General features: G+C 37.1%; 2 protein-coding genes, 1 non-coding gene and 1 pseudogene across 6 annotated transcripts in view; 1 reads left to right on the top strand and 3 right to left on the bottom strand.

The window, feature by feature from the left end:
• The window catches only part of LOC121988742 (nucleolar protein 56-like), a 5,482-nt gene extending 5,044 nt beyond the window's left edge, over positions 1–438 (top strand). For both annotated transcript variants that reach the window (XM_042542339.1, XM_042542340.1), the window contains exon 8: positions 1–438. This exon is cut by the window's left edge. In XM_042542339.1, the coding sequence (XP_042398273.1) occupies positions 1–273 (273 nt within the window). In that variant the 3' untranslated portion in view covers positions 274–438.
• A 27,208-nt stretch (positions 439–27,646) lies between these two features.
• On the bottom strand, positions 27,647–28,338 carry LOC121991336 (annotated as a pseudogene).
• Positions 28,339–30,296: 1,958 nt separating this feature from the next.
• Positions 30,297–30,368, bottom strand: TRNAM-CAU. Its single transcript has one exon. It is a non-coding gene; the product is annotated as a tRNA-Met (tRNA).
• Positions 30,369–31,092: 724 nt separating this feature from the next.
• LOC121988740 (rho GTPase-activating protein 7-like) lies at positions 31,093–53,130 on the bottom strand. 3 transcript variants are annotated; one of them, XM_042542336.1, is made up of 23 exons: positions 52,929–53,130; positions 52,725–52,845; positions 51,486–51,522; positions 47,129–47,205; positions 46,313–46,383; positions 46,132–46,210; positions 45,862–46,006; positions 45,634–45,753; positions 45,111–45,188; positions 44,859–44,914; positions 44,700–44,769; positions 41,560–41,647; positions 40,957–41,200; positions 39,203–39,427; positions 37,654–37,983; positions 37,239–37,288; positions 35,152–35,212; positions 34,985–35,068; positions 34,286–34,399; positions 34,043–34,206; positions 32,125–32,194; positions 31,603–31,800; positions 31,093–31,533 (listed from the first exon to the last, which is right to left on the bottom strand). In XM_042542336.1, exons 2-23 carry the CDS (start codon positions 52,785–52,787, stop codon positions 31,357–31,359), a joined length of 2,601 nt encoding a protein of 866 aa, XP_042398270.1. In that variant the 5' UTR covers positions 52,788–52,845; positions 52,929–53,130; the 3' UTR covers positions 31,093–31,356. The 3 variants fall into 3 exon arrangements, with proteins under 3 accessions (XP_042398270.1, XP_042398271.1, XP_042398272.1); XM_042542337.1 differs by having other exon boundaries at positions 34,343–34,399; XM_042542338.1 differs by lacking the exons at positions 31,093–31,533; positions 31,603–31,800 and having other exon boundaries at positions 32,137–32,870.
• Positions 53,131–72,089: the final 18,959 nt, after the last annotated feature.

The raw sequence follows: 72,089 nt of genomic DNA, 5'->3' as shown, positions 1-72,089 counted from the left end.
AATGAAGATGGCGAACCCATGGCAGTGGATGAACCGAACCAAGTCACAGACGCAGAGCCGGAAACTGAAAAGAAGAAAAAGAGGCAGAAATCGGAGGAGCAACAGGATAATGCAGTGCTGGACGGTTTAAATGGTCAGGACACAAAACAAAATGGAATCGCAAAGAAGAAAAAGAAAAAGAGCCACAACAAGCCAGATAATGATGCTGAGGCTCAGGACGTGACCCAAGAGAAGACTAAGAAGAAAACGAAGAGTAAATTACAAGACGAGTAGAGTTTACTACCATCCCATGTTTCTCTATATGACACTTGTTTCTATTCTACTTGCAAACTCATCTATCTTTGGAAGTTCCCACTGAGCTGTTGAACTTTGAATGGGGCTGTTTGAAACAATTCATTCAGGTGCCAATGTAATTTGAGTTGAATTTGTTTCATGGTATTTCTGACCACGCAGAAAATTGACCATCCGCTGAGGTCACTCAGTTGCCTGGGCACAATGGCCTATGTGACAATTAGACACGAAAGTTTTAGGTTGGACGAGATGCGCCTCAGGACGTAATATAGACGATGGACGTATGATATCTTTGATGATCTGAGGTTTATTGTACCATTAATGAAGTGGATTTATATTTTAAAATATAATGTAGTGGATTTATATTTTAAGTTAATGAGATGTTTAGAAGAAGCTGATCCTTTTATCATTTAAAAACCAGATTTGGATTTAATTTGGGATTGTTGTGGGGAATTGATTTAGTTTTATTTTTTTCTATTTCTTTTAATTAGCATCGAGTATTTAATTTACATCAATTTTTTTATTGATTATCAAGATTTTATTGATTATGAAGATAAATTAAAAAACGTTTGAACTATCTATTAAGAGAAGCTTTATTAATTCATCGAAATTAAGATTAGATCCAACCGTGAGGTGCTTATGAATAAGACCCGACCTGTGTATCCGTTATCGACCCGGCCCCTACTGAATTAACCGCTTTCATGTTATTATTATTTTTTCTTTTGTTTTTTTTTTAAATGTTGGAATCGTTTTTTTATATATAAAGATGTTATTAAAAAGATATTGAAATTCGAACACTCGCCCAAATTAAAGTCGAATATCCTAAGTAACTATACTAAAACTATTAATGTTTTTATATTAGTTAATTATTTAATAATTAAATAATATTTTTTATTATATTAGTATTATTCTTAATAATTAGAAAAAAATAGTAGACATATTTATTATTTTAAAATTAATTTATAATCATTTATCATATATTAATTAATTATTTAATAATCAATTAATAATTTTTTACTATATAATTATTCTTAATAAAGTTGGCATCCGGATCACACAAACAATTTTATAAATTTATAAGTTTTTTTAAAAAAATAATATAATAATTTAAAACTATGATAAATTGTGAGGAGCATCTTGTATGATTAAGGTTAAGAGTTAATTTTTAAAATCGTCAATTCTAAACCATCAAAACCATCACCAAATGTAGTTGAGATTAATCCTTAAATATTTGAAAAACTAAGAAGGTACACATGTTCTGTACCATTGCATGAGATTTTTTTTTTTTAAATTGATCTATGATATTAAAGATGACTAGGTGTATCAAAAGAACTCTGAGTGATATTTAAAAGTGAGAATAATAAATCGTAAATTGACTTTTTTTATAGTTAGAAAGAAGAATAGAAAGATTTGTAAAGATTGTAAAGTCATCCCTGGAGAAAGCTTAACTACCCAACATAGGTTAGTAGTGTTGGATATACGCCTCAAACATAGTATAAATAGAAAGAAAATATATAGGATTCTTATAATTTAAGTAGTGGAAGTTAAAGGATGAGATGCAAAATATATTAATGGAGAAGGTAGAAGTACAAGCATTAGGTGAAATATACGATGACTCTAATATAACATGGGATAAGATGTTATCAAAGTTAAAAATAGTAGCTAAGAGTGTACTCGATGAGTCAAAGGAACATGCACCACTAAATAAGGAATCTTGATAGTGGAATGAGAAAGTACAAGAAAAAATAAAGGAAAAAAACAAATAGCTTATATAATGAATTATATATTTATAAGAACGAGAAAAACTTAAAAATATATATATAATAGCCAAGAAAGAAGCTAAGAAAGTAGTGAGCAAAGCAAAGAATGAAACTTTTGAACAATTATATCAAAAATTAGATACAAAAGAAGGGGAAAGAGATTTATAGAATAGCTAAAGTGAGAGAAAAGAAAACAAGAGATTTATCCAAATAAAATGTATTAAAGATGAATGAATAGGGTATTAGTAAACAATAGAAATAAAAGAGCGTGGAAGAGGTATTTTCATTAACATTTTAATGAACGTTTAGGTGACCAACTAAACTTAGGTAATTTAAGTAGATCAAATGTGCATAGAAATTTTAATTTTTATCGTAAAATTCAAACTTCAAAAGTAGAACAAACTTTAAATGAGATGTACAATGGAAAACCCGTTGGACCATATGATATTCCGATAGAGGTATGAAAGTGCCTAGGAAAATAAGGTATTAAATGACTTATAAAATTATTTAACATGATATTGAAAACGAATAAAATACTTGATCAATGGAGGATAAGTACTTTAGTTCCCTTATATAAGAATAAAAAAGACATATAAAATTGTCCAAACTATAGGGGTATTAAACTAATAAGTCATACTATGAAATTTTGGAAAAAAAATTAGAAAATAAATTAAGGAAGGAGATCACAGTAACCGAAAATCAATTCGGATTCATGCCTGGAAGGTTGACAATAAAAACTATACATCTTCTTAGACAATTAATTGAAAAATATCGGAAGCAAAAACAAGATCTACACATGATATTCATTGACTTAGAAAAAGCTTATGATAGAATTCCAAGAGAAATTATATGGAGAATTATAGAAAAGAGAGATGTTAGTGTAACATATATTGAACTGATTAAGGATATGCATGAGGATGTAACGACCAGAGTAAGATTTCAGGCGGAGTAATTGAAGTATTTCTAATAATAATAGGGTTACATCAAGGATCAGCTCTAAGTCCATATCTTTTTACACTAATTATGGACGAACTCACTGCGCACATTCAAGACACAATACCGTGGTGCATGTTGTTTGCAGATGATATTATTTTGATAGATGAAACACATGAAGGAGTACATACTAAACTAAAATCTTGGTGGAAAATACTAGAAGGAAAATATTTTAAGCTTAGTAGATTAAAGATAGAATATATAAAATTTAAGTTTAGCAATAATAGAAGTAATGAGATAATTGTTAAGATAGGAGAGGACGAGTTACCTAAAATCGAGAGATTTAAATATTTAGAATTATTTTTGCAAAACGATGGAGGGATTGAGAGAGATGTCTTACATAGAATACAAGCAGCATGGTTGAAATGGAGGGGAGCATCGAGTGTTTTATGTGACCATAAAGTATCTCTTAAACTTAAAAGTAAGTTCTATAAAAATCGCAGTTAGACTTGCTATGTTATATGGAGCTGAATATTAAGTTATGACTCGAGCACATGAGCAAAAGATGAGAGTTGCAGAGATGAGGATGTTAAGGTGGATGTGTGGACATACGAAAATGGACAAAATAAGAAATGAGAGCATTAGAGAGAAAGTCAGAATTGCATCTATTGAGGAAAAACTCCGAGAGACACGTTTAAGCTAGTACATACATGTACTTAAACTACCAATAAATGTTCCAGTTAGGTGATGTGAAACTGTGATAAACATGTATATCAAACAATGAAGAGGAAGACCAAAAAGGACTTAGTTTGCAACAATAAAATAAGATAAAATTTATTTAAATATAGATGATGATATAGTAGGAGATAGAGCTTAATGGCGTAAAGGATTCATATAGTCGACCCCACCTAGTGGGATAAAGTTGGTTGTTATTGTTGTTGAATTGATCTATGATATTAGCATCAGAAATAGATTGAATTTGCGATTAATTATGTTTGGTTCGAACCGAATTTGATTCGAATTAAATCCAAGGCTTTCCGGTTGATCCGAACCATGCCAACTCAGAAACCCATTTTTCGTGTTGCGTCGCATTTCCACTATAATCCTGAACATTGATAATTATTTATTGCTAATTAACCACTAACGATAGGGATCAAATTTAAAAATCCAATTTTAATCCCGAGCTATGGTGCAGTGGAATGACAAATCTTGGGATCAACAAAATTAGATTATTTTTTCCCCCACGAAGATTCTTCGATCGAGCTACCGTATTGGGAGATGATGGCACGCTGGACTCTTGCGAGCCGTTGCCATAGTGGCAGTCGACGGTCCACCGCGTTGAGGAGCTAAAAGCCATCGTTCGGATGCTGCCGGTTTGAATCGTCACCATCCTCAACTACTCCACGTCGCCCTCCCCCAACTACCTTCACGCGATGGGCCGCCGCCTGACGCCGCCCTTACACATCCTGCCTGCGAGCATAGGCATATATCCATCTTCTTCCCACTCACCGTGCTCCTCGTCTGCACTGTCTACAATCATGCCTTAGTCCGCAACTTCGCCGGCACGATTCCATTTATGCTCAGCTTCTTTCGGCGCCTCGGCGTTAGCCTACCCATTGGCCTGTTCGCGAACGTCACTGCCGCGCTGGAGGAGGATAAGCGGGAGGCGGTTTCAGTGGCACATGGACTCTCACACAGCCCGAAATAGCGTCATGTGATTAGACTTTCATTCGAACTTTTGATTACACATGTATCTATGGTTATATCTTTACTCTAAACACAAACTTAGACTCTCGTTCACTACAATGTGTTTTTATATTATAATAATTTATACTATGATTATCGTTGTTTGCATATATACCAATAAGATAAATTTATATTTTATATTTCACGACAGGTTACTAATGCATCTCTATTATTTTTTAGTAGCTTATTTGATCTTTCCTTCATATATAAGTAATATCTTCTTAATGTTATCTAACATTGTCATAAGTAATGACATCCTAGGTCCTATTCCGGAGCACTATGATAACACTCCTATACCATCAGAATCACCTCAAGTTGCTGCTCTAATCTCAGAATCCTCACCAATCGAAAATATTATACTTGCTAGCTCTAGATCATCAAATAAGACAAGTTCGTCATCAAAATCACCATGCTAGTCTACTTTCTCATCGCTATCAACAAGTAATTTAGTTGATAATATTTTTTATCGCATGATTCCTTTAAGTGACATCCATTGGGACTTTGATGCCCGGCTAGAGGGGGTGAATAGCTGATCACCCATATCATTCTCTTCCTACATCGTTAGCACAGTGGAATACAAGAATACGAGTAATACGAAAGTTAACCACTAGAAGACTAGAAAGAAATACAAGCAAATCGCTAATACGTTCGTTTACGTGATTCAGAGATTAGGGCTCCTACTCCATGACTGTCCTTAAGGTGAACGATCCCAATCTGTCGATGAATGATTCCCCGGAAAGCTTCGACTAGCTCAAGCTCCTTGTCGATAGAGAAATCTCACCACAAATACTTGAACACACACTCTTGATCACCAAGAGAGCTTTGGAAATTTTAATAAGGATTAACCACTCCTATTGTCGTCACCAAGGCCAGTTATCCCAAGATCTATTATATAGAGCTGGGGGAAATCAGTAAGCTTATTTTACCGTTACTAGTCGACTGGTCTTTGCACTAGCCAACTAATCCTAGCCAATGACACTCCATGAGATCTGCGATTCTGCCAATGACTCTTTACCAGTCGACTGCTACAGTACTAGTTGGCTGGCTACAGTACTAGTCGGTTAGCTACAGTGTCAGTCAGCTAGCTACAGTACCAATCAACTGGATTTCACAATCGTCGAGCCCTTCCCTAGTCGACTGGTCTACTTTCTAGTTGACTGGTAAAACCCTAAACATAGGGTTTCCCTTCCCAAGTACATTTCTCTTGCACTCGGACTCTCTCCCGCATAACCTTAACTTTGCCTTCTAACCTCCTCCATTACCTTGCATCCCTCATATGCTTCCCCATCCTTCATGTTTTGCCTTCAAGTGATTCCTTCGACATTGTCCTTGTTGTCGGATCTTCCATTGCCAAGAGGCTCCTCACCTTCAGGACTTCATCCTTTACCAAAAGCTCCTCGCTCCGAGACTTCAACCTTACTATGTCACACTTGGACTTATGTTATGCTGCTAAGACTACATACTTGGACTTACACCGCAAAGACTAGGGTCACACCAATTGCTCCAATAATCTCTCCCTTTTTAATATTTGGTAACCTGTTTAAGTTAGGGAAATATATAATGTAATAAATATGCAATTACTCGTGCATAAGCAATGGAACCCAAACCTAGACTCCCCTTCACCTAAGCTCCCCATTTAGTTAGGATTTCCTTCAAAGGTATTTAGGTTTCCTACTTAAATCTAAACTTCTCACCCCTTTGCCACACATCAAAAAAGCTTCCAACAATATACCAATTGTCGAAACTTGATCATCCAAACTAACTCTAAACTTTTATATTTATCCCCCAAGGATCTCATACACTTATACGAGATGTCCTGGTCAAACCTAATATTGAAAAATAGTTTTAGACTTATACCAGTTGACTGCCCTAGACCTTAGTCGACTATCCTCCTCGAAACAACCTCACAGAACCATTCCATGCTCGATGAATACTATTACCAGTTGACTGGTCTTTGCACTAGTCAACTGGTACTCTATTTCAATCTAAAAGTAGCATTTCTAACCCAACTTCATAAATACACCAAAAATTCCACAGACTGCAAAAAATTCTCAAATTTTATAGAGAAGTTTGTTTTACCCTTGTCTACTTGGAAAAATATATTCGTCTATCATATATCCCAAGATTAACATAAATTTCAAATCTAGCTAAATGGTTCAATTAAATCTTGACCTAAAGTCCTAGTTTTGGCTTCCTCTTGATGTATCTGCCTATACTAAACCATAATGCATCCCTAACATTGGTTTTATATGACATCTATATCTAAAACCAATTTTCATGCAATATAAATCTCGTTTCATATTTTCATCCATGAATCACTTCCCAAATATGCCAATCAACTAGATTAGAGACTTAAATCCATCTATAACCCTTTTGGCACATTCTGTAGGATCATTGACGTGCTAGAGGGGGGAAGAGGTGAATAGTACTCGTGGCTAATTCGTTCATTTCGAAAAACTCAGAATGATGCAGCAGAATAAAGAAGAGAAACCAACGCAATTGCTACAAGTTTCTTTTACTTGGTTTGGAGTCTATGACGACTCCTACTCCAAGACTCGCGATCGTTAATCGCTTTTGGTGGACAATTACTAATAGTTCACAAATCTTTTACATGTAAGTAATTACAAGTACTGAAAAAACAAAGTATACTGACAATAAGGAATTAGGAATTTGTTCGTCGGTTGTAAGAGTAGCGTTGAAGAGAGCAGCAGTTGTTTGTTTCTTGATCTCGGAAATTATGTTATTGAAACAACTGGTCGAGCCCTCCTTAAAAAGCAAAGTTAGGCCTGATCCAGATCCACTGATCTCGAGATCAGGTTTGACTCATCGTTGATCGGTCGATCGATCCCCTGGTTCGGTCAACCGATCCTGCTTGAATCGGTCCGTCTTCTTATCCAGATTCAGCTTCGGATGAATCCTCGTTCGGTCGACCGATCCTGCCATTCGATCGATCGATCCCACTATCCTCGTTGGCTTATCTGGTCTGATCTGATCAATCCATCCTGATCTCGGTCACCACATATCCACTGTTAGATCGACCGATCCCCATGTTCGGTCGACCGTGTTGGAGGATCGGTGGCCAGCTTGAAGGGGGGTTGGATAGCTAGGTCACCCCCAAATTGATTTCTTCTCTACAAGAGGGTTAGTGCACAGCGGAATATGCTAAAGCTAAAACAATGAAAAACAAACAAGAATACAAACGCTAACACGCTCGATGTAACGTGGTTCGGAGATGATGCTCCTACTCCACGACGTGTCCTTGAGGTGGACGAGCCCTTGATCCTTCGGTGGATCAGTCCCCGGCAATCTCCGGCTAGAGCTTCTCCTTTTCGGTGGAGCAAACCTCTCACAAAGGTTCTCTTCCTCTTTACAAGATGGAGTTTAGATTGGGAGGAAGAGAATTGACTTGGGAGCTTTGGGCACAGAATAGGAGTTAATCTATATGCATCAGTAGTCTCCTTAATGCCCCAAAGCTCTCCTTAAATAAGAGGAAAGAGTTGATCAAAAATCAACTCAAACCCCGACACCAGTCGACTGGTCCAAGCACCAGTCGACTGGTGTGCCGTTGGACCTAGCCAACGGCTCTTTGCAGAAAGCCAAATTCTGCCAACGGCTATGTACCAGTCGACTGGTCTCAGAACCAGTCGACTGGTTCCCGTAGCCGACAAGCACAGAATGCTTCTGTGCATTCTGTGAAGCAGGATCAATCGACTGGTCCCAGTACATTCACTCCTCTCATCCTTTCCGGAGTCGCATTTGAAGTCCTCTTCCTCGGCCTTCGTCCCTCAGATGCACCCGAGCTCGTGGCTCCTCTCCATGTCATCCTTCACGTTGCCTTGAAGTCCACTTCCCTCGGCTCCACTAGGGGTGCAAACGAATCGAATCGAGCCGAATATTATAAAAATATTAATATTCGGATTCGAGCTCGAAATATATATATACTATTCGAATTCGATTCGAAGTTCGAAAATACTAATTACCATGACTCGAGCTCGATTCGAAATGAATTCGAATTCGAATTCGATTCGAATTATTCGAACTTCAATTCGAACTAAATCGAACTTTAGCTTAAAATGTCTTGAATTCGAGCTATTCCAATGATTCAAAATAGCTTCATTTACACTAAAACTATATGCAATAGAAAATAAATAAATAAAATGATAAATACATCAAAAAAAATATAAAAATAGAATAAAAATTTAATGTAACACCATTTTCCATTCCAATAATTTGGACAGAAATAAAATAAATCTAGACAAATAAAAACTAAGGCCAATAAACATAAAACTAAGGCCAATAAACAAAATGATAGTTCAGCAGATTACAAGTTTTAAATACAACACCCAACATTAGCAGATTACAAGTTTTAAATACAACACCCAACATACAACACCCAACATCCATTTCAGAGTTTTGAAAAACAAACAAAAACTGAAGATAACAAGTTCATACAGTCAGTCAATCTATCCCAGCTTCAATCTACATTCTGTATCTTCATTCTGCCCTTACATTTCCCAGTTTAAAAAACATACAAAACTAATGACAATACAAAAGTTCATGCTGTTACCCCTGCTTCAATCTACCATCTTCAACCTGTCATTATAAAAACAAGCAAAAACTAATACTTCTACCAATGGTTTGAAGAAGATCGAATCTGCTTAGTCTCGGTGACTGTAAATATAGAAATTTACATTGTCTGCATATTATTATTATATGTTAAGTTGGTGTTAGCTGGAGACTAAATATTCCATTAAAGAATGAGCAAACAAATGTAATGTTAAAAAAAATCTTATGCAAACTTTGCACCATTTTTGTAAGGACTACCCAGGAAACTAAATAGCATACCTTTGGTAAATGTTTAAATATCTACTTCATGTCTTCCATAGAGTTAGCCTCCAATAATATTCTATCTACTTCATCAATTATAAGAAACTACATTTGAGAATTGAGACACTAATACTCACAGTTCGTACTTCTATCCCTTCCCAGTTCAGCTACCAACAATTTCAGTTCAGCAAAATATACAAAAGCTTCATAAAATAAAAAAATTTGATACTTCCACCTCTTCAATCTGGCAAAACATCACAAGATAAAATATAACACATGTTAGTAAACTCAAATATAAAAGGCTAACAATTAAACTGAACTTGTACCTTAGTGGCATGACTGATTTTTCAAATTTCAACCTAAAATGATTCATTTAATCTATGGGCAAATCAATTGTCAAAAGTTGTTTTTCAACCTACAACAATAAGAATAAAATGTATCATTTATTTTTTAAAATAAACTTTCTGATTGGAAGCTAAAAACAGAAGCAAAATCTCTCAATGGCATACCTTAGTCTTTTTAGTCACTCCATGTCGTTTTCGACACCAATCTCCACCACACATTAGCATTTCTACTGTTGCAGGAGCTAAAGAAGCACGATACTTGTCAATGACACGACCTCCAGCACTAAAGGTTGCCTCTGAAGCTACTGTTGTAATGGGTATTGCTAATATATCTCTAGCCAAAGTTGACAACACTGGAAATTTGTATGTATTAAGCTTCCACCAACCAAGAGCATCAATTGCATCATTTGGATTATGCCTATGACACCCTTCCTCTAAATACACATCTAGCTCAGATTTTTCAGGTTGTACCATTTCAATTTCTTTTAAATAAGATGAGAACTCAGACCATCCAGAAGAAAAGGTAACTTGCTCTCTAATATTTTGAGTTGAGTTGTTGCTAGATTGAGATTCAGAATTGGATTTCGATCCTTGAAGATTTTCAATTGCTGCATCTGCATATTCTTTATAAATTGCATACAAATGCTTTTGGACCTCTCTAATATTACTCTCTTATTCAAATGTGTTATAAAGTTTAGGAAAAGTGAATTCAAGTAATCGCATTTTGCATCTAGGATCCAAAACTGAACCAACATCCATTAATAAATTGCATTCACCCCAATATTTATCAAACTTTTCCTTCATTTTTTGCACCATTTTTCTAATAAACTCTTCTTCATCACAAGATTTCTCATCCAAGATTAATTTTACTCGATAAACTTCATTTAGAAAAAGGTTGGTAGTAGGATACTCACTTCCAGAAATAATTTTGGTTGCTTGATAAAAAACTTTCAAAACTGAAAATACTTTAAGCAATTTCTCCCAATCAGATTCTGTTGGACAATGAACATAGTTAGGTTCCCGATCTTTAAATCTTGGAAAAACTTCTTTGAAAGCGATTGTTGTTCTCAACATCTCATAAGTTGAATTCCATCTTGTTTTACAATCATCAACCAATTTTCTTTCTTGTAACTTCAATTGCTTCACAATTTCAGCAAATTGAATGAGTCTAGCATTTGTTCTTCTAATGAAATCCATACTTTGACGAATAACATGAATAATATCCTTAATTTCATTGAGACCATCCTGAGCTATAAGATTTAAAATATGTGCACAACATCGAACATGGAATAATTTTCCCCCACAAATCAGATTGTTATTTATTTTCAAGAAATCTTCCTTCATATATTTAATTGCAGCATCATTAGCACTCGCATTATCAACAGAAACAGTATATATTTTATTTTCAATCTCCCATGTCCTTGCACACTTAAGAAGAGTATCTGAAATTTGAGGACCACCACGAGGAGGAGGTATATTAAAAAAAAAATGAGAACACGTTTATTCAATTTCCAAGAAGAGTCAATCCAATGACTAGTGATAACCATGTACTCTATTTTTTGATTTTTTTGACTTCCACAAATCTGTTGTGAGACTGATCTTTGTTACATTTTTCAGCAAACTATGTAATTTTTTCTTCTCAGCTTCATATATTGCAAAACAACTCTTTTTTCCTGTTGTTCGTGATATACGAGTCCACTCAGGCATTCCACGTCTACAAAACATATTAAAACCTTCTTCTTCTAATAATGTAAATGGATGTTCATGCATTAAAATCCATGAGGCAGCTGCTTCTTTCATGCGTTCCATACAAAATTTTCCATCATGTAACAAAGGTGGCATAGTTGTATCAACACTTTCAAATCCTAACAATAGTTGTTGTTGTTTGAGTTTATCTTCAAGTTTCTTTTTAGACTCTAAGTGTTTAGCACAATGATCCAAGTGTCGTTTTAAGTGTGTTGTAGTACCTGTCTTCATTTTTGTAAGAAATAGTTGGCAGTGTTTGCACTTATACTTATCACCTTTTGGATCCTCAACCTCAATCATTTCTGACCATACATGAGATCTCTTTTGTTTCTTTAACTTAGGACTTAAATTGTCATCCCTAGTCGCATTATTATTCACACTATCCCCTTTATCCCTTATCTGTTATGGGATTTCATTTGAATCTAACGAAACTTGAATAGCTGAATTTGCCGCTGGAGCAGAATCAGCCATATTCTTTGAAGATTGAAAGAGAAATTATCCTATGAAATTAACATATCCTCAAGATCAAGGAATAAATTTTCTCAAATAAATTTCATGGAAATGAACATTACTCTACTTAAATGTGCAAAACTATAAACTCGAAAACTTATCAAAATCAATACTATTCCATTGAAAACAATATCTAATAGCTTCTGTTTCTTCGAGAAATAAAATGAGCAGGCAAATTAAAACAACAAGAAGTAATTTCTTCTAAAAGAAAAATTAAAAAAAAACTAAGAATGATACAGATTCTTACAGAACTAGAGTAATTCTATGCTTCAACAAAAAAAAATAGAGAAATGTTGAGAAGAGAAAAAAGCGACTTACTTTTTAGGTTTCCTCTGATTAGAATGTTGAGGGCTTGAGGTAGAGAAAGAAACTCATGTGTGGTCTCCACTCTTTAGATCCCAAGTTACCGGCCACTAGAAGCATGTTCATCACGAAATAAAATGAATATACAGATTAAACCAAACAGTAAATAAAATAGAGATTGTGAAGAGAAAAAAAAAGAACTTACGTCTCAAATTTTCATTGATGAAGAACGTTGAAGCAGAAAAGAAGCTTGCGTATGATCTCCACTCTTTAGATCTCGAGTTCCCGACCACTAGAAGCACGATCACACGACCTCGAGTCCTCAATGTGATTCTACTCTCAACTTTCTCAACTTTCTATGGTCGACTCGTCGCCTTCAACCTCCTTCCAGTCGTTGATGTTTACAGCGGCAGCGTCGAAGGGAAAAAACTAGAAGCATGGCTATCTCCTTCCACTGATCCACTCTTTGATGTTTGCAGCAGGCAGCGGCGGCGTTGAAGGGAAAAAACTGGAAGCAGGGTTATCTTCTTCCACTGATCCACTTGTTGATGTTTGCAGCGGGCAGCGGCGACGTCAAAGGGAAAAAACTTGAAGCAGGGCTATCTCCTTCCACTGATCCACTAGTTGATGTTTGCAGCGGGCAGCGGCGACGTCGAAGGGAAAAAAAAAACTCGAAGCAGGGCTAGGGTTTGTAAACATTAGGGTTATTAGTTAGATTATATACTGGTAGTGGAAATGTACAAATACTAATGGATAGGTAATCACTTAACCCTTTAACCCATTAACCCAATAACAAATTAAAATATAACCCATTAATCATTATTCATTTTTCAGTTATCTAAAAAAAATAAATATATAATAAATTAAATAAAAGCTCGCGAGCGGCTCGCGAACACTCGAACAAATTATTAAGTATTCGAATTCGGCTCGAAAATAGTATCGAACATGTTCGAGTTCGGCTCGAGCTCGATAATTTCGAATACGAATCAAATATTATTCGAACCGGCTCGAAAAACTCGCGAGCCGGCTCGATTCGTTTGCACCCCTAGGCTCCACTCCATTGCTCCTCGTCCTGCAGTCCCTCGGATGTCTTCCATATCACCCTTCACCGACTCAACGATCCGAGCCCTTGGATGAGCTTCCCACACTTGGCCGTACCAAGTTCCACATGTATTTCTCCAAGTCCTGCAAGACTCAAACATATATCAAATACATATGAAAGTCAAACTTAAACTCTTTGACACGCACATCAAAACCTAGGTTGATTGCACCAACAAACCGATCCTTCGGTTGAATTCGGTCAGCTGGCTGGAAATCAACTCTATTTGCTTGGAGGTTCGATCGATCGATCCTCGGTTCGGTCGACCGATCAGGGCTAAGTCTGACCCTGTAAAATTGTTAGTTTCCTGCAAAACAGAGTTAGACAAAATAGCAAATAATATATAAATCATTAACTTGACAGCCTTCGGACTGCCCGGTTCTGACTTCAGATTTCCTCCGGAAACCCTAGGTCGAACTGAATCATACTGTTCCCTCAACGGGGAACACGTCCTCACCTACTCCTCTCAAGAGAAGTTACATGTTGGCAGACCGGTCCTCCAAATTGGCTGGACTTTTCGTCTAGGGTTACCACCACCTAGGACCTAGGGTTACTTCTCCCTAGGTTTTTTCATAACCTAGGGTTACCACCCCCTAGGACCTAGGGTCACCTCTCCCTAGGGTTTTCCATAACCTAGGGTTACCATCCCTTACGATTTTCCACCTGCCTAACCGCAGCTAGGACTTTCCATCACCTAGGGTTACTGCCACCAGGACCTAGGGTTACCTCCCCCTAGGGTTTTCCACCTGCCTAGAATCCACTAGGACTTTTGTCTAAGACAACTTAGGTCTTTCCTGCAAGCTCAATCAATCTTGTTAGATCACAAGACAACTTAACTTTGGACCCTTTGACATAATCAAAACCTAAGTTCGATCATCTATTGCTTCCCGCACCAACACATTCCATGACCCATCTAGAATCCCAAGCATGGTCCACTTGAGATCCATTAACCATGGGTCCCAACTTGACTCTTTGAGCATCCCCTAGAGCTCTTAACCTTAGCCACCTCTCTAGGTGACTCATCTACTATAGCTAGGCCATATCGGTATACCTCGGATGACACTTGGCCTACAAACCTGATCTTCTTAACCTTAAACACCTTGTCCTTGGTTAATTTCTCTTTATCCTTAAATGACCTTTTATTGCCATTTCTTGACCTCTTCTTGCTATAATCATATACTACCCTAGCATATAACTTTTCTCTAGCTTTTGAAGATTCCCCCTTACCATTTGCACTTATAATCATTGTATGTGCCCTTCTTTGGCCTTAGGGGATCTACTATGGCATACCCATCAAAATGCTCCATGGGTAACTTTCTTTTACCCTTATTTGATGAAGACCAGTATCCCAAACTGGATCTATCACCATTGGGACTTTGACTATCCAACATCCTATCAAGTCTTTTAGATCCATTAATGAATCTACCTAGGATTTTTTTCTACCCTATTAAGCTTCTCCCTCAAAGCTTGATTTTCCAATTCTAAGTTTCTAACCCTAGAATCCACTTATCTACCATGGACACTCCTAGATCAACCCACCTTTTTAGGCAACTGCCTCCTCTTTTTCGGATTAATGCCTAGATCCTTAGGCATGGCAGTTTGGTTCTTGTTAGGTATAACCTTTGCATATGATTTCCGAAGGATATCAACCACGTTAACTATATTCCTAGCGTTATACCTAAAACCAAAATTATACATGAGTAAATAATTTACATTATTTCTAGCATGCATAAACCTAGAGTTTGAATTAAAATTTGAATTGAAATTCAAGTTAAGGTTTACCTTCCTACCTACCTGATCCTGTCTGAAAGTCGATGAGATGGAAAGCTGGGGATGTGGCGCTTCCGCTGACCGCCTGTAGATTCTGCTTCGACCTGCAACACAGATTACGCCAGTGCCAAGCCAGAGAAGGGGTTCTCGGTGTTGGCCCTCCGACGCTCAAGTCAGTCACCGACGATGAAGTAGAAGGTGGAGCAATAGGATTGAACGGTAGCGAGAACAATGTCCATCGCGTATTGCATATCTCCATCAATGCTTGGAGCCCCCCTTTATATAGAGCTCCTGTAGCGGGCGTGCATACTCCCCAAGGCGAGCATGCTTCCCAAAGTTTTTCCTGAAAAAACTTATCAGTAAATTGTCCCTGGCACAGTACCTTAACGAGCCGAGCATATCTCTGAAGTGATAGTGGAAGCTTTCACCGTACGATCTTCGGTTGTCCATGCCAGTGCCAGCGACACTAACTCCCACATGCCAGTGCCAGCGACACTAACTCCCACATGCCAGTGCCAGCGTCACTAACTCCCAAAAGGTTGTTGATGGATACCAAAGAGAGTATGCTGCTAGGCCGAGTGGGTTGGCCACTCAGGCGGAGCCTCGCTGCCCCCGTATCACGTCCGCTCGACCGTAACTCTATTGTTCGTGTGTCTTGTCCTCTCAGCCGAAGTTCCGCTCTGCCAAGGCTGAGCTCTGCTACCTGGCCGAGCGGTGTAATCGCTCAGTCGAAGTTCCGCTCTACCGATGTCGAGCCCTACTGCTTGGCCGAGCGGGGTAGTCACTCAGCCAAAGTTCCGCTCTGTCGATGTCGAACTCTACTACTTGGCCGAGCGAGGTAGCCGCTCAGCCGAAGTTCTAATCTGCCAATGCCGAGCTAGTCATTTGAGCGTCAATCATTTGACACCTCTCCGTGTCAAAGGTTGGATCAGACCAGGACCTTCTCCCCCCCATCAGGGTGTGCTCTCCCGACTGACCGATACTATTTGCATATTGACCGCCCTGACTTTGACCTCCACCGTGGCCGTTATCCTCTGCGGGGTGGGGCCCCTCATCATCACCGCATCAGCGAGGTTACTTTAATGATATCCAAGCGATTCACCACAACTTAGAAGTTTATCCAAAGAATATCTGTTTGTTGAGCCCAAAGCTAAATTTGAATCTAACACAAGTTAAACCAAACCTTAAAATTCAACTTAACTCATCTCACAAAACCATAAGATCCCTTATCTGAAAACTTAGACTGGGTGAGATAAATAAGGATTAAATTAAAAATAAAATTAAAGTAAAAGTAAAATTAATTAACGTATCACATATTTTAAAAATTCATTTTAAAATTATTTTTAAAATCCTTTTAAAAAACTTATTTTTAAAATCTTGTAAAAATTCTTTTAGATAGAACTTCTTATAACTAACAAAAAATAATAATAAAGTGTTAACCTAAGAGAAAGTGTTAACTTAAGGGGAGAAAAGCTGCAACTATTTTGAAAAAATATTTTCACTTTATTTTAAAATATTTTCAAAATTAATTTTTTGAATTTCTTTAAAACATTGATTTGAAAAATCTTCTTCAAAATTTAGACAATTTAAAAATATTTTAAAATTTGTTTTGAAAAATACATAATTTTAAAAGCTTTTAAAAAATAGATGATTTTTAAAACTTGAAAAATTATTTTAAATCCGTACTCTCAAAATTATTGTGAAAATTTGTTACTAAACATTTTAATAATTTTTTTTTTGAAAAGTTTAACTAAATTTTTTTTGAAAGTATCTTCCTCGAGGAATTTTTTTACTTTGAAAATCCTAACTTAGAAAATATTTTTTACTTGAAAATTTTTTAAAACAGTTATTAAAAAAAAATTTGGACACAGTTATTGAAAATCGTTCTTAGAAAATATTTCTTACTTTAAAAATTTCTTTTAGAATATTTTTTTAAATTACTTTGAAAGTTTTTCTTAGAAAATTATTTCTTTAAAATTCTTTTGAAAATTTTTCTTTAAAATAACTTTGTAAATATTTACTTAGTAAAAAAATTTTCAAAAGTTTACTTAAAATTTTTTGAAAAATTTACTCAAAAATTTTTGAAAAAAAAATTACTTAGAAATTTAAAGAAGTTTACGTAAAAGTATTTTTACAAGCTTTACTTGGAATATAATTTTGAATTTGAAAATGCCTTTAAAAATATTTGTAAATTTTTTTTCAAACCTCTCCCTTATAAAGTGCTTACTTTAAGTTATATTTCTATATTAATGACTAATTTTACTTGATCATATTTTATGCCTAACTTTCTTTTACTCTAGTATTTTTTTTTATGAATATTAAAGGGGGAGGATAAGGGTTAATGTAAAAAAAAAGAACAAACAAACTTGATCAAGTAAACAAATTCAAAACTAACTTAGATCATTTGTTTATTTTTTTTTGTATATTATCTTTCAATATTATTTTTTTTCTAATTTTAGCCCAGGTTATTATTGCATCAAAAGAGGGAGATTGTTGGTGCAATTTGCATAATGATCTAACTCAGATTTTGATGAATGACAAGTGAATTAAAATTAGAATATTTGTAATCTAATTACTTTACCAAGTATGTAAGAGTTGACGAGTTTGAAGGACCTGACATTACCAGGCTGAAATCCAGCTAGGCCCGTAGAACTCGATAGCTGGTGCGAAGTCCGCAGGACCCGATTCTAATGGAAAATCTGGTTGCGTCTGTGGGACCTGACAACATGCCAAAATCTAGTTTAGTTCGCGGGACCTGACAACAAGCGAGAAGACCTGGTGGGTCAAAAACAAGTCAAGTGACTTCAATTGATAAGTGGAGGTAAACAACTAGAAGAGAGATCCAATAAGGACGCGTTCTCGGTTGAGGGAACTGTAGGCGTCGATCCAACTTAAGTCCATTTGGAAAACATAAGTTGAGGCCTTAACTAGATCCTGGTCTCAGGTAGACAAAATCTAATTACTACTCCTATCTTATTATATTGTGCTAACTTTGTTTTGCAGAATAAATATATTTTTGTTGTCTAGACTAACCCTTTTTATAGGGAAGAAGCTGCTAAAAAAAGGGTATCCATGCACCCGGAAGGGATCCAGGCGCCCGGATTTGGGGCGCCTAGAGCTAGTCCCAGCACTCGGAACAGCTTCGTCCAATCGGCTTGCCAAGCACCCGGGCAGTCTAGGCGCCCGAACCAAAAAAATCATCCAGAAGCTAAGTTGGAGCACGATGACTAGTCAAACCCATGTCAACGGTCCGAGCTCCCAGAGGTGGGGATAAACTTGACGAATCAAGTTTCGATGAAAGATCGCCACATTAGCAATGGTTCAGGCGCCCAGAGGGGTTCCAAGCACCTGAAATAGTCTTATATAAAGACCTTCGATCAGCAGCTTCAAAACAACACCTGTTACAACTTTCATTCTTTCACACTGCTTCAAGAAGGCTCCGACAATCCTAAAAAGCTTCTCCGACATCCGACAATTAAGGAACTCGGTTCATTCTGTCTTCTTATTGATAACTTTTCGATTTATAATTCGTGTACTAAAAATTTTGTAATTCAAATATTCGAATTGATAATGATTGCTCAACGAAAGCGATCAACGATCGTGGGCCTTGGAGTAGGAGTCGTCACAAGCTCCGAACCAAGTAAAACTTGGTCTTGTTAGCATTGTTTATATTTTCTTTATTCTACTGCGTATTCTTGATTTTTGAAAAAGGAGAAGAATGTTATTCACTCCCCCTCTAGCGCTTAACGATCCAATAGGTTAGAGGCGTCCTCGCACCTCTTGATGGAGGCACCCTGACGGAATCTGGAGGCGCCCTCACGCCTCTCCTGGATGCGCCCTAGAGCTTCCATAGAGGCACCTCCAATGAACAGTAGTCGTTAGGCTACTATTGAGAAGAGGATTAACAACTGACGTGAACCAACGATAACATTCTTGGAGGCGCCCTGGATCTCTTTAGAGCTGCCTCCAACCGACGTGAACCAACGGTAACATTCTTCAGGAGGTTATAAAAAGTCCCTTGGAGCTAAGAATTAATTACAGCAATTGTATTCACATTCTATATTTCTTTTGTAGCAGTAAAAATTTGTAAGAGACTTCTCCATATTCAACGAAAGAGTTTTTTTTATCGAGCTTTTCATTGACTTGGATTAACAACCACCTATGTTGTAACAAGTAACTATTGTGCCTCTTTTCTATTATGTTGTTTATTTATTTTAATTAATTGTCTATCTTTGTTAGTTCAAAAAACAAGAGAAATTCTAACTTTCTTTTTAGGGCTATTCACCCCTCCCCTCTAGTCGGTTTATCTGGACCTACACATAACTCAATCATTCATTGCACCTAGGGGTGAGCACTCCTATAAAAGGTCATGAATAAGAGTAGAAGAATACAAGCGAAAGCTATAGCAAAGAAATCTTCATTCACCTAAGTTCCCCTCTTTCTCTCTCCTCATCTTTGTTGTGCACACGCTCAGTAAATCCACCCGTGATAATCTTCAAGTATCATCTCAGTTCGCTACGACCACTAATGATGGTGAAGATTCACAATTTCTAGTTGTATCATGGGAAACAAACAACCCATAACAACCTCGAAGCACAGTTGAAAGTAGTACGAATCTATTTTAAGGAAACTGCATCACTTAGGATTCTACAACTCTTTCTACACTTGACACTCAGGAGCCTCCACTCGAAGTCGAGAGGCTACGCTTAGACTCTGGAGTCGAGAGTCAGAAATTGACACTCGGAGTCAGCAGTAGGCACTTGACACCCAAACTTGGTAGTAGGAAGTCTACACTCAGACTCGGCAGCCGAGAGTTTGTACTCAGACTCAACAGTTGGGAGTTTACACTTAAAGTCAGGAGTCAAACATACAAGGCAACTCAGTCTTCCAGCCAACTCAATCATCTAAAGCAACTCTTCCTTCCCTACTTTACTGTTTATCTCAGGTCAACTCTACATTTCGGCATGCTCATCTCCACGTCACCCTCCCATAACTACCTATGCACAATGGACTATTATGCCACCCTTACACATCCCACCAGCGAATATGGTTGTCTTCTTCCTGCTCACAGTGCTCCTCATCCTCACCCACTACGATCATGCCTTCGTCCCCTTGGGCGAGCTTTACGGGGCACAATTCCAGGCTCACCTTCTTCCAGCACCACAACATCGACCTAGCCATTGGGTTGTTGGCGAAGGTCGCCATTGTGCTAGTGGAGGAGAAGCAGAAGGCGGCAAACGCAGCGCACGAACTCTCAAACATCCCCAATGCCCTCATCCCCATCAGCGTTATGTGGCTATACTGTAGCACCCAAACCAGGGGATGGCGGAGGCTTTCATATCAGCGGGGAAGATGCAATTCCTGTGCAGACGAGTGTCGCACTGGAAACTATTGAATATGTGTGAATGGAGAAGAGGTGGAAGAGGATAGAAGCTCTATTGTGAATGAGATTTCAATCCCACATTGGGAGCTTCAAGGCATGTTGGTTAGTTTATATTGATTCACATGCACTGAGAATGTGAACAAATGCATGGAGAGCTCTTACGCGTGGGTGCACAGGGGGGTGCAAATCCAAGACCCGGATTGCACTGAACCATGTTGACTCGTGTGTGGGCACGACCCGCGCACGCCGAATGCCAGACCGGTCGGGGCAAAATTTTTCCAAGTGGAACAACCAACATTTTACCACGTAAACCTTTTGCTACTATGTAACGAATGCATTAAATTTGATATTAATACAGAATCGAAACGGTCGAGTGATAATGAGTGAAACGGTCGGCGTTTCACTGCTTGATGAGTAATGGTATTTAATCGACCATTAACGTTGTCGTTGATCTGAGCTCCTATATAAGGAGGTTGTGATCACAGGCAAAAGACACAGAGAAAGCAACAAAAGCTCTCAACCTGTGTTCCCTCCTCCTCTGTCGTGCAACTCTTGCTCGGCAGAGTGCCTGTGATAGCAATCGGGTGCCTCTCAATTCACCGTGACCACCAGTGTTTGGTGGGATTCACAGTCAGTCATTGTATCCTGCGAAACAGACGACCTTAGTAAGTCTCAAAGCATAGCAGGAGGTGGGGCAAATTTGTTTCAAGGAAACTGCGACTCTCGCAGGCCTCAGTCAGCTCGCCCGGTCTCTTTGTCCGTCCGATCGGCCCCTTCGCTCGACCGACCTCTCCACTCGTTTGGTCGGTCTCTTTGTCCGCCCGACTGACTTCTCTGACCGTTCGACCTGTCGCTTCGCCGGAACGCCCAGCCTGTCACTTCGCCCGAACACCCGGCTTGTTGCTTCGCTCGACCTGCCTCTCGTCAGGCTTGTCTACTCGCCCGACCTGCCTCTCGCCAGGCCTGTCTACCCACCTGCCCGTACTGCCCGGTCGGCCTTACTGCATGACCGTACTACCCGGTTAGCCTTTCTGCTCGCTCGATCATATTGCCCGATCAACCTTACTACCCGCCCGATCATACTGATCGGTCGGTCTCTCTGGTTGGATGGTTGCTTTGTCCGATCGGACTCTATGCTCTCGACTACTCGGCTCGGCAACACAGACCTGCTGCTCAGTAGATCTGCTTGCTCGACGACATAGTCTGATCTGTCGCTCTTCAGCACGTAGCAAAAACCACCCCCTGCTAGCAGCCTAAGATTATCCACCCAAGTCATCTCTATTATAAGTTAAATTTAAATTTTGTGTAATTTTAAATTCAGCTAAGTCCCCAAAAATCTCCAGCAACATATTATTTTTTCTGAACAATCTTGAAACAGATTCGATTTTGTTGAGATGGCCATAGAACGGAATATTGAGGTGCAACAGATTCAACACGTACAGGCCCCCTCCGCCCCTATTGGAACTGTGCCAATAAACCACGGGGAAAAGCCAGAGAAGTTAAGTGGACTGAATTTCAAGAGGTGGCAGCAAAAGATGCTCTTCTACCTGACTACACTCAATCTAGCTCGGTTGTTGACCGAGAGCCCTCCCAAGCGTGCTGAGGATGTTGATACGCAGACCATTAGTGCAGTGGAGGCATGGACTCATTCTGAGTTTCTTTGCCGAAACTATATCCTCAACTGCCTTGCCGACTCGCTGTACACTATGTATAGCATGAAGAGAATGACTAAGGAACTGTGGGAATCCCTGGACAAGAAGTACAAGATGGAGGATGCAGGGGCCAAGAAGTTCATCGTGGGCCAATTCCTGGGCTACAAGATGGTTAACTCCAAAATGGTGATCAGCCAAGTCCAGGAGCTTCAGGTGATCTTGCACGAGATCCACTCAGAAGGGATGGTTCTGAGTGAAACCTTCCAGGTGGCTACTATCATTGAGAAGCTGCCTTCCAGTTGGAAGGACTTCAAGAACTACCTGAAGCACAAGCGAAAGGAGATGAATGTAGAGGAACTCATTGTTCGACTTCGCATCGAAGAAGACAACAAGAGTTCAGAGAGAAAATTATTCTCTCAGGCTACTGTGAAAGTCAACGTGATCAAGTACAGTCAAAGCTCGAAACGGAAGAACCCTAAGTCTTCCAAGATGGGACTTAGAGGAGGCATCAACAAAAAGAAGTTCTCTAGAAAATGCTTCAACTATAACTGAGTGGGTCACAAATCTTCAGAGTACAGGAAGCCGAAGAAGAAGCAGAAGGTCAATCTGAACAAGGGACCAGAAATGAACAACCTTTGCGCTGTGATCTCTAAGTTGAACCTGATCGGTTCAAACCCGCAGTAATGGTGGATCGATACTAGAGCCACTAGACATGTCTGCTGCAATAAGGAGCTGCTCCACAACTTTGAAGAAGTCACTGGAGACAAGCTGTTCATGGGGAACTCAGCAACCTCAAACATCATTGGCCAAGGAAAGGTGGTGCTGAAGATGACCTCGGGCAAGGACCTTACTCTGAACAATGTGTTGTATGTTTCGGAGATTCGGAAGAATCTAGTATCCGAATCATGTTAAGCAAGCATGGCTTTCACATTATTTTTGAGTCGAACAGAGTTGTATTGTCCAAAATAGAATGTTTGTAGGAATGGGCTATGCATTTGATGGGATATTCAAGCTTAATGTAATGACCATTAGGCCCAACATAAATAAAAATGAAAGCTCTTCCAATTATATTCTTGTGTCTTCGTGTTTGTGGTATGGTAGATAAGGACATGTTAACTACGATGTGTTATGTAGATTAATAAACATGCAAATCATACTTGCATTCTACCTTGACCCAAAACACAAGTGTGAGATTTGTGTTGAAGCAAAAATGACAAGTTCATCCTTTCAACATATTGAGAGAAGTAACAAACCACCTGATGTGTGCGACTGAGGTTGAAGCTATAAAGAAATTTGCTCTCTATAAGACTTCATTACTTTTGTAGATGATAACACAAAGTACTATTATGTGTATCTTCTCAAAAGTAAGGATGAAACTATAAAGAAATTTGCTCTCTATAAGACTGAGGTTGCAAACCAGCTTAATAGAAAGATTAAGGTGGTTCGAAGTGATCGAAGTGATGAATATGTATCACTGTTTGCTGAGTTGTGTGCTGAACATGGGATCAGACACGAAACAACAACTCCTTATATTCCTCAGCAAAATGGAGTTGTTGAGTGAAAGAATCAAATTGTAAAGGAGATGATGAATGCTCTTCTATTGAACTCTGGATTGCTAGAGTCCATGTGGGGGGAAGTTGTGTTAACAGCTAATTACCTTTTAAATAAGGTGCCCTGAAAGAAAATAGATAAGAGCCCTTATGAGTTATAGAATGAACGATAACCGTCCTACAAATATTTACGAATGTGGAGGTGTCTTGCCAAAGTGTTGGTGCATGATCTGAAAGGATTAAGATAGAATCAAAAACTGTTGATTGTGTATTTATTGGATATGCATAGAATAGCAGTGCTTATCGGCTTGTTGTGTATGAATTACAAATATTGGAGATATACAAAAACTCCATAATAGAATCAAGAAATATCTCGTTCTTCAAGTATGTGTTTCTGTATAAGACCCGAGAGGATGCCAGCTCCTTAAAGCGGACATATGAAACACAAGCCGAAGAAGATGATGATGAACCAGTCGAGGCTGAGCTTATATGGAGCAAAAGAGCTCGGGTAGAAAAATCCTATGGATCAGATTTTATCACTTTTATATTGGAAAGTGAGCCCCGAACTTACTCAGAAGCAGTAAACTCATCTGATGGACCTCACTGGAGAGAGACAATTGCATCTGAGATAGAGTCTATCTTGCAAAATCACACTTGGGAACTTTGTGGATCTTCCTCCAGGAAATAAACCACTAGGGTGCAAGTGAATTTTCAAGAAGAAAATGAAGTCAGATGACATAATCGATAAGTACAAGACCAGATTAGTAATCAAAGGATACCGATAACTAGAAGACCTCGATTACTTTGATACATATTCTACAGTGTCGAGAATAACTTCCATTAGAGTATTGTTGACTATTGTCGATCTATGGAATCTTGAAATATATCAGATAGATGTAAAAATAATTTTTCTAAATGGGGATTTAGAAGAGGAAATCTACATGGAGCAACTTGAGTGGTTTTCTGTGCCAGGACAGGAAAACAAGGTTTGTAGATTGGTGAAGTCATTATATGGCTTGAAACAAGCACCAAAGCAGTGGCATGAAAATTTTGATAATGTCATGAAGGAATGTGGATTTAAAATTAATGAATATGATAAATATATCTACATGAAAGTCACAGAGAATGACTACATCATCTTATGCTTATATATAGATGACATACTTATCATTGGGAGTAATGATAAAATAATCAAATTCACTAAAGATAGGCTGAACTCAAGATTTGACATGAAAGATATGGTCTTAACTGATGTGATTCTAGGAATCAAAATTCTTTGAACAAGAGAAGAACTTGTTCTTAATCAATCATATTACGTGGACAAAATTCTTGAGAAATTAACCAATGGTAATACTGCATTGACATGAACACCGATAGATACAAGTCAACATCTATCGAAAAATCAAGGTGAAAGTATCTCTCAGCTAGAGTACTCTCGAGTGATTGGAAGTCCGATGTGTTTAATGAGTTGTACACGAATAGACTTAGCTTACGCAGTAAGTAAACTGAGTATATACACAAGTAATCTCGGTGTTGAGCACTGGAAAGGGATAACAAGAGTACTGAAGTACTTAAGGTATACTCATAAATATGATTTGCACTATACGAGATATCCTACTGTGATCGAAGGATACAGCGATGCGAGTTGGATATATGACATAAAAGACTCTAAGTCTACGAGTGAATATGTATTCACTATTAGCGATGCAGTCATTTCTTGGAAATCTTCTAAGCAACCCGTAATAACTAGATTCACGATGGAATCTGAGTTTGTAGCTCTTGACAAATGTGGTGAAGAAACTGAATGGCTACGACAATTCTTAGAAGATATTCCACGACGGTCGAAACCTGTGTCGTCAATTTACATACATTGCGATAGTCAATCAGTAATTGGTCGGGCACAGAGCCATCTGTATAATTGTAAGTCTAGACATATACATCGTAGACATAATACCATTAGACAACTACTCTCAACAGGAATTATCACTATTTACTATATGAAGTCAAAGGATAACCTAGCAGATCCGCTAACCAAAGGGTTAAATCGAAAGTTAGTTGCAAGCTCATTACGAGGAATGGGCTTGATGTCGTTGTCAGCGATTAGTGCAGAGGACACCCAACCTTTGCTGACAAGAGATCCCAAGAACTAGGTCAAATGGACAACTAATCTGCATTGACTAGATATACTGTGGAGGATAACCCAATGAAATAGTGACTAGTCCAGGGTAAGCCGATGGACTTTTAATGATCAAGAAGAGTAGATGGGAACTCTTGAAGGATCACCAATGTGAGAAAATAGTGGGACCGCTTTGAAGAGAATTGGAAGCACAATTCTTAGAGTTTCTCACAGAGCTAGGCATGTTCATGGCCAAGAATAAACACACTCATGAGAACTGAGTTGTATCAGGGAGAGTCATGGGTGAGATTTATCACTACTTACATAAACGACAGTATAGTTCAAGGACATCGTGTCTACTATCAGCCAATAAGCAACCAAATCTTCACAAGGGAAGGTTCAAAGGGTAAAACCTACCTATCCTATACTTGACTCAATTGCTGAATGTTATCACATACCCCATCTCCATTCATGTGGAGGATTGTTGAATATGTGTGAATGGAGAAGCAGTGGAAGAGGATAGAAGCTCTATTGTGAATGAGATTTTAGTTTCACAATGGGAGTTTCAAGGCATGTTGATTAGTTTATATTGATTCATATGCATTGAGGATGTGAACAAATACATGGGGAGAGGCTCTCTCTCACGCCTGGGTGTGCAGAGAGGGTGCAAATCCAGGGCCCGGATTGCACTGAACCATGTTGACTCGTATACGGGCACGACCTGCGCGTGCCGAATGTCGGACCGGTCGGGGCAAAATTTTTCCAAGTGGAATAACCAACCGCCAGGCCTCTCGCCAGGTCGTACCGCCCGATCGGCCTTACTGCCCAACCGTACTGCCCGATCAGTCTTTCTACCCGCTTGACTGTATTGCCCGGTCAGCCTTACTGCCCGCCCGACCATACTGCTCGGTCGGTCTCTTTGGTTGGATGGCTACTCTGTCCGATCGGACTTTGTGCTCTTGACTGCTCAGCTCGGCAACACAGACCTGTTGCTCAGTAGATCTGTCCGCGTCCGATCGGACTTTGTGCTCTCGACTGCTTGGCTCGGCAACATAGACCTGCTGCTCAGTAGATCTGTCCGCTCGACGACTGAGTCTGATATGCCGCTCTTCGGCACGTAGCAGAAATCAACCCCTACTGATAGTCTGAAATTATCCACTCAGATCATCTCTATTATAAATTAAATTTAAATTCTGTATAACTTTAAATTCAGCTATGGCTCTAAAAATATCTGATAACATATTATTTTTTCCGAACAGAAACTACCTGAGCACGCTGCTGGTGTATCTGATCCATGATCAGACCATCAGGCCGAGGAGGAGAATTGGCACCAAGACAACATCAGCAGGGTGAAAGAACAGCAAAACCATTATAGATAGTAAAACAGAAATTGCAGTATCTACTAAAACACAACCGTAGCACCTATTCTTTGATTACTAAAATAGAGGAACAATATTATTACTATAAGATTCGTCTAAATTTATGATCCATGTTATATTATTTTAAACCTCCTTCACCTCTACTCCGTGAAGTGAGGCTATCTGTTGTGGTTTCAATATCATAAAGTAAACTTACATTTATCAAAAACAAATTCAAATCATTTAGCTAAACCTTCATCATATTTCATCATCCCAAAACTCTTCAAGAGATTTAGAGTCCATTGTCTGAGACTAAGAATAGAGATTGATTTCCTCTGTGCTGAGGAATCCTACTGATTCTCTTCCTCTCTTCTTCATTAAGTATGTCCAAATTCTCCATCATCCTTTTCTCATTGAAGCTTTTCACTATCACACAGTCTCCTTGCTCGGAAACCCACCTCAAATATATCTATCATATGAACATTGAGTCATACCGCAAATTTTAAGATATATGGTTTCAATCTTTAAATATTTGATCAGTTATTGCAATGCTCAGTCCTTCCTTTAACTTTGGCTATTTGTTGTAGAATCTCACACTCCATAACCCAATCTTGACCCCAGACTGTTCCTCTAGCTCCCAAGGTGAGTAAGCACAGAGTTGAATGTCTTTAGCTATGCAAAACTCCCTAAGCTTCTTCTGTTGGCAAAGAGGGTTCACCTCTACCTTATGCATTATTTAGTAAAAACTTAATTGAATCTAATATAGTATGGTGAGTCTAAAGCATAAATTTGTAGGTTTTCTATGTAAACCTGGTTGGCCACAGGTGGAATTGTTACAGTAAAGAGCAGTTTCTCAATCTTTTGGATGGAGAAGTTGCTGACTCCGGCAAATTGGTGAGCCCCATCCTTTGGCACTCTTCCATGGCTGCCCATATCGAGCATTTGTTCATCCTTTGAAATTGATTTGGGAGGACCTTCCAATTTGGCACAATACAAAATCTTGTTTGAAAAGTGATGAACGAATTGAAATAAAGTCCAATTATAAGGACTCATAACAGAGAACCAGTCGGCATGTGATCACAACCCGATTAGCTCTTGGGACATGCCAGGCCCAAACCCAGGCTCAACAGGCTGGGGTCTTGCTACACCTGGTCTTGAGGCCAAGTTAACTGGTCAGCTTGATCACAACCCAATCATCTCTGGGTCAGACTAACTGCAGCCCAATTGCATCGAGCCCAACGGGCCAGAGCCTAGCTCATTGCCATTCTTCTACTAAAAAGTGGTAATTTTCGTTTTAAAAGTCTGTGGTATCATTGAACTCTTCTATATTGAAAATGGAAAGATTTTAAAAGTCTACAGTAAGGCGAAAAAAAAATCCAAAAATCTCCCAAAAGTTTGTTTGTTCATATCCAACTCTGGAATCACCATACCACTCCGGAAAAACAATTGCTAGGATAATCTGGTAAAATAACATGGAGAAAATGTTTCCTACATTTATTTCCCCAAACACAAGAATTGAGCTTTGGATTCATAACACTCAGTTCTACTATCAAAACGACTTCAGATTATGTTAGAAGGGAAAAATCTTTGTAAACAAACATTTCGGCAGTTCTTCGTAGACTATCTCAAACGGAAAATAATGCAAAAACCCGATTTTTGCACCAAATAATTCGCAAATAAATCGATTACATAAGTGACTTTTGCAAGGCAGGAAGCAAGAGATAGCTCTGGGCGTCCCGGATGCGATGAGTCCCAATTGGAGCGCTTCCGCTAGATCCTCGCCAAGCCGTCTCGAAATGGTATGTTACTTTGACATCTCATGCTACCAAAGAAATGGATGGACTCTCAATCTCGAAATGGTGCGTCAAATCTATTGCCATCAACCGACTGAATTTCACTTCACTGGGTCAATAGCAAATGTAAAACCGGTTTAGCTTCCGGTGCAAACCAAACCGCTTAGATCAAACGTCAACTTCTGATCCAGATAGGTGTTCCTTTGGTCCGAAAGTGGTATCAAATTGACTTTTATTTTCTAGTTCTGTGCGTGCTTTGATTCTTTCGCTTCCGGAGCCATGAGAGGACTCCAATGGACGAAGCAGTGGAGTATGGGAAAGATGAATGTGATCGACGCGATCAACACTGCAGTTATGCAAGTCGAACTGGATAGTGTTAGTCTAGTTTAGCCGTATGAAATTATACTATCGAATACTTGAACCAGCGCATGAAAACAGTTCGTGTATGTGATTGACATTGCATTTTGATCACTAGTGTTTAATGAAGTCACAATAATGAAATCTTACTCGTCTTTAATTATAACCTATTAGAATCTCTTCCCTTATCTTTTGTTTTGGATTAATTGCTAAATGTAAAATGAAGATTTGAAGTGTCAATAAATCATGCATGAGTATTTATTTTTAGCAAACACATGCATGCAGTTTCAATTTAATAACGAATCAAGTATATTATCAACTCAATTTTACCTTGAGGTGGTGTTGCTGTAATAGATTATGGGATTGATTTTTTCACCTTTTGTTGGATAACAGGTTTGCTTTTTTAATTATTTTTTCAATTTCTAAGCGATAATTTTAGAGGCAATAAGATACAATTATACAAAGCACAAGTGGAATATTTTGACCTGCCCCTTATTTTTTCTCTTTTCACAAATTGTCTTGTAGTAAATGGACACTATGAAAATGCACACAAAACAGGCAACGTTATTAAAAAAAAAAAGGGTAAGGATAAATCATTAATGTTAATTGCATAACCCAATGTATCCTTGTGCAGGCCCAAGGCCCCAGGCCACAAAGACATCTTTTTTAATTAACAGGCGACAAAATTAGAACGCAAATGTATCAGCGACCCACGGCCCAATGCCTGAAAAGGCGACAAAACTAAGAAAAAAAACAAATATCAGAGCCAGGTTTCGATCCTGGGACCTGTGGGTTATGGGCCCACCACGCTTCCGCTGCGCCACTCTGATTGTTGAATAACTGATTAGTTAATTTTATGATATTTTGTACTAAAGCATTGGCTTTTCTTATAAAGTAAAATTTCAATCCCCCTGCAGTATCTATAGTAGGATTATAATAGATTGAAACCTTTCATTTCGTTCTTAGAATTTAATGTTACGTTCATTTTTTTTACTTTCATTTTTTCACCACAACATTCACTTTCTCCCAGGAACAATTTCAATTTGCTGTTATAAGGCTCAAACAATGATAAAATTTTTGTTTAGAGCGAAAAAAAATAAAGTTTGCCAATAATGTTATTGTTATTTTAAATCCCTGGCCTTCAGTTCACTTATCAATAGTCCAAAATATCTTGAGGATATCCTTTTTGTAGAGAGAATCCACATCTTGAAGATTTATAGATCAGCTCGTGTTCCTTTTGCCAAAAGAAATTACAAGTCTGAAACTTTACATGTGCAAATGAAGAGATACCTGCTCATCAGTTCATAAAACACTTGAATCATCTGAAACCTAAGAAAGAACTCAATCATACTCAATATATCTTGAGGATAAGAGTTAGTTTTCATTTGCAGGTAAAATGAAGTTGAAATAAAAATGGATTCCTCTGCATGCTCAATTGAGAGTGACAATTTGACCAAAGAACTTGAACGCTTCAAGTCCAATTACATGGTGCGATAACACAATAGCAAACTGCATGGTGGTCGATAGCAAAAAGATCTTTAAGCTCATAGACAATTTAATCAAACAATAAGAACTACTTTTCCAGATCATATCGGTATCTTGTTTTGAAAACAAAACATAAGAAAAGAACATTATTAATGAAAATACACCACCACACGGAGAAAATAAAAGAAACCTAACAAAATTTACATTCCTGCAGCAGTCACACCAAATGATGCACACTCAAACAGTGCAAGTTACCAATGCAAGAAGCTTTAAAAGTAGATTACATGGATCACGGATGTACAAGCCCGGCAGTTATCGATGCCTCTTTTGAGATCAATTACGAGGGGAGGATTTGTGTGGTATACCTTGAGAAGATGCTCCGTGGCTTAGATCAAGACTATGGAGCTGTTCCATTAGTTGTGATCGCCTCTCTTTGAAGAAATCGAGTCGGGTTGTTAATTCTGCCAGTGTAGAAGATGCCCCAGATAGCTGTCGAGGATATTCCACAACCTGATAATAGATTTCCTTTTAAGTATTTCTCAGAGATTTGTGTTTGGCAAACAAAAACACTACAATTACCTCTGTTATCTTAGGTGAGTTATCAACAATCACCGGCCTTACTTGAGAAGGCATGCTGGTTGATGCTTCGATCTCCAAGCCTCTTAAATCATTTAGACTAACTTTATCAGTAGAATGCTTCCTCGAAATTATCTTGGAACTAGTAAATGGAGGTCCTTGTGGCATTGCTCTCCTCCAATCTGTTGCTGATGAGCTTTCCTGCAATCCCATGAGAAATTGGCTATCCATGTTAACACACTAAAAAAGTCCAAAATGTCCAATGTGGCAGCCACGTTTGTGTTTTCATTTGTAGTTTATGTAATTTCTGATGGAAATTTGTTGCACATATATCTCTTTAAATAAATATAATATAAATTTTATTTATTTATGGAGGAGAAAAATTATATAGATTTGCTTTAATTTCATGAGAAAATAATGATATAGTAAACTGGATGGTAATATTTGATATTTTAAAATATTCTGACTGTAATTGAACTGCTATTATGAAATCTGTTCATTATATGCATAATTTATTAAACATACCTCACTTATTTGTTTCTTCTCATGATTGCAAAAGGCAAGGCTCATATCAAAATCTTGTTGGACAATCTTCCTGCAACAAGTAGACAGAAATGCAGTAGAAATACAAGGAGCACAAAGATACCACATGTAAAGACCTTTTTGAAGCAAAGTAAAGTTGAAGGTGCTCGCAAATAAAGGTCTATTCTCAAATACACATTTTTTATCCTGACTGAAGATGATGAACATCAAATGATACAAGAACACTAATGTCACTAGGGATTTAATATCAACTTATAAATTTACAATTAAGACTTTATTGGTATGTTTCCTTTCATAGTTACTTCTAACCGTAATGTTCGTCTACCTGTTGAGCTATATTTTCTTCTATTTGTGAGCTATAGTGATCATGAGAGATACAGATTGATACTAGGAACAAAATTGTATTAAGTAGTTATTATAAAGTAGCTAGTTACTCAGTAAATTCTCATCTTGCATTATAAATTCAAGTTATTAATATCAATAGTAGAACTACAACCGTAAGGAAAAAAATTACAACACATGTTTATCATATGGAATAATTTGAATTTAAAATTAACACGAAGCATCCTTATTTAGGGACACTGAGAAAATTTGATTATAATACATGTTTATTCCTTTATTTGCTGACTTATTAAACATAAGTTCAATTATGCTAACCTTTTCTTTTTTTTTTTTGAGTTACAAGTTGTGCTTATGACAATTCATCCTCAACATTACTACTTTCGCCTCTGGGCAAGCAAAAAAGAAAGGAGACGAAGTCAAAACTCAAAAGAAAAGACAAAGTGCATTAGTTTCTCACTTATTGGAAAGGTCGCCCAAGAAAGAATAATAATAAAATCATGTTCAACAAACTTCATGAGATCACCAATATTTATGCATGGAAATGACAACTGAAGAAGATGTTAATAAACTCACATGGAGCCAAGTTCTCCTTGGTTAAGGAATGCAAGTTAAGATTTCTGAATTCTAGTTAAATTTCTTGAAAATTTCAAAATTGTTGAAGCAATTTAAAAATTTTATAATCTGTTATATTTCTAACGTAGTTAGAGAATTTCTAAAAATAGTTTTTTCAAAAAAAAGTAGATCAGGATTTTTATTGGGAAGAAGTGAGCCATTATTTTACAATCTTATAGCAATCTATAAAAGGGATTAGGATCCTATGAATTAAAATAGTTTTCAACTAATTAAAACATTCCCTTTTGATTCTGTGTGTGAAATTGTAGTTTGTGTGAGATAATTTTCTCATTTGTTTTATCAAATTTGTGATTTAGGACACAATTTTGGTGCTGCATCACCCGTACAAATGAATTGCAATGCATCCAAGCAAACCATAGAATAAATAAAATTCCTTCCCATGTACACTAGATTAGCTGACCTTTACAGCTGAATAAGCTCCTTAACACAGTTTACAAAATCAACAGTTAATTTAACTTGATGTGACAGTGTAAAAACTACAAATAAAAATTTTAAAAATAATAATAAGAACACTAGCAGTTAACCAACTAATTTAATAACTGAACCAATTTAACAGCAACAATTACTGGAAAACAGCTTAGGCAAACAAAGAGGACTAAGATGACAGTGACAGAGACTGTTAAACATCACTTTGTTAACACATGATTCAAGGATAATAAAAAAAGGAATTTTGCAGACAGATTGTTGAAATATTCAGTAATTTTTATTATATTTTAGAAAGTATTATAAAATATTATAACAGAGTGCTTTATTATTTTGAAAAGGTTAGTTTAGTTTAGATAAGTTGGTTAAGTTTTATTGGAAAAGTTTGTTAGGAAGAATAACTCATATCGAAGAGGTTAGGATCCCATGTATTAGAGTGAATGATTTGAGAGTTAATACAATTTTCAATTTTTTGTTTGGAAACATTTTTAAAAGGTCTTACTGTTGTTTGAGATGAGCTGGAAGGTGCAGATATCTATCACCAGGGAATGATCCATAATGATTTTGGTTTTGTTGGTTGAGTTGGAGATGAAGCTCTGCTACTTTCTGCTTCAATCTAGCAACATCTGCTTCAGCAAGAGCGATCTCCTCAAGTTCTGCCCTTGTCTTCATGGAAAGTAGAACGCGTTTAAGAATTCAATATACCAGTTAAATAAGTGGTAAATTAAGAAAACAATAAGCAGACCTTAGAATCAATCGTGCGTAAGTTAGAAAACTGTCCAGAAGACATGCTTAAACCAACCTCCAAAGCAGCTCTAAGATCTCTTTCAGCCTGCAACTGCTCCTGTAGCCTTGATACCTAGGTAAAACCATACATGTTGAGAAGATTGTTTCCTTCAAAATACCAAAAACTTAAACACATCAGCAGCAACTGTAGAGGAAAGCGGTTTAATTTAACTTGAAGGTTAGGGGTTTTTAACACAATTTATACCAGGATTTCTGCAACACCAAGTCACAACCTGTCCAAGTCCTTGAAATAAAATCAATGTTTGTTGATAATTTCATACTGCTTCAAATGCATATTTCCCAAAGATTGACATATAGATTCCTAGGCTTACAGTAATATTGATGTTCAAACTGTATGATGAGATTAGGAAGGTTATCCATGCTGGTTAAGTATTTATTTTTCACATTATATGGAACAATAAGAACCTTTAAAATAGGATTGCCTGGCAATGTCATACTTATAAACATCAGTGCAGGAAGAAGGTTGACAATACTTACACCATAAAAAACAAAATACTTTGGTCTAATTTAATATTAGGAAGTTCCAACAAAATAAAATGAAGTAAACTAACAAAAGATTAAGCAAGAAAATGTATTGACATGAAGATCATTAGGATATATAGGTTTCATAGGTTATTGAAAAATGAGAAATGCATACATCTTGTTCCAGGGCTAAACGACGCTCATGCAAAGCCTGCTTTCTTCTTTCTAAACTTGCTTGTAAAATAGCATTGCCTTTCACCTAAAAGAATTAGGGATTGTTTCAGAGTTTATTTTAAAATACTCACTATCCATCAACTGTCTTGAAAGAGTTACCAAACGAACCTCTTTGGCTATTCTTATCTGAAGGTCATTCTTTGTGATCTCAAGCCTCTGAATAGCAAGCCTAGCAAAATTAGACTCTAATTAGCAGTGAAAATTTTATGTGACAACTCAAGGTAAAATTTTAGAAGATATAGCAGCTTAGTCTAACGATTAAAACCTTACACTACAAGAAACTCATGCTATTTTGCTCCATATTGTATAAATAGAGTATAAATGATCTCATGTTTCAGTTTTTTGATATTGACTGGAAGGATTTCCCCACCAGGTGAGACACATTACGAGAATGCCACTAGATAGTTTAGAGCCACCATAGTGGACTGACATATACACTAGCAATTAACAACTACAAAGGTAAAAATTCAAGCTTATGGTGCTGGAAACATGACAGTACAAACCCTGATCAACTATAAATATTTCTAGAGTTTGCCATCAGTTGATCAACATAATGATACTCTTAGTAGCACAATGCAAGTGTTCTAAAATTTATTTGTATTGGCCTGTCCCTCTGCCAAAAAAGATAAAATGAAAGACTACAAATATGCTAAATTAAAATGAAGGCATAAATTGAATGAAAGCAGAATAATAAAGAAATTTACTTCTGTATTTGGGATCATGAAATCATGCGTAAGTTGTTCTGAGACACGAACATATAATGATTCACATACCATATTCAAAGATTTTCGTCCTGATAATTCAGCCTAAGTGATAATGATAGTGGAAATCACTAGCTCCTAACAGAATAAGCCTCCATATTCCATAAATGCTTAGGTTACCTTAGTTTAAGGGCATCTCAAATCTAAATTATTGCATGCATAATAGAATTAAAGACAACATGAAATATAGCATCAATCTTCTAGTTATTGTGTCACCTTGTATTTTGAATTTTTGATGACTTTACATTTTTAATGCCCGTGGACCAAAGTTTGAAATATCCTTTTTGGTTGAACAACATAGCTTGTATAGGTAGTTCTATCCCAAAGATAGGATTAGATAAGACCACCTCTAAGCATTCTCTACTTTAAAAGAGGCCACAACCTACTTTGCTACCATACAAGTGCACCAAGAGGCAAGACCACCTAGTTCTTAAAATTTTAGGGATTTGAGTAAGAAGAGTAGTAAGTTTTCCTTTGTCTTCCTATCCTCCTTTTTTCTTCGCAGATATCTGCTTCATTACCTTCTGATAGAATCTCGCTTTGCCTGAGCCACTGGAACCATCTACTCAGTGAAACTGACCAAATGGGGTCTATTCATGGAGGATATGGTCAAAATTGTCTCGCTGATGAACCAACCTTATCTCTCGTAGAGCAAAAGTTTATTTCATAGAATCAGCTCAATAGGGATCTGATTGGGTTTGAATCCTTGTATTGAGTATAGACCTTCGGCGTGGTTTAACCTTGGTTTCGGAAGACTTGATTAATCACTAGAGCTTAGATCTGGTTTTGAGTTTGAATTTAAGGATTGAAATTTTGTACATAGGTCACGAAATTGTCCATTCCAATTTTAGCTCACGAAGACCTTAATCCTCCTTCCCTATTTTTCACATTTTATTGCCATTGTATGCTAGTACATAGGGGTAGATTTCCGCTGATCACCATACCAAGAATGCTGCTAAAGTCAAATTTATCACAGGATCTTATCAGTGAGAAGAAAATGTATATTAGCACCAACATTTTGCATGGTGCATTTATGTGTGAGATAATGTCCCACATTGAATGAAAAGCATCAAGAAATATAGCAGATGATGAATGCAAGAATCTCATTCACTTTTTCTAGCTGGGTCAAGATAAAATTAAAAAAAAAAAAAAGCAGCTTGGTGCACGAAGCTCCTGCTATGCGGGGTGCTAGGGAAGGATCCATTGTACGCAGTCTTACCCTGCTTTTTGCAAGAGGTTGTTTCCAGGATGGGTCAAGATAAAATATTTTTCCAATATTCATGTCTTCTTGTCCAAAATAAATATATAAAAACATGTATAAGTGCCATAAAGAGTGAGAATAAAAAAGCACATAAATCCAAAAGCATTAATTCTGTAAAAGACCCCCTATTAATAATACTATGTTGTGTACTCTTGAAGCTCAACAAAACTTACTCTTCTTCACCAGAAGAATCAACTTGTTCCAGTGGTTGATTCTTTCTGACCTGAAATAATCAAATTAATATCAATTACCTAAGGTACACATTTATACAAATATCTAAAAGTTATTAAAAAAAAAAAAAAAAAAAAACATGATCCTTAGCATGTAGATCAACAAAAAGTTCATTTTTTTTCAAATGTTACACACGAGTGCTGAAATATGCAACAGAGAAACACGGCCTGAGAACTGTTTAGCCTTTGAACAAAGATGACTTCTCATTCTAACTCATCAAATAAGGGTAATTCCCAATATGCATTCAACAGTACAAACAAAATAGAATTACTGAATTTATATAAACTATTTTTTGGTCTTCATTGTAGCCTACAATTAATCAGCATATGGCACATAGGCACTGTGAAGGCAACTTACATTGTTACGTCCCCAAAAATTAGTGTGCTTCATTTGCATGTGAGATCCATTCGGTTTAATTGAGTATCTTTCAGCACTACATTCAGTTGCATGAGATGGAAAAGAAGTTCCTGGATGTAAGGAAGATAGAATCTCTCCCATTGACAAGGGAGACTCTTGCATAGGTAAGGCATCAGAGGCATCCTTCTCAATCAGTGAATTCTGTGTACCTTTGATAGTGGAAACTTGCTCATCTAGGGGAGTTCTAGATCCTACAAGTAACTCTGGTTTCGTAGCTGAAACCTGATTCTTAGGAGGAGATTCTGCATCTGAATCATCACCAGCAAAGACCTGCTTTGCAAAGACATCAATATAGTATTAGACTCCCAAATTGACAAGATCTGAACAAGATTGCTACTAAACCCAATTAATAAATGGTGAAAAAATAGTCAAATCTAATGCAACTCAGAAGATTGATCTGGCATTACTAACTCTGAATTTTCAGTTCTTTTCTGTTATGTTGCCTAATTAATCAGACTAGCCACTTGACTAACAGTTGAGACCTCAGAACATAGTTGTGTATATCAAACAAAAAAAACCTTTTACATGGACCAATTGTAACAAGCAACTATGAGCATATCGGCAAGCCCACTATTGCCACAATTTTGAATGGTTGAATATGAACTGCCACAATCCATCTCAATTACCCAGTACTGGCAAGCCTGAGAAATGTTCTCAGGAATCTAGTTTTGTATAGGTCTGTCCGTCTGTGGCATATAATAAACTTTATAGTGAACAAAATTAACATAATCATGGAATATATTAGTTACTGCCAAGATGCATACCGCTTCAGGGAACTCCTAAACCAATTAATAGTAGAAAATCAATGTAGTATAAAATGGACTTTAGACAAATTCTCTTAAAATGGTTAGGACGAAATAACTAAATATAACCAGTCATCCCACACTTGTCTAACATCACTTTGGGACTACCAGTTCAAGATCGCTTGTATGGTAGAAAATCAATTAATGGTACAAATGGATCTTTTAGACATTTGTCACCTAGAATGCTAAGGACAAAATAACTAAATACAGCCAGCCATTCTACACTCCCCTATCGTCATTTTATATGCCACTAAAAAAATCAATTGTGGTGTAAGAGCTGCTACAATATCATTTGTATGATAAGAGAATGTTGCGTAAATGTACGAAGTGGAAAAGAAAAGGCACCAGTAATTCTAAACTAGACCAGTTATCACTTACTGACAGACATTAAGGATATGAACATTAATAGAAAGCATGGCAATTAGCTTGAAATCAACAATTTGATCCAAGATACTCAGACCTGAAGAATTCTTTAATCTTGGCAATGTAAATTTTCACAAACTTATATACTGAAGGCAAATATCTTTGAAATTTGGAAGTATTTTTAAACTTAATATTCCATGATTTCAGCAAACACCTAAAATACAGTCTACATTAACCGATCCTTTGCTAAATTAAATAATGATAGAAAAGTGCAATACAGAAATAGAAAGTTCAGAAAGCTCACTATAAAAATAAGAGCATACCTTGTACTCATAAAGATCACTATCAGCATATCCACTGCTTCCACTCAGTTTTCCACTGAGCACACGCTCATCATTATCACTTTCAATTTCTGGTTCTGCATCATTTTCTGCATCATGATAGCCATTATCTTTAGCATCTACATTCACATCATCTGCAGACTCTTCACTCCCAGTGTCTCCAATCTGAGAGTCAGATGACAGTGAGCATCTCTGCAGATTGCCATCCTGTAAAGGTAAAAGCTTATCACATACATGATGATATGTAAATACGGAGATATGACATAAATAAAGTCAAACAGAAAAACTAAACTTGGGTTCCTATTATTTAATTAAGCAGACTCTCTACGGAGCCATAGAAAGACTTAAAAAGATTAAAAATACAGTAGATATAAAAAAAAATCCTTTTGGCAGAACATGATGATGTAAATTGCATAACACAGTAAATGCAAAACATGGATGAGCCAATGGATATATGGAAGTGAACATCAACAGACCTTAAGAGCAACAGGTAAAGTGAGAAAAGTAGAACTAGGAAAAACTATAAAATTTTGAAAAAGCTTTATGTCTTAATATGTTGTAACCTTCAAGGATAAAACAATTGCAAAACCAACTATCATCAAACAAAATTGACAAACATGAATCCACCTACAACAGACTCAAACCAGTGTTGTCAGCTATTGCTATTCCAGAATTTCAATGCACAATATTAGTGAAAAAGTACAAGAAAGCCAAGATCGATCGAATAATATGAAGACTGAATGATAGGTGTACCATGGTTTCCACCAAACTCTAACCATTTGTCTGAGGAAGATGACAAGAAGAAAAAACAAATGCCGGGTATGGGTGGAGTTTCATCATCACCACCCAACTATGTTTATCCAAATTATTTGAGGAGTGCTACCTGAATTTATGTCTCCATTAAGCTCTATGCAAAGCTATATCAATCAACATAAGGAGTCTACCTATAGCTAAAACTCCTAGTGATATTGGTTCGCATTGTGTTCAAAAGAGGGATAAGTTTCGTGTAACCACCCCAAATAATTGGGACAAATGGCTTGATGGTGATTGCTTATTTTCCACCAAAACAAGTGTAACAACTTCAATTGGAACTTCATCATTAGCTCCTCTAATATAATTAATTAGCATCAGAGAAAGATTCATAGCAACCACAGTGAAAGCAAGTAATGGATTCCATTAAAAATTGAAACAAACAAAAAAAAATAGCAATAAGCTGAATTATTCATACATTACCAAGAGGTGAAAGGTTAAAGCTAGAAGTGAGCTGACCATTCATCCATAATATCTATACTTTTGACCTATCGACTTTGTGTATAAATAGCTCAACATTTTCTATTCTTCCAGATCTTGCTCACCTTCACAACCACATCTTTGACTAAGGTAAGTAGAAAGAACTAAACATGATAGATTTGAGCCGGTTAAGAGTGTTGTTTCATGAACAATGGACAAAATGTATGTAAGAGTTAAGAGGGTAAAAAAGGTCAGATTCAATTGATGGCTCATCTAGCCAGGTGATTATTGGAAATGGTCTCCACAATGGGTGATGCAAAATCTGGAATCAAGTTATCTCAATACCATGTGGAACCAGTCGAAGGCATTGAAACAAGTACTGAAATAGATACAACTTTTGTCTGCATATGACCGAGTTGGTTGAGTAGCATGATTCCATAAATCTTATTTCAAAACAGAAAATATAATAATGCATAAACAATTTAGCTAATAGATAAGAAACATACATCAAATATGGTTTCATACTCCTCTAAAAGAGTTGAGATAATGGCCTGAGCATTGTTAGCCGCATTTGCTGCCGCCAGAAGCTGAGCTGAACTGTCACCGTTTGAGTCGAGATCATCATCCAACTCACACTCACCAGCCAAAAGAGGTCTTAGTAAAAGAGGAGCCATGCAAGCAGCAACAGCAGATGGAGTCATTCGATTCTCAGCAGTATGAGAGGAGATAACATGCATCATTTTCAAAATCCTAAGAAAGAAAAAGACAAGATAAGAATTAAGCACATCTAGATATTAAGACGTTGTCCGACAAACAAAAATGGTACACATGTCAGCTTGCAATCAAGACAATTGCCTATTTATCAACCATATTATGCATTAGAGCTTAACAATTAATCCAAGATGGAACTTAACAACTAGTATTGGAACTTGAGTTTATGAAGAGTTAGAACCCAAGGTGTAGATGAAATTTAAAAATATGAATAGAATCATTTAAAATTAGATGATATTTGCAAACTTGAACAAGTATAAATACAGACTTATTAAAATGGAGTTATAAATATAGATTTTAAAACTATAATATTATAATCACACGAGTGTAGAATCAACCTCTGCAATAGTCGCCGATTTGGTTCAGGGAATGTCTCAATTATAGCAGCACGCATAGCATTTACACGAGCCTCATTGTGTATCAATTCTACAAATATAGGAAGAAGGTAGGCACATAACACAAAAATACAACAGTTTTAGGAAAAAAAACAATGAATAAAGTATAACTAATAATTATACTTCAAATAAAACCTAAATTGACAAATCTGCCTAAAGAGGGGCAAATAGAGTATCATGAGAAGCAGAGTATAACAAATCAATAACAAAGAAAAGAATGCCTTATATGATAGAATTCCTAGAAATATTAGCTTGGATTCAAAAACTCATTATTATCAGGTAAAAACAATTATCACATACTTAAGCATATAGTCAACTAATTAGATGCTGAGGGGTTTTGCATGTTGACTTGTTTCAGGAATGTTGTCTTACAACAAAATCACTGTTGTGACTCTAAGTTGGTAAATGGTTTCATGGGCGAGTCTGTTCTGTTAGTCAACTTATATTTTCTATCTTCCTAAATCTTATAAATGATCTTTGCATCAGTCTCACAAGAACATTCAATTGGCTTAGCTTGTTGAAGTTGCTGCTACACTGCTTTAAATATACACTGGATGCATTCAAGAAAGTTCAACAGCATGATATAGGATGTGCATTTGTTATATCTGCAATTCAGGGTTCTTAAGTCTCACAGAGAAGTATCAAACTATCAATTGCAATATGCATCATGTATCTGCAGAAATAATTTGCAGTCATCTGATTAGGATGGAAACAAATCTCATATAATGCCAGTCAAATGTTATAGTATGTCATTTCATGCGCAAGACATAATCTTCCAACAATAATTTATTGCTCTGATCATAGTTATTAAAACTGGACCGATCAGTGGTTCAACAGAAAAAAAAAAAATGGAACCGACTCGCTCGCTAGGTTGATTCCCTTCACAGATCAGAGTTGCAAAAAAAGGCTAAAAACCAGTTTCACCACCAGGTTTTTGAAAACAGAAAAACCAGCCAGTTTTTAAAAAACTAGCCCAATTTTGTCATTATATAAAAAATGATTAAAACACCCCTTTTCATAACTAAAATACAAAAGGTATAAATGGCATTGGATAAATTATAACTCAAGCATGTTTTTATTATGTTAAATTGTGATTGTTTAAGAATTATTTAGTTGTATTAATTCTTGTATGTGTTAATGGTGTAGATAATAATTTATCTCACGACTTTTCTATTGAATTGATTTATTTTACTAGTTCATAATTTGTACTTTGTTGAAATTTTGTGTCCAATTAACACCAGCTTTTAATGTAATGAAATTAATATATTTTTTAAAGTTCGAATTAGCAATTTAGACAATGGATCTAGGTCATTTGGCTAATGGGCTCAGTCAATTGAATGCCTGAGTCAACATGTGGTTTGATTGGTTGACCATCGGTTCAACTATAAAACCAGTAACCCTTACTGGTTTGGTTTTCATAACTATGGCTAAGATGCAGCTGATAATTATAGACATAAATTCAAGACACATGGCACAAGCAGAGGCAGGAAAGCCCATGCAATGTTTTACTAGCATGTGGGTCACGGGTCATGACAACTAAGGCTCTGTTTACTCAGAGGCAGATGGAGCCTGTCCCGCTGGGAGGATAACAGTCACATCTCTCCGATTACCTGGGGTGAAATCTGAGCTAGCAAGAACAAGGACAAAGTGCACATTTATTTTTGGCAAGTTTTGCGGCTCAACAGTAGGCAGACACAAAGGATAGAAGCGTGCAAAAAGCAAGCTAGGACAATTATCAACACTTGAGCATTGTTTTCTCTCTTTTCTTGCTCCGGAAACCATTAAATTGGTGTTTCTTCAGCTCACGAATTCTGGTTGTATCTGCAACGAAGGATCAGCAGTTAGAACTTATCCAGTTTCTCTCCAGGTCAACACTGGCAGCTGGCATACAAGAAACTTCTTGTTCCGTAGATCACCGGACAACTATGGCTGATCTCATCATCATCAATGGCGATGACTGCATCGAGGAAGGACGAATGTTTCACATGGATATGAATAATGGTATTTTCAAACTTTTCTGGGGTAATGTGGTCATTTGGCTCTCTACCCATCATTTTTCCCTCACAGGTAAATAGAAAGAAAACTCATTATCCCCACCCCCTCTTTCACTTCTCTTGGAGTAGACTGCCTAAATTTTTCCATACAAAGTTAGTGGGATGGATCAAGGTTTAAAATTTCGACTCGTGCCGAGGTTTCGGCCTGGACCGAAACGATACAATTTCGGTACCGTATCGTGCTGTGCTGATATAATTTCGGTATTTCTTAAATATAAAATATATTAGTTAAAAAATAAAATATTTAACATAAATATTTTAAAAAATAAACAATATAAAAGATAATCTTTTAAAAAAGGAAAAGATATGAAAATAGATAAATAACTAAAAATTTTATTATAATTTTTAAATTAAAATAAATGGAATATAAAATTAACTAGATAATTTTATTAGGGTTTAATAAAGTATCTTTAAATTATCTCCATCATAACTAGGAGTTAATTAAAATAATTAACCTAAGTTTAATTAAAAAAATCTGAAATATGACACCACTCGCAAGCCCGCGCGACTTCGGCGCTGAGGAGTTGTGCAACCCCTCAGCCATGGCCACAGGGATTGCGTGACTCCTCTAGTGCGACCGTGGTGGTCGTGCGCCCTCTTTGTAGCGGTTGTAGGGTCGTGCGACGCCTTCGTGGCGACAGCGGAAGGGTTATGCGACCCCTCCGTTGCTGTTGCGGGGTCGAGTGACCCCTCCGCTACAACCACAAGTCACACAACACGTCGCGGCCGTTGCGAGTCTGGTGCCGAGGTCGTGCCTGTCGTCGAGCGGAACGAGATGTTTCGCCTGTTTCGACTCTCTCGGCACGACACTTTAAACCATGGGATGAATTCCAATGTGGTAGGAGTAGATCCTCAGTTAGTCTTTATGCTATAAATGCAACTTTCCCCTGTAGAAAAAACCGGCAGAGATATTGACAATTTTGAAAGACCATTCTAACAACTATTCCATAAATGTTCCATTTGATAACTGATAAAACTAACACAAATATGCATACAGAAAGCATTATTAGAATATAGAGAGAGACGTACTATAAGCTTCCAGTAATGCAGTACAACAAGAAGCCGGGACTGGAGAGGATGGTAACTCCCGAAGAACATACTGCAGAGTTGTATGAATATTAGTAATTGATCAAAGTAAATTCGAAATTAGAGGCTACCAGGTAATCACTGAGAAAAATATAAAAGAACCTTAACACAATCACCAACAATATGGGCATCTTCATCAGCTGCAAACTCAATCTTTCCTAAAAAAGTGTCATTCAACTAGGCTTAATAGTAATATTAAAAAAAATCCTGAGGAATAAAAATCAAAATCGGGAAAAAATTATGAGGAGTTACAGATAATTCTAGATCAACAAAGATATTGTCCAACGTATCTTCGATGCACCTTCAACATGATTCCACTAAAAATTATTAATTCAATGGAACAAGGACACAAACCTTGCTCATACTCTTGGATTCTTCGATGAACTTCTTCAACATCAGCAGCTTGTCGCAAAATTCCTTCCACCTTTGTTCCTACAAATTTTATTTTTTAAGATGTACAACTGACTGCTAGAGATCAGCATTCAACATTCAATCCAAAGGCAGATATGTTTTCAAAAGTTGGAATAATTCTTGCTTCAGTTTGAATCAAGTCTTTTACAGATTGGTTCTTTTACAGTTTGAACATGCGGGGATGAATTGTGAAAGGAGTCATTGTATGTTAATTGATATATAAATCAAGTCTAACTATTTAAAAGGGCATGAAACATAAACTCCGTCATGATGTCACAATCTTTGTATGTGCTACGTCCAAATCCATAACTTATTGCATGAGTAAAGGTGATCAGCATGTTCGCATGCACCATCTATAGTTATCAAGCATATTACAATTTATAGAAAAGGAAAGTACCAAAAGTCTACCAAAAAACAGTAACAGTAGAATTGAAGAGTAAAACATCATATTTGTTTCATTACTCACCAAACTTCTCAAGAAAGCATAATGCCTTTTCTAGAAAGGATGGCCCTCCATCAATATCCTCGAGGGCAAGCAAAATTGGCCTACCAACAACCAAGGATTTGATAGGTCTCTTGTCCCTCCCTGTCCATGATAGAAAAACATAATGATCAAATTAGAAGGGTACAAAAATTCCAATCATAGTCTATGTTAAATAAAAGAAAATCAGAACTTGCAATATCTGGAACTTACAATAATGGAATGATCCTTCGAAAGTATCTCCATTGTCATTACGAAAAATTCCATTATGTCCCATCACAAGAGCAGCATTTGGAGCTTGCGCAAGAGCATGCTCCAAAGCTGTTTTCCATTCAAATAAATCCTTCAAAGATTCTGCCTGGCATGGCCATAAGCAAAGCTCACAAAGGTTAATTGTCCATAAACAACGAAAGAAGACAAGGGTGGATTATTGACTCTTCCGGAAAATTTGTTCAAAGGTGAGATGAAGAGTTCGTAAAGTACCTTAAGGGTAAATGCCCGACCATCACGTCCATCAGGAAACAAAACTGTTAATAACTTCTTATCTTCCCTAACAACAACACTGAAAATAAAAACTTTTAACAAACAGGACATATATATCCACAGTAGCGGCTGATAATATATGAAAGAAGGACTGTTAAAATAAATATTAAAAAAAGTTTACCTTCCAGAATTATTTAGGTCAATACCACCCAAAGTAAGATTGACTTCGCCACCTCTTTGGGGTAGTGCACTCTACAATGCCACCAAAAGTCAATTCATACTTTATGTATACTCCTTTTTCTCCCCATATTCAATCATATTTTATCTTATTGCATAAAGCTTCAAGCATCATGAAGAAATACCACAAACTATGTTTAAACAACTTATAAACATAAAAGCAAAGTGGTAGTTACATTCCAGTTGATATATCTTACATCAAAGTGCATACACATAATAGCTAGAAATAAGCATGTGTTTAAAATTTTCTTCAGCAATGTGACATTCAAATTGATGTGGAATTATAGCAATATTTGATATATGATTACATTTTTTTTCAGACCACAAAACATAAGAATTCATCCTCAGTGCATGTTTTCTCCGTCGTAGATTTACAGATGTGCCAAAACTTTACACAGCTATACACATTTGTGCATTATGTAGCCCACTGAAGCACAACAGGGAAGTTATTTATCCCCTGATTTTATCCTGATAAATACCTCTTGACAGAAAATTGCAACCAGCTCCATGTGCTACTCAAAGGACGATTGGAGGATCAAATAAATGTGATTTTACTCCAACATATAGCAAATGTATTTCTATGACTCATATCTTCCCACTGATCTATGATGTCAAGGCTTTTCTATCTAATTTTAACAGCTACAGTATGAACGTATCAACAAAAGCTACCCATAAAAATAATAACTTATCGACAAAAACTATTGGGATTAAAACATAAAAAAGCAACCATTACTTTCTAAATAAAAGTAATCATACATACAGGATCATTCTTGAAGAAAACAAGAGAAGTCCGTGTGAGTATAAACCAACGTCTCTTCCATGATTTCCAACCAATTCCTAGTATTGTGATATGCACATAAAGGTTAGAAAAAAAAATGAGCTCACAAGTTACTGCTACTAATTCAGTTGTTGTATCAAGATATTATTAGAAAAGAACAACTAGAATCGTGATTACCAAGAAACTGAACAAACTGATATGATGCAACTACTCATGATATTTTATATTAGCAATTGTTCGTATTTATTATAAGTTTAATATTGTCGTCTATAATAGAGAACAACTAATCAAATTTTTTTCCATATTTTTAAACTTTTGTTATTGATTCAAATCCTACTGATCTTATATGGACAATAGCTTGATTTTCTAAATATCAGATACCAACACTGATGCTGATTTTGACGATCATGATAAAAATCTATATTTATATATAGAGCCTCCAAGGCAAGTCGTGAAAGAAATTAACACAAAAATTATAAATGAAAAAAAGGTCACACTATCCTAATTTTAAAAGATGAATTTATTTTTTGTTTCTTCATTTTTCTTTTGTGATCTTAAAAAAATGAAGAAACAAAAAATAAATTTATCTTCTTTTTTTTTTTGATCTTATGCTACATCAACTCTGTCTGTGACAAACCAATCATGGTCGGTCCCAAGCCCGAATATAAAGGAGGAGGGTTGCGTTAGGTTGTCGGCCAGCGTTAAAACTATGACAAATATTCAATGAATAGATCTATTAAACTATTGTGTTAATGCTAGGTTGTTCCCTGGAAGGTCGGAAGGCCGGAAGGAACGCATTGCTGGGTTCGACTATAACATCTCGGCAAGGACCGCTACATCTCCAGAACTCGAGTGTAGTGCTAAATATGCAAAAGTTCACATTGCAAAGTTCGACTGAAACGTATCGACAAGGACCGCTACATCTTTATGAGAACTTGGGTATAGTGTTAAATAGGCAAGAGTTCCACATGATAAGAACAAATATGATAGGAAAACTAATAATCTAAGATTTGAAACATAGAACATAGGAACCCTCACTGGTAAGTCAATGGAGATAGTAGATATGATGATTAGGAGAAGAATTAGTATTTTGTGTACAAGACACAAAATGAGTAGGTGATAAGGCAAAATTGATAGAGAACTCGAGTTTTAAGTTATGGTACATAGGAAAGAGTAAAACAAGAAATAAACTTGTAAATAGTTCATTAAAGGATGAAGTTGTAGGAGTAGTTAGAAAAGGAGATAAAATTATAGCCCTTAAGATAATAGTGACAAAAGAAACCATGAACATAATTAGCGTATATGCACCGCAAGTAGGATTAGATGAAGCTACCAAATCAAAGTTTTAGGATGACTTAGATGAAATATTACAAAATATTCCGCTAAATGAAATGATTTTAATAAGAGGTGATCTAATCGGAATAAAAAATGAGGAATATGAGAGGGTACATGGGGGTTATGGGTTTGGAACAAGAAATGAAGAAGAGAAAACTATATTAGATTTTGCGATAGTATATGACCTTATATTAGCTAATACATTTTTTAAGAAAAGAAAAGAACATGTTCAAAAGTGGGAATAATAAATCGCAAATTGACTTTCTTATGGTTAAGAAGAATGATAAAAAGATTTGTAAAATTTGCAAGGTCATAGAAAGCTTAACTACCCAACATAAGTTAGTAGTGTTGGATATACGCTTCAAATATAATATCAATAAAAAGAAAATATATACGACTCCTAGAATTAAGTGGTGAAAGTTAAAGGATGGGAAGCAAAATATATTTAAGGAAAAGATAGAAATACAATTATTAGGTAAAATATACAGATATTCTAATATAATATGGGATAAGATGGTATCAAAGTTGAATATAGTAGCTAAGAGTGTACTCGATGAGTCAAAGGGGCATGCACCACTAAATAAGGAATCTTGGTGATGGAATGAGAAAGTACAAGAGAAAGTGAAGGAAAAACGAATAGCTTATAAGAAATTATATATTTGTAAGAACGAGAAAAACTTTAAAAAATATACAATAGTCAATAAAGAAGCTAAGAGAGTAGTGAATGAAGCAAAGAATAAAACTTTTGAACGATTATATCAAAAATTGAATACAAAAGAAGGGGAAAGAGACATTTATAAAATAATTAAAGTGAGAGAAAGGAAGATAAAATATCTTATTTAAATAAAATGTATTAAAGATGGATGTAATAGGATACTAGTAAACGATGGAGAAATAAAAGAGCGGTGGAAGAAGTATTTTCATCAACTTTTTAATGAAGGTTTAGGCGACCAACTTAACTTAGGTAATTTAAGTAGGTCAAATAAGCATAGTAATTTAAATTTTTATCGTAGAATTCAAATTTCAAAAGTAGAACAAACTTTAAATTGGATGCACAATAGAAAAGTCGTTGGATCAGATGATCTTCCTATAGAGGTATGGAAGTGCCTAGAGAAACAAGGTATTAAATGACTTACAAACTTATTTGACATTATATTGAAAATGAAAAAAATGTTTGATCAATGGAAAATAAGTACTCTAGTTCCCTTGTATAAGAACAAGGGAGACGTACAAAATTGTGCAAACTATAGGGGGAGTCATACCATGAAACTTTAGCAAAAAGTAATAGAAAAAGAATTAAGGAAGAAGACCACAGTGACTGAAAATCAATTTGGGTTCATGCCTAGAAGGTTGACAATAGAAGTTATACATCTTCTTAGACAAATAATTGAAAAATATCGGGAGTAAAAACAAGATCTACACATGATATTCATTGACTTAAAAAAACTTATGATAGAGTCCAACAGAAATTATATGGAGAATGAAAAGAGAAATGTTAGCGTAACGTATATTGAACTAATTAAGAAAATGTACAAGGATGTAACAACTAGAGTAAAGACTTCAAGCGGAGTAACTGAAGTATTTTCAATAAAGATACGGTTACATCAAGAATCAGCTCTAATTTCATATCTTTTACACTAATTATGGACGAACTCATTGCACACATTCAAGACACAGTACCGTGGTGCATGTTGTTTGTAGATGATATTATTTTGGTAGATGAAACACGTGAATGAGTAAATACGAAACTAGAATCTTGGCAGGAAATACTAGAAAGGGAAGGTTTTAAGCTTAGTAGAGTAAAGACGGAATATATGGAATTTAAGTTTAGAAATATTAGGCATAATAAGACAATCATTAAGATAGGAGATGATGAGTTACCCAAAACTGAGAGTTTTAGATATTTAGGATCATTTCTTAAAAATGATGGAGGGATTAAGAGAAATGTCTTACAAAGAATACAAAATGGAGGAGAGTGTCGGGTGTATTATGTGACCATAATTAGACATGCTATGTTATATGAAGCTGAATGTTGGGTTATGACTCAAGCACATGAGCAAAAGATTAAAGTTGCACAGATGAGGATGTTAAAGTGGATGTGAGGACATACGAGAATGGACAAAATAAGAAATAAGAGCATTAGAGAGAAAGTCGAAGTTGCATCTATTGAAGGAAAACTCCAAAAGACACGTTTAAGATGGTTCAGACATGTACTTAAACGACCAATAAATGCTCCAGGCAATATAAAACTATGACAAACACGTATATCAAACAAGGAAGCGGAAGACTAAAAAAGACTTGATTAGCAATAATAAAATAAGATAAAATTTATTTAAGTATAGATGATGATATAGTAGGAGATAGAGTTCAATGGCTAAAAGGATTCAGATAGTCAACCCCACCTAGTGGGACAAGGCTTGGTTGTTGTTGTTGTATTATCAAGCCAGAAAGAAAGTCGAGAATATAGACTAAAGTTGCAAGATAGCTAAGATGGAATTTATGTGCATGTTGCCAATTTGAATAGACACAAACAAGAACTTGAGCTTGAATATGGTACCACCAAATTAGCGACCCCTCACGACTGCCCCATGCCATTGAGAGGGAGTTCAGTAGGAATCCAAATTGACAAGTACATGGGCAGGGTCCACAGAGTGATGAAATCCCCTACCAAGTTTTGACCCTCCATCACTACAGTCATTATCTCATGCACTTACCAATTGAGTCAACCCTAGGGCCCAAGAACTTGAGCTTGAAGCTTGTGTTGGACAAGGATCTCAAATGTAAGATGGATGGAGTTCATAACATGTTAATGACTAGATGCACTTACTGCAACCTAACACTCAATATCTAAGAAAGTATTAGACAATGGACCGAGACAAGATGGCTGAACTTGTTCGGCATCATTATAAGGAATCCACTCAAAAACCAACATGGACAATAATACAGTGAGAAAACTTCATCATATCAACATAATCTCAATCTTTATAGAAAGAAGAAAACTAACCTTTAGATGAAATTGACAATGGTCCACTTTTAAACACCTGCATTGGCAATTGGAAAAGATAAATAAATAGTAACACTGAATCAAGTTATGAAGTTCCATCTTGCAGTCATCATATGTAATTATAAAATCATAATTAAAAAAGTAAAGGGGAAAAAAATCAACCATACTGGATTTCAAGACTGAAATCTAGGAGGTTTGCTTGGTTTTATTTTTCTATGGTATGATGAGTTATTTTGACCATCTTCTATAACTAACATAATTTAGCTTTCAACTTTTTGTAACAACATATTATCTTCGTGGAAAATTTCAAATCTTGGAATATCCTGAATTACTTAGATCACAAATCAAGATATGGCAATACTTAAGAAAAATTGTAAAAAAAAGTAAATGGGTAATAGATTTACAACCATCCTTGTTCACTTCGGGTGGACCACAATATGTGATAAAAAAAAAAACAATGTGCCCTTTTTGATCAAATAGGCAAATCTAGTCTATGAATTGCCTCACAGAGGTATAGACAGCTTGCATGAGCATGAAACATCAAAAAGTTTATGTAAATATGTGGACTGCAACATTCATTATTTGTTTCGCATTTTGTTAGTAACTATACAGAACTGCACGGACAATACAGATCATTCGTGCCTACACAGTTTCCCCAAAGCATAGTGACATTATTGTGCATCTTAATCACAAATATCACGTGACAATTTACAAATTCCTGATTTGGTTGCATAGGAAGCTATTAACCTTGGTTCATTTTTGAACTTAAGGTTCACTATGTTGTATGTTTATCAATCCGTTGCCAGCTTATTTAGGTGGCAGAAACACACGGTAACTCTCTTTTCTAAGGATCATTGAGCTGGAATATTCTTAATTATGTGCAATCATTGACAAGAAATCACTCATTTGGAATCAAAAGCATGAAGTAATATACTCACTTCTCCATCAGCATACGCATCTATGACCAAAATAGATATGTTGAGAAATAGGATTTCCAATGGATTGTCATATAATATAAATGTGAACTAGCGACTAAATAACAACAAGCATAACCAACTACCCAAGTTACTTGCTCCCTGCAAGAGTCTAGTCGTAAATCCAAGCTTTTACCAAAAATGAGCTCAGAGGTAATAAAAGAGGGACCTCGAGAGCACAAACGGGAAGCGGAGAAAAAAATCTCAACTACAGACTTTCAACGGAAAAGCAACACGAATCAGAAAGTGGTTATGAGAAGTATACAGTATTGGGTGCTACGGGGCGATGCCGCTCGAACACAGCCCCCGCAGTCGGAGCCGACGACATCGCGCGCCGTCTCCCGCCGGCCACAGATGGGGCATCAGATCAGGTGCTCCTGCTCTTCCTGCCCTACCAAGTCTCCGAAATCAGCATCAAACCAACACCCGCAAGCTCGAAAACACTACCTCGGCAGAATGCCCAACCCACCCGCATTTCCCGGTACGCCGCCTACCACGACGGATCTACCCCGCGGCCCACGCGGCGAAGCGATTAGGGTTTGAGACGGCAAAAGGAAGCCAGGAAAGAGTAGGCGAATGGGAAGATTGCGACGACGGATGCGCAGCGGAGCAGAAGACGAAGGAAAGAGGACCACCAGACGGGGCCAGCGCCGTTGTTTACTTGTGTTTGACGACATTTGGTTCGGGTATTGAACCGGTGAACAAATTGTGGGAGTTTTTAATTTTATTTTTTCCCATTTTTTTACTTTTTAAGATGTTATTTTAACAAACTCGAAACTCATAAACATTAATTTAATTTTATAGTAAAATGTTAATTATATTATATTATATTATAATTCTTAATATTTTTTTATCATTTTAATTGAATAACCAGTGTGTTAATTTTTTGTTTAAAGACTCAAATAGAGGTAATTTAAACGTATAGTGATTAATGTTGTAGCAAATTAATATGACTGTCTTATTTTGACTGGTAGGTAGGTGTCATTTTATCAAATTTTATTATCTAGAGATCATATTTTTATATTATTATTAATTAATTTAAATTAGGTTTGTAGTTATTTTAATATAGATTTTGAGTAATTGCCGTTGTTAACAAAAAGTTGATTAGTTGATTGAGAGTCTATGAGCTCATAATTGATTAGATATTTGGTGATTAATGGAAGAGTTAAAGATGTTGACTTATCAAGAGTTTGCAATTATTAGAGATCTAAAAAGCCTTTTTAGGTTTCTCGTAATATCGAATTTTGTCAAAATGGTATAAGGTTTGGAGAGCTAGTGATTTAATATAGTTGGGTTGGAACAGGGTCGATTCGATGTGTTGAGAACTAAAGGCGAGATGGACTTAAGGACAAGAAGGATTAATCACGTCTAAAGACTTAGAGAAGGCCTTGATACACTACGAGAGATTGTAAAAGATAATAATCTTTGGATTCCCACTGTTTAAAAATTATGTGATGATGTATTACTTTTATATAGGAATCTTTGATAAAATAAGTTGTCTCTTAACTTAGTTAGCAATCAAGTTTAATATTAAAAATTTGCATAGACTTATACATATATAGTTGTAAGCCAAGTGCACTTGGTATCTTTAAGTATATTTAATCCATCGAAAGTGTCCCCAATAAATTGGAAGATTGTTGAAGAGCCAACTAAGAACATTATTCTCAAAGAATAAAGTATTATTGTTTGAGATCTAATTAATCAAATTGTTAATCAACTGATAGAGCAATTGATTAGAAACTCATCTAGTCGTCTAGTTAGCTTTGTAAACACTTTAGATTCTAATCATCCGAAAAAAAAAACTACAATAAAATAATAAAAATTAGACTCTCGAAGGCAACGAATCAAGCACAGACTCGTATTCTATATCATTTTTTTCAACGAGAACTGAGAGTTATAGTGAGATTTTGATGAGTAATTCATCTAATAATTTAGTTGTTGGTTAGTTTTAGGAAAATATACCGGTTTCATTGTACAACAAAATTTATATAAATGTCGAACCTTTCATTAAATAACCTATTATGTTCTTTAGAAGTCAAATTAGGAATCGCAGACGGAACTTAACATCATTGATTCCAAATTTAACTTATCTGTTTTTAATGGTTTATATTTGAATCACAAGCGGAACTTAACATTACTGATTCAAATCTACCTAAGTTATTAATTCCATAAATACTAATTTCCAAAATTGGCTTTCAGGACTGCATGGCGAGGCACATGGCTTTCTTGGATATGGGAGCAACCACCACCGCCTAGGCAAAGCCTTTTAAGGAAAGCTAATATTTATTTCCTTAAATAACTCTAGGTTAACCAAAAAGAACAATCGAATCACAAATTCGAAAAAGAAGAAAACACAAACTCGAAAAACTATTTCGAAAAAACTAGATCTAATTGCCTCTTGTATTTAGAATTCTTACAAAGAAAATAACTAGTATGATGCGGAAAAAAATTACTAGTTATACCTTCTCTTTGTAAACTAATAACCTCGAGATCTTCTGCCGTATTCCTTGCCTCGCCTTGGACGTCGTGTGGGCGACGATCCTCCAAGATGAACACCACCCAAAAGAGTCCTTCCTCTTCCTCTAGAATTCGGCCACCACCACCACCAAGGAGAAGAGAGCAAAAGGAAAGGGAGAAGGGAGAGGGTCGGCCACCAAGAGATCTCCAAGCAAGAGAATAAGAGTTGTGTCTCATGAAGCCCCCTCACCTCTTCTTTTATATTACTTGCCCAAGGCAAATAAGGAAGCACTTTTTACAAAAATAAAATCATCCCAGAGTTTTTCCTTTTCTCTTTTTTTTTTCTTTTCTTTCCTCTTGATTGAATCAATCACCAAATTTAATTTTGTGATGATTTTAAATAATTTAATATGGCCTGCCACTTGCTTGGGCACCAAGCAAGGTGGTCGCCCACCTCATCAAGGGGAAAAAGGAATTTTATTTTTATAAAATTTTACAAGCTCTCTTTCCTAAAATAGGAGTTAAAAAATGAAAGTTCTAAAAATTAAAACTATGTTTTAAAATTTAAAACTTCTCTTACAAAATTTTCTTTTTTAACATGATGATAGAAAATTTTAATTTTAAAACTTATCTTCCTTTTTTTCTTAAACCATGAGGATGGTTAAAAAAGGAAAGTTTTAATAATTAAAATATCTCTTTTAAAACTTATAATTTTATACAAAGAGAAGATTTTAAAAATTCAAAACACCCCTCCTATTTGAATTAATCTTAGCCGACCCTTACAAGCTTGGTCGCCAAGCAATAGGGCTGGCCCCTATAAGAGGATGTGGCCGGCCATTGCTTGGTCACCAAGCAATGGTCCGGCCCCCTTCTTGGACACTAAGAAGAGCCTTACATTTAGATGGACTTGAGGCTATAATGAGGCTACGACAAGGACCTAGAGGAGAAATTGGTTTTGGCCTTCCGATGAGCTTGAGTATCCTGTGCTCGCCCCGAACACACAACTCAAGCCATCGATAATAACTCATTCCACTATAGAGTTATTATCGCACTACCACACCAATCCTAAATTACATTATGGGCTCCTTCTTATCATGAGTGTGTTAGTCTCCCTGTGTTTAAGATTACGAATGTCCACTAATTAAGTAAGTTACTGACAACTCACTTAATTAATATCTAGCTTCAAGAGTAGTACCACTCAACTTCATTGTCATGTCGAACTAAGTCCACTTATAGGGTTTAACATGACAATCCTTATGAGCTCCGATCCTCTTGAGGACATTCTCAACCTAGATAACTAGGACACAGATTCCTTCTATAATCAACAACACACACTATAAGTAATATCATTTCCCAACTTATCAGGCATATTGATTTATCGAGCTAAACCTCACCCTTTGATAAGTCAAAGAAATAAATATTAAATATATGTGTTTGTTATTATATTAGGATTAAGAGCACACACTTCCATAATATCTAAGGTTTAATTCATTTACTAAGTCAGTACAAAAAGAACATACCTAAATGGTCATACTCAATACACTTAAAGTGTATCAGTGTAATTTATTAGTCAAGATAAACTAATACTTAATTACACTACGACTATTCTGATAGTTTTTTCCTTTTTATCTTAGTCGCGAGCAACTATTTATAATTTATAGAGAACCGACAACATAATCTTCTAAGTGTGACACCATACTCCATGTTATCTACTATATAAATTAATTGAACAATTACATTTAACAAACAAATGCAAACATTGACCAATGTGATTCTTTTATTTCAACAAATAAATGTTTACAAAAGCTAGACTTTTAGTATACACTCTAACATTAGTAAATGCAGTAATTGTTTGAATTTTGTTAATTTTACTGTTAAAGTTAATATTTTAATTTTTAAATATTATTTAAACAGGCTTTATGGCCATTAGATTAAGGTGCAAAGGTTGGCTCATGAGTGTTGGATGACTTTGGGAGTTAGAGGGGGTGAATAGTTCGTCTCACTAGTTTACTTATTTTGGTGTTATTGATTTGCACCGGAATAAACTCGAAGCAAACTCTCCAATGTTAACACGTAGATTTACTTAATATCCATCTCAAAAATAGGTGATTAATCTAAGGATCCACACACATGAGCACTCTCCACTAAGAAATAAACTCCTTCTCGAATACAACCGGAGGTGGAGAAACCTCGTACAATACTCACACAATAAGATACAACTCGAAGCAAGAAGTAAATACAAAAATCCAAAAGAAAACCTCTTCTTGCTTGATCTTGTGTAGCTTCAAGTTGTCTCTTGACTATTGGAAGTGCAACAATACTTGTCCCCAAAGCCTAAGATGCTTCAAGAACTAGCGGAAGAAATCGTAAGCTCGGTGGAGAATATCGGGAGAAAAATCTGCGGAGAAGAAAGCTCGCCAACGGCTTTATACTCTACGCTCTTAGGGCTCCCAATCAATTAGGCTTGCTCCCAATCGATTGACATGTTAGATCCGTGCAATCCCAGCTGTCTAAAGCTTGCTACCTGCGTAACGGTCATATCTCAATCGATTGGTTGATCGATTAGGGAGGCATGAATTGATCGACCAATCAATTCAGAGCACCTCTGTGCCCTTCGCTTAAAATACTCAGAATCGATTGACCGATCGATTCAGACTTTCTCGCAACCTCGTGAGAAATCCAACCCTAATCGATCGGTTGATCGATTGAGAACCTCTCAATGCTCGCAAGAATGTCTCCCAATCGATCGACTGATGATTGAGCCCCTTTTTCTCACAACACTCTCTCAATCGATCGGTTAATCGATTAAGCTCTGGTTCAATTGATCTTCTGATCAAATTGATGAACCCTAATTTGCCTAAATCAAGCCTAGGGTTCCCAAACCCAACAGTCGGTTAACGTTAACATGTTGGGACTTTGTCACCAAGTGTCTGGTTATTCCTTTGACACACTTGGACTTTTATCTCCATGTCAAGTGTTCAGTCCTCCTGGACCTACTTGGATTTCCACGTGCCTAGCTTCATTCACCAGGACTTCCTTACTATCTAGCTTTACTCACTAGGGCTTTCACCGAACTTCACTCACCAGGATTTTCATCTGTCTAGCTTCACTCACTAGGACTTTCACATAGCTTCACTCACTAGGATTTCCCATCTACATAACTTCATTCACTAGGTCTTTCTCACCAAGTGTTCGGTCAATACTGACCCACTTGGATTTTTCATCTTCTGCGAGCCTTCCCATTGGACTTCTCAATCAAATATCCGGTCAATCTTGATATACTTGACTCTTCTTCGCATTAAACTGATAAACCTTGATCAATCTTTCCAAACGGACGATTACTCCTGCAATTTCTATACAAAACGGACGATTGCTCCTACAATCTCCATACATTATCAGAATAATCTTCATATATTGTCAAACATCGAAACTCACACATTGCCACTTAAGCTTAAGTCAATTCAAACTTAGTCAACCTGGTCAACCTTTACCTAGGGAAATTGTATCAGCAATCTCCCACTTTTTGATATTTGGCAATACTTTTAAGTTAGGCTAATCTATAATCTCAACATCTTCTTCATGTCAAAACATGAATGAGGGTTTTCCTTCATTCTCTCCCTTTCCTAGAGGACAAACTCCCCCTTTGGGTAATGAAGACATAACTTAAACTCTACATTCTCCTCCTTTGGCATACATCAAAACTCTCTCCCTAAAGAGTTATCTCCACGTTATGCATAATCTCATTCGTTGTTCACAACACCACAATGAATGTCTCATACCTTTCACTGTCTCCAATGCTCATCCTTGAGCATTAACACTCAAACTATGAAGATATCCACTCTTCTATTGTTCTTCAATGCTCAACATTGAACATTTACTACAACGAAGGTTTTAAAACCTTTCGTGGTTTTAAAAGTTGTTTTTATGTCTTTAAGGAGTAGTTCACCCACAAAACATGCTCTAAATTTTTATCATTGAACCAACAATGACTTGGAACTCCTAAAACTTTAGAAAACAAAAAATTTGAAGTTTTGAGGTCTAAAATCCAATAATGAAACTAAAACTTGTCCTAAACTTCAACTTAGTATTCTTTAATCAATTCAATATTGTTTCATCAAGAAAACTACCCTTAAATGTTTAAAAATGAATTTCACAGGGCTAGGAATGGTTAATGTAACTAAAAATGACTTAATGGGATGAAATCAGACATTTACAGTCAAAGTAAGCTTTTCCAATCGATTTAAGCCATTCAATCGATCCACTTATCGATTTCGCAAGCTTCTGTTCGTGGGAAATGCCCTTGAATCGATCCAGGCAAGGTAAATTGATTGACTGATCAATTTTGTGAGCTTCTGCTCACGAGAAAATCCAGTTCAATCGATCGGTTGATCGATAAACTCTCTCAATCAATCGGTTAATCGATTGGGTTTCTGATTTCCTGAAATCAAATTTCAGTCGAAATTCATAAATGCCCTAATAATTCTACAGAATTCTAAAAATCATGAAAATTTTTATGAACATTATTAAAGATATATACTATAAAGGGAAAATAGTTTTCTAAAAAAATAATTCCTATTTTCAAAGATTAACATAAAATTGGAAACTCTTGAAAAATTCAATGATTTTCTCTAGTTTGTGTCAAACCTTTCAATGATGATTACTATCAAAAGATAGTTTTCACCAAGGTTTTCCAAAAATATTTTGAAATGATTTTCAAAACAAATTTCCAACCATGTTCTTTGGGGTAAATGCACATGACTTGTACATTAGTTTTCCTAATGATTAGATAACACATAATTATATGTTTTGATGAACCTAAAACTCAAATGGATGCACTAAATCAATATCTTGAGTCTAGTTCATCATCCTAATATATCACTTGTATCTAATGTGTACTAAAATACATACAAGTTATCTTATAATCTTTGTGAGATGTAAACTTTAGTTTTACCCTAATTTAAGGGATCATACATATCTATCTAGGTATTTTTAAGATAATAATCATCCACCTAGGATGTCACTTGTTGATAAGCCCCTTATCACACTTGTTGGTAAATGTCATTGTCCTTAATTACAAGAAATTTAAAATAAGGCATAATGACTTATGACATACACCAAAATAATTAATTTTTGAAAGAAAAATATACTATAGCTATATGATGTATGTATGACATGACATAGTATTTTTGTTGGATTTTTCATAATAAAATGAATGTGAAATATGATGTCATGACATGTGATGAGCAGACAATCATGATAGTTTAGCATAAATAAATATACCTATATTATCTGTCTAAGTATCTCTAGATCTTTGCTAACTTAAAATTAATCCTAGACTACCCTTATTTTCCTAAGAAACCGTCAAAATCCTAACTTGACATTTCTTTTGTTTTTCCTTATTTGTACAAATTTAAATTAAGTCCAATTCTTCACAATTTGATACATTTTACTCTTCCAAAGAATAATCAATTAATCATTTTCATTTTCAATGAGTAACAAAGCCTTGAAAATGACTTCTAAATATAAACTTTTTCAAAGTTAGGTTAACTATCATTTCAATTAAAGTTAACACTCTCTAAATCTATCTAGGGTATAGAGAATATACTCCTATGAACCCAAAATCTATTGGTGCTCCTTGAGTGTTCTAGGTATTCACTAGGGATAACTTCCTTAGCTACCTTCCTAATGACATTCTCAGACTTCTTAGAAGCCTTGGTTATGCTCCTTTCCTCTAGATCAACTCTAAGGATAGCTTCCCTTGTGATCTTCTTAGTGACTTTCTTAGACTTCTTTGAAGCCTTAATCACATTGGTTTTCTCAAAGATACTTCTAAGGGTAACTTCTCTTGTATCTTTGACTTGACCCCTAGATCTAGGGTTAGTTTCATAACTATATGGAATTCTATGATAAGAAGACATGTTCTTCTTGACTTTAGGTTTGTATCCCAAACTTCTATGACCATAGGATAGCTCTTGCATTCCTAAACCTAGGTTGTGCTCATTTTGCCCCTTAAAGATATTTTCCATTATTTTTAGGGTCCTTTTCAATTTATTAAGTCTTGACCTTAAGGCTTGGTTTTCCATCCTTAAATCCTTAGATTTTAATTTTTCATTTGGTTCTTGAGCATTTCTATTTCTAAGCTTATATCTAAAATCCATAGAATTTTTACTTAGATTATTATTTACCTTCCTAACCTTAGGTGAAGTGGTCCTGGCATGAAAAGCTACATATTTTTTTTGATCCTATCATGTCTTATATTTTCATGATAAATAGTATTAAAATAATATAAATTAGAACTAGCATGTTTTTTATCATGATTTAGAGGAATAGGTTCAATAAATGACACTTTAGGTTTGCTCTTGAGAGCTCCCCCTTGACTTGCGCTTCCTCCTTTGATCTTGGTTGATTTCCTCCCTTTAGAACATTGACTTCTATAATGTCCTTTTTGATTGCACAAGAAACATACGGTGTGTTCCTTGCCTTTGCGTACCACGGGGTTAACTTTTTTAGGCTTCTCCTTGCCCTTGCGTACCACGGGGTTAGCTTTTTTAGGCTTCTCCTTGCCCTTGCATACCACGGGGTTAACTTTTTTAGGCTTCTCCTTGCCTTTCAGTGTCGGTTGACTCTTCTTCTTGGTCAACTTAGGGTATTTACTCTTATAATGCCCTTTCTCCCTACACTCAAAACAAATGATATGATCTTTATTATTTACAATTGAAATTTCTATACCTTTACTTGTAGGGGTGACACTTTCTCTATTCGATCCGGATGAAGAGACTTCTTGATCCGACATTGATGTTCCACACTCCCCCTCAATCCTTGAGGTGGAGGCTTCTCTATCTTCATTCTCTTATACATGAAACAAAGAGTATACTCTCTCTTTGTCTTTTTCGTTGCACTCCTTCGAGGATGAAATTTCTTGGACTTCTTCTTCTTCCGATGTTGAGCACCTCTCAATCTTGGAGTCCTCTTCTTAATGATCCTATGAGTTGCCCTCTTTGGATTTTTCTTAACTTGGTTTAGTGGAGGGTTCTTCATGGATGTTCGCCAACATACTCCAAAGCTCCTTAGCATCTTTGTATTCCCCTATCTTACTCAAGATGTTGCTAGGTAATAAATTGACTAATAATTTGATCACTTTGTCATTGACCTCACATCTTTGAACTTGCTCCTTGCTCCATTTGTTCTTCTTGATGATTTTGACTTTACTATCCCTTGGAGCTTCAAAATCTTCTATTAAAGCAAACTATTATTCTATCTCCATTATGAAAAAAATTTTAATTCTTGACTTTCATGAATTGAAGTTTGTCATTGCGAATGACGGAGACACCCTTGTGTCGAAACTGAGTCTATCTTGGAATTTCATCTTTAAGTTGAGCCTTTGATGAAGTCTCTGACTTAATGAAATTTGGACTTCAACTTCTCATTCCTCTAGCTCGTTGTACTTTCAGCTATGTGTCCGGTAAAGAGTAGCCTCACTCTGATACCACTTGTTGGGTCACTTCGGGAGCTAGACGGGGGTGAATAGCTAGTTTCGGTGTCATTGATTTACAACAGAATAAACTCGAAGCAAACTCTCAAATGCTAACACATAAATTTATTTGGTATCCATCTCAAGAAGAGGTAACTAATCTAAGGATCCACGCACACGAGCACTCTATACTAAGAAATAAACTTCTTCTCGGATATAACTGGAGGTGGAGAAACTGTAGGTCCCTTTGGAGGCCGGCAAGAGGGGAGGGGTGAATTGCCCTACAAAATAAAACCAAAAACCCTTCTCGGATATTCAACTAATTTAAAAGAACTTGTAATTAAAAAGGCAGAGACTAATTAAAACAGAAAATAGACACAGAGGAATTACTTGGTTTGCAATAAGAGGATTGCTAATCCAAGGCAAAGAAGGCGCACTAATTGATTCTCCTCTAGGCGGAGTAGCCTCTTACAGCGTTGAAAGCACAGAAAGAAATAACACAAATGAAAGCACTGGATTACAAGTAGTTTCCTTCAATGTACGGATCAGTACTTTATTTATAGTACTGGTCCGGGCGCCTGAAAGTGGTTCCGAGCGCCCCCGGGGGGATAAACTTTATCCCCCAACGGTCAGTTTGTGAAAATCGCGATCCTAGTCAAAATCATGCTCCGGGCGCCCGGAAGCATTCTGGGCGCCCCGGAGCAAAAAGTCAACTACGGTTGACTTTTTGTCCGGGATCACTTCTCCGTTAAGTCCCAGTCTCGGTCCGGGTCTGTTCGCTCCGGCTCCGCTAGCTTGGGTGATCTCGGCCTTCCGGAATAGGGCTCACCCGAACCCATGTTCCGGCCTTCTCCTCGAGCAGCCTTCCTTCCCGGTTTCTCGTCCCTCGAGCGCCGCGCACGCTCTTCTCGTCCACCGGTGTACTCTTCCGCGGACACCTCGTCCCTCAGACGCACCGAGCCCGTCGGCTCTCTCCCGTGCCGTCCTTCTCGCTAGCCGCGTCTTCCGCTCGACTTCCTGTGTTCCTAAGCTCCTGCACACTTAGACACAAGGGTTAAACAAACGCAGGACCTAACTTAGCTTGTTTGATCACATCAAAACACCTTGGGGTTCCAACAATCTCCCCCTTTTTGATGTGAGCAACCCAAGTTAAGTTAGGGTAACCATATGCAATAGAAACAATTTATATTTAAAATAAGTCCAAATATTTTTCAATTGAAAAATTATAGTTACCTCCCCCTAGACTTAACATACTTCTCCCCCTTTGATCACATAAAAATCGGGGTTATAAACAAGTCTAAGGTAAATTCAAACAAGAACTTTTAAGTGTAAAAATTTAGTAAAGACACTCTTCAGAATTTTTCGTTTGAAAAAATATTTTTCAGATAAGAATAGTCATAAGTGTTAAAAATTTAAGTTTAAAACTTATCTCAGCATTCCAAAAAAAAAAAATTCTAATTTTTTAAAAAAATTCTAAGTGAATACTCATAAGAAAAAATCTAAGTTAACTTTAAAAAAATTCTAACTCAATTTTCATAAAAAAATTCTAAGTTAAGTTAGAAAGTTTTTAAATATTTTCTAACACAAATTGAATAACTCTTTTAAAGCATTAAGTAATTTAAATTAATGCTTTTTCAATTAGTCAATTAAACTTTTCATTTCGATAGTTGGCTTCCAGGTCGTGGCGAGGCACTAGGCCTTCTTGGTTATTGGAGCAACAACCACTTCCTTAGACAAAGTCTCATAAAGAAATTAGTTGTTTAATTTCCTTGCTGAAAATGCTAAGTCTGACTTTAATTTTAAGTTAAACAGGTTTTTGGAATCCAGTAAAGGTTCCTACCTACAGGATTAACCAAGTATTTCCTAGGTATATAGATTTTTGATATATTTCTAATTTGACTTTGATGAAATCTATAATACCAATTTAAATTTCTAAAAGTAGGAATATTTGAACCATTAGATTTTTTCAATCTTTCTATTTCTTTTTTTAGTTTTTCATTTTCAATTTCCAATTTTTCAAAATCCTCTATAAGACATGATTTTGCCAAAATTCTCTTTGTTTCTAAAATTTCATTTTCTAATTTGGCATTTTTATTTTCTAATTTATACATGAATTTAGTCATAGCTTTGATACCAGAGTAAAGCTGATCAGGGGGTAAGAGGCATACCTCACTTACCATGTCGGACTTGAAGCCTGAATCTCCCCCTGCTTCACTGCTTTCATCCGAGGTCGCTCCCCCTTCATCGATGCTAGGTTCTGATATACTTTGTCTATCGTAGCTTGCCATTAGTGCTATTCCGGCATATTCTTGAGCTTCTGATTCGGATGAAGAAGAGTCGTCCCAAGTTGCTTTTAGGTTGTGTTTCTTGGGAGACTTCCTTTTGGCCTTTTTGAGTTCTGGGCAGTCTTCTCTTAGGTGTCCCTCCTTCTGACACTGGTAGCACCGCACATTTCTTCCACCTTTTTGATTCCTTTTATTCTGCATTTTAAATTTATTAGATCTAAAAAACTTTTTAAAATTTCTTACCATGTATGCTTCTTGATCGTCTTCGGAGTCTGACTCGAGTTCATCCTTCTGGGTTGCGTTTAGCGCCATAGTCTGGGTTGTATCTGTTGGTGCAACATCCCTCAGGTCAAGGTTGACCTGGTTGACCAAGCTGAGTCTTGGTTTGAGTTTAGATGTTTGACAATAAGAAATTGATTGTAGAAGAGTCAAGTAGGTCAAGGTTGACCGGATACTTGACTGGGAAGTCCTAACTGGGATGTTAGGAAGAAGGAAAGTCCTAGTGAGTGAAGCTAGGCAGATGGAAAGTCCTAGTGAGTGAAGCTAGGCAGATGGAAAGTCCTAGTGAGTGAAGCTAGGTGAAAGTCCTGGTGAGTGAAGCCAGGTGAAAGCCCTAGTGAGTGAAGCTAGGCAGATGGAAAACCCTAGTGAGTGAAACTAGGTGAAAGTCCTGGTGAGTGAAGCCAGGCAAGGGAAAATCCAGATGGATCAAGGATGATCGGACATCTGGTGTTGGGAAGTCCAAGTAGGTCAAAGGATTGACTGGATACTTGGCACGAGGAAATACGGATAGGTCAAAGGGATTGACCAGACATCTGATGGAAGTCCAAGTAGGTCAAAGGGAGTGACCAGATACTTAGCATGAATAGAAAAGTCCAAGTGGGTCAAAGGAATTGACCAGACACTTGGTGGGAAGTCCTAGCAGGTCAAATGAGTGACCAGATGCTAGGCATGGTGTACCAACAGGTCAAGGTTGACCGGGTGTTGGTTTGGTAGGATTGGGACTTGGTTTTGGGCAAAAACCAAGTACTGGATCGATCAGTGGATCGATCCAAGCCTTTCCTAGCGAACAGAGAGCCTCTGGATCGATCCGTGGATCGATCCAGATGTCCCAATCGATCAGTGGATCGATTGGGACGCAGCTGCTTCGCGCGATAAGGGCTGGATCGATCCAGGCGTTTTTCCCAGAGCACAGAGGCGCTCTGGATCGATCCGTGGATCGATCCAAAGCCTCCCCGATCGATTGGGAACTTTCGAATCGATCGGGATCCGACCGTTGGCGTCGATAAAGGCCGCAGGCGCACGATTCCTTCGGCATCGCTTCTCCGATTCACTCCAGATCTCTCGCCAGCTCCTCCACAACACTCACAAAGCTCAGATCGCCAGTTCTTGAAGGATCTTGGAAGTTCTCCAAGTCAAGAGGCGGATCAAAGCCAAGAAGAGAAGTTAGGGTTAGGGTTTATACTCATTGTAAGCTTGTATTTCTTGTATCCTTTCCCTCTCTTCTTGTATTGAGTCTTGTAGGGCTTCTCCGCCCTTGGTAGTTACCATAAAGGAGAGTTTTATTTAGTGGAGGGTGTGTGTGTTGGTGTGGATCCTTGGATTAGTCACCTCTTGTGAGGTGGATACCAAGTAAACCAACCGTGTTAGCGTTGTGTGATTGTTTCTTTGTATTTCCGCTGCACATCTGTGAAGAAACAAGCAACGCCGAGCAACGAGCGAACGCGACGAGCTATTCACCCCCCCTCTAGCTACTTTTGGTCCTAACAAGTGGTATCAGAGCAAGGCCGCTCTTCACCGGAATCATCGCCGGAAGGGGCAAACGAAACAAGCAAAGCTAGAGGGTGAAGAAGTTGAAGCAAATTCATCAAAAGTCAAAGATTTCAAGAAGCTCAACTTCAAAATGCAATTCCAAGATGGACTTGGATTTGACACAAGGGTGGCTCCACCGTACACTTCCACGAGCTTCGATTCTTAGAAATCAAGAATCGAAAACTTTCTTATGATGGAGATAGAGCAATGGTTTGCTCTAATGGAAGGATTTGAAGCTCCAACAAACTCCAAGGGCAAGCTTCTCAAGAAAAGCAAATGGAGCTCGGAGCAAATTCAAAGGTGCGAGGCAAATGACAAAGTGACCAAGCTTTTGGTCAATTTATTGCCAAGCACCATCCTTTGCAAAATTGGAAAATTTAAAGATGCAAAGGAATTATGGAGCAAATTGGCCAAGCTTCATGAAGAGATCCCCCCCCACTGTACAAGAGCAAGAAGTATCCAGAGAGGGTGACTCTTTGGAGCAAGACCAAGAGGAGGGCTCCGAGGTTAAGAGATGCTCAACCTCCGAAGAAGAGGAAATCCAAGAAGCTTCATCCTCAAGGGAATGCAACGAAGGGAACAAGGAGAGAGCGTACTCCTTGTTTCATATTCAAGATGATGAAGCCTCCACCTCTAGGATTGAGGGGGAGCAATCCTTGGTGACGCCGGATCAAGAAGAAGGAGAATCCTCCACATCCGGGTCAAGAGAAGAAGAGTTTGAAGAAGCTTCTACCTCCATAAGTCAAGAAAAATCAAATGGAGGAGAATCAAGATCGGATCAAGAGGAAGCTTCTACCTCCGGATCGAAAGGAGAAAGTGCCACCCCTACAAGCAAAGGTATAAATATTTCAATTAATAATAAAAATCATATTATATGCTTTGAGTGTAGGGAACATGGGCACTACAAGAGCAAGTGCCCTAAATTAGCCAAGAAGAAGGGCCAAGTGGCACAAAAGGGCAAGGTGAAGCCCAAGGAGATCATCCCCAACACAAAGAAGAGCAAGGAGCATATTATATGCTTCTCTTGCAATCAAAAGGGGCATTACCGAAGTCAATGCCCCAAGGGGAAGAAGGTGGTCAAGGCTCAAGGAGGCACTAGTCAAGGGGGAGCCTCCAAGGTAAAGAAGAAGGTATCTTTTATTGAGCCTAACCCTTTACATTATGGTAAAAAGCATGATAGTTCTAATTTTTATCATTTTAATGCAATTTACCATAAGAATAGAAAGCATGAGGGCTTTAAGGAAAAGCATGTGGCCCTACATGCCAAAACTACCCAACCTAAGGTTAGGAAGGTAGATAGACACTTGGGCGGGAACACTAAGGAAAATAGATACATGCCCAAGATCAAAAATGCTCATGGACCAAAACCTAAGGATTTAATGATAGAAAATCAAGTCTTGAGGTCAAGACTTGATAAAATGGAAAAGACCCTAAAAAGGATGGAAAATATCCTAAAAGGGCAAAATGAGCAATACCTAGGGCTAGGAGCACAAAGGTCATCCAATGGCCATAGAGGTTTGGGATACAAACCCAAAGCTAAAAAGGATGTGCCTAGTTATCATAGGGTTCCATATAGCTATAGAACAAACCCTAAGTCTAGAGGTCAAGTCAAAGATACAAGGGAAGATATCCCTAGAAGTATCTTTGCAACCAAAGTGACTAAGACTTCTAAGAAGTCTAAGAAAGTCACTAACAAGGTCACAAGGGAGGCTATCCCTAGAGTTGACCTAGAAAATGTGACCAAGGCTTCTAAGAATCCCAACAAGGTCACTAGGAAGGTATCTAGGGAAGTTATCCCTAGTGAGTACCTAGAGCATCCAAGTAGCACCAATAGGTGTTGGGTTCCTAGGAGCATCTTCTCTACCCCATAGATGGGTCAGAGAGTGTCAACTCCGATTAGAAGGGTAGTTAACCCAACTTTGAGGAAATTGACACTCAAGGAGCATTTTCAGGGTTTTTGTTAACCTTTGAAAATGGAATGGAACTAATGTTTACTCCTTGAAAGAGTAAAATGTGCCTATTGGTGGAAAAATTGATTTTATCTTAAAATGACACAAATTGGGAAAACCTTGAGAAATACCAAGTTGGGATTTTGGTATTATCTTGGAAATTTAAGGCAATCCGGGCCTTGATTTATGTAATCACTCTTGAGGAAAAATGAAATATGCCAACATTTGAGGACATGCTTAATTTTTAAGTGGCATAAACAAATCAAGAGAAATAGAAATGTCAATTTAGGTTTTGGCATTTCTTTAAAGCATTTAAGGCAATCTAGGTTTAACGGTTTAAGTTCAAACAAGTGGTTTTGAGGTAGCAAAGTGGTTAAGGATACTTAGATAGATAATCTAGGTATATTTTATTTATGCTAAATCTTGCCATGATTGTTTGCCCATTATATGCCATGACATCATGTTTTATTTGTGCATTCATGTGCTATTATGAAAAATCCAAAAATACCATGTCATGACATACATACATCATGTAGTTATAGGATATTTTCTTTTGAAAATTATTTCATTTTGATGTATGCCATAACATAATCATGCATTAAGTTTAATTCCTTGTAATTAAGGACAAATGGCATTTAACAACACTTATTAACAAGTGACATCCTAGGTGGATGTCTAATATCTCTAAAATGCCTAGATAGATATGCATGATCCCTAGATTAGGGCAAAACCAAAAATTTACATCTCACAAAGACCTATAAGATGACTTGTATGTGTTTTGTGCACAATAGATACAAGTGAGATGTTAGGATGATGAACAAAACTCAACATGTTGATTTAGTGCATTTTCTTGAGTGTTAAGTTCATCAAAACACATAGTTATGTGTTTTCCCATCATTGGGAAAGCTAATGTACAAGTCATGTGCATTAAGCCCAAGGAACATGATGGGATATTGGTTTTTAAAAGGTTTTTAAAATGATTTTGGAAAACCTTGGTGAAGGCTATCTTTTGATAGTAATCACCATTGAATAGTTAGACACAAACTTGAAGAAAACACTAAAGTTTTTGCAAGATTTCAAGTTTGTGTCAATCTTTGAAAATATGAAGTATTTTCATAGAAAACTATTTTTATTTGATAGTATATGCCCTAAATAATGTCTACACGAAATTTCATGATTTTTGGATTTTTGTAGAATTTTCTAGGGGTTTCTGAAGTTGACTGAAATGGAATTTCAGCAACTATCAGAGCTCCGATCGATCCATGGATCGATTGGAGTGCCTGAATCGATCCATGGATCGATTCAAAAGGCAAGTCACCCGCGAGCAGAAGCTCGCTGGATCGATCAGCCGATCGATCCAGGTAGATCGATTCAGAAAGGTTAAATCGATTGGAACCCAACTCCAATCGATCCAAGTTGCTGATTTTGGCTGGGAAGGCCTGATTTCAGCATCTTTGAACCCCTTTTGAGTCTAGGTAACCATTCCAAACCCCCCAAAATACATTTGTATACATACAAGGGTGTTTTCATGTGATAAAAAGGATGGATTGGTTAAGGAAGGCATCATTGAAGTTTAGGTTGAGGCTTGTTTCAAATTTTGAGTATTTGAACCTCAAAACTTCTAAATTTGGGTTTCCTAAAGGTTTAGGGATTCCAAGTCATTGTTGGTGCAATGACAGGAGCTACCACCATGTCTTTAGAGGGAGGGACTCTTTAAAGACATGAAAAATTATCTTTCATGAACCTTGGAAGGTGGTTAACCTTATTTAAAGAAAATGCTCATGTATGAGCTTTTGAACTTGAAATGGGGAGTGGATATCCTCATTATTTCAAGTGGGAACTCAAGTGGTTAGATAATGCTCAAGGTTGGGTATTTGTCTACATTGAGGGAGAAGTTAAGGATAAATGAAGGGTATGAGACCTTCATTATCGTGTTGATCACAACGAGTGATGTTGTGAACAACGAGGAGCAACTCTTAAGGGGGAGAGTCGTCAACAAATGGATTCGTTGATGTGTACCCAAAATTGGGACATGGGTTGATGTGTGCCCAAAGATGGGTTGATGTGTGCCAATAGGGGGAGAATGAAAGGACCTGTGAATGGGTGTAAGTTAGACTTTCATTACCTAGAGGGAGTGTGCCCTCTTAGGAGGAGAATGAAGAGCTTAATTTATGTGTTCATTACCTAGTGGCATAAAGATTGAGGCTATAGGATTAGCCTAACTTACATGTGGTATTGTAAGTGTTATTGTGGTATTGTCAAACATCAAAAAGGGGGAGATTGTTGGTGCAACATCCCTCAGGTCAAGGTTGACCTGGTTGACCAAGCTGAGTCTTGGTTTGAGTTTAGATGTTTGACAATAAGAAATTGATTGTAGAAGAGTCAAGTAGGTCAAGGTTGACCGGATACTTGACTGGGAAGTCCTAACTGGGATGTTAGGAAGAAGGAAAGTCCTAGTGAGTGAAGCTAGGCAGATGGAAAGTCCTAGTGAGTGAAGCTAGGTGAAAGTCCTGGTGAGTGAAGCCAGGTGAAAGCCCTAGTGAGTGAAGCTAGGCAGATGGAAAACCCTAGTGAGTGAAACTAGGTGAAAGTCCTGGTGAGTGAAGCCAGGCAAGGGAAAATCCAGATGGATCAAGGATGATCGGACATCTGGTGTTGGGAAGTCCAAGTAGGTCAAAGGATTGACTGGATACTTGGCACAAGGAAATACGGATAGGTCAAAGGGATTGACCAGACATCTGATGGAAGTCCAAGTAGGTCAAAGGGAGTGACCAGATACTTAGCATGAATAGAAAAGTCCAAGTGGGTCAAAGGAATTGACCAGACACTTGGTGGGAAGTCCTAGCAGGTCAAAGGAGTGACCAGATGCTACGCATGGTGTACCAACAGGTCAAGGTTGACTGGGTGTTGGTTTGGTAGGATTGGGACTTGGTTTTGGGCAAAACCATCTGGATCGATCGATGGATCGATCCAAGCCTTTCCTAGCGAGCAGAGCTCTCGATCGATCCGTGGATCGATTCAGATGTCCCAATCGATCAATGGATCGATTGGGACGCGCCTGCGAATGGCCGGATCGATCCATGGATCGATCCAGCGTTTAGCTAGGCGCTGGATCGATCCGTGGATCGATCCAAAGCCTCCCGATCGATTGGGAACTTCGAATCGATCGGGATCCGACCGTTGGCGTCGATAAAGGCCGCAGCGTTCATCCTTCGGCATCGCTTCTCCGATTCACTCCAGATCTCTCGCCAGCTCCTCCACAACACTCACAAAGCTCAGATCGCCAGTTCTTGAAGGATCTTGGAAGTTCTCCAAGTCAAGAGGCGGATCAAAGCCAAGAAGAGAAGTTAGGGTTAGGGTTTATACTCATTGTAAGCTTGTATTTCTTGTATCCTTTCCCTCTCTTCTTGTATTGAGTCTTGTAGGGCTTCTCCGCCCTTGGTAGTTACCATAAAGGAGAGTTTTATTTAGTGGAGGGTGTGTGTGTTGGTGTGGATCCTTGGATTAGTCACCTCTTGTGAGGTGGATACCAAGTAAACCAACCGTGTTAGCGTTGTGTGATTGTTTCTTTGTATTTCCGCTTCACATCTGTGAAGAAACAAGCAACGCCGAGCAACGAGCGAACGCGACGAGCTATTCACACCCCCCCTCTAGCT

The sequence above is a fragment of the Zingiber officinale genome, chromosome 6B (assembly GCF_018446385.1).
Source record: "Zingiber officinale cultivar Zhangliang chromosome 6B, Zo_v1.1, whole genome shotgun sequence".
Classification (NCBI taxonomy): Eukaryota; Viridiplantae; Streptophyta; class Magnoliopsida; order Zingiberales; family Zingiberaceae; genus Zingiber; species Zingiber officinale.
Note: the sequence above shows the minus strand (reverse complement) of the source record. Positions and strands in the feature narration are given on the sequence as shown.

Excerpts from the sequence above, each read along its gene's own strand:
- LOC121988740 (XM_042542336.1), bottom strand. The coding sequence starts at position 52,787 with ATGTCGTCGGCTCCGACTGCGGGGGCTGTGTTCGAGCGGCATCGCCCC. Across the intron at positions 46,211-46,312 it reads GACCTAAATAATTCTGGAAG|TGTTGTTGTTAGGGAAGATA; the intron begins GTAAACTTTTTT and ends TTTTATTTTCAG. Across the intron at positions 44,770-44,858 it reads TTGTTGGTGATTGTGTTAAG|TATGTTCTTCGGGAGTTACC; the intron begins GTTCTTTTATAT and ends ACAACTCTGCAG.